Genomic DNA, 72,089 nt, shown 5'->3' with positions numbered 1-72,089 from the left:
TATATATATATATATATATAGGAAAAAACCAGTCCATTTTTTTGCACCATAACCAAGTCACGAGAAAACATGATTTTAAGACAAAAAAACAATGGATGCCTTCATAGCCATTGATTTTTGGATCTCCAAAAAACCCCATATATAGGTCAGATTCCAGTGATCCTAAAGCTGGTTCTCACTAAATAAAATATGTAGATCACATTTGTGAGGTTAGATGTGAAGGAAAAAAAGAACAAACAAGGGGGCTCCGCTCCATTTGCTAGGTCATTTGCACATACAAATAGTTGTAGCAAATCTTAACACACACACACACACACACACACACACACACACATATATATATATATATATATATGGGTAAATATTGGCTACTAATGAAGGTACGAAACTAATGAGTAAAAATCATTTTTTTCTTCAAAATTTTTTAATTCTTTGAAGATCAAATGTTAAAGATGTGATCTACATGGCTTATTTAGTAGGAAACTAGTTTTGGATCATGTAATTATTGTAATGACTCCAACTCATACCCAAGAAAAAGTGCATAATTTTTTTTTTAAAATCAATTGCGAAAATCTTTCTAAAGACCCAGAGCCTTTATAGTTCCACCATAACTAGGAAACTCGAAAGACCACAAGGGATCTTACACTCCATCTTTCTATCCAAACCCAAACTGAATCAACTTATCAATAAAGAAATGATAGAGTCATGAGACAAATAAATAAGAACATCAGGGTGTAAAAAGGAAAATAAAAAGAAAGAGTCATGATGTCCATAGAAGTCTGCCAAACAGTCATATGATCTCCTCGTAGCTCCTCTTGCTTTACTGGGCATATGAGGTTGTGAAAAACACCAAAAGTAAGGTGTCAGAATCTAAGAAATTTTGTGTATGAATCCCCCTAATGAAACAAATATGTATAAAAAATATAAATAGGATTCATGCAATAATTTAAAAGGATGCTACTAGAACACTTTTAATAATTTCATAAGAAGTAAAGATATTCATCATGCAATAAGATGCAATATCATAAAATTCAATCATGCATCATAAGTAAGAAACACAAATAAATATGCATGATCTGATGCATAACAGGAAAACGCATAATGTCAGTACACATGCATGAATAAATTATTATCTTTATCAAGTTCTCTTTTTATATGCGTGTTCTTATTAAGATGGACACAATTTAAGTTCCTTTGTTTATTACAGTTGCCCGTGGATACATCAAACATGTAAGAATTCTTGAGGTCAAGTAGGGTTTCTTGAGTAACTTAACACACAAATTGTATTTTATTACTGGGTTCCAAACTTAGCCCTCGATTGAAATAACCTTCAGAACATTAGACCACTCATCTAATGTCGGGACACCACGGACCACCCATCTACAAGTGTCACTTTTCTTGGTATACCAAAACTATAGCGGTGTCTACACACCACCCCAAGCAAAGTGGAGGAAACTCTTTAAAACTGTAGCCAGGAGAAAAAACCTTAATATCGAGTTCGTGGGCAATAACAATGCACACAAAATTTTTGTATCTTTTCATTTTTTCCAAAATCGCAACTCCAAGAGTCTCATACTCCCGATGAGACATCTCAAAATGTACATTACACCGTTCTTTTTTTTAGTTATTATTAATAGTTATTTCATTAATTTGCAATTCAGTATGCCAAATTAATATCACAAATTGGCATTTCCAAATGTGAGGCTCATCCTAGGACTCCAGACTATGAAAAATGTAGAACTGTGCAATATAGAGAAAAATATCAAAATATGATTTCTGCGATGCATAAAAAAAAGTAAAGGAGCAATCCAAGCTCAGGGCTCACTAGGCCCACGATGATTCAATTTGTTCATTGATGCATCATATGCAAAAACCATAATAACATGCCAAATATATAATGATGTCAATATGTTTTCCAATGCACATTCATATGTGTCAATTTAATAATGTGCATAACTAAAGATCCATATGCATGTGTCTACGAATTTATGTCCTTTACATATTTTCATTTGTCAAGCAAGCATGAAAACACACTCTCACATATGCACATATTGTAGACACATAATTTTCTATATGCATATGATAATCAAACTCATTTAGTACAGGAGCAAGTTTTATTAAACTGAATCATGTGTAAGATCTCATTTGTGGACCATTCTCATTAAATATGGGATCATGCATGCAATTTTTCATATGCAAACCATATCCATCACATGTATGCGCATGCAGTTGACACAACTTTGCAACTACAATTTGAATTAGGCATGGCATACTCAAGTTTATCGGGTAGAAACTTCGCGCTTAGCACACATAGGGTTAATGTTATTATCATAAACAAATAATAATTCTGGACATTATACTGCATAACTGAGCACACTCATTTTATGTATGCACGGGCACTTAATACAGCTTTGAAACAATCTATTACTCAAATATGTCATACCAAGTCAAAGCACTTCAGGAATTTCACCTTCTTCTTTTCCCTCGCATGAGGAGGAAAGTAGTTCCCTAGGAAACCCCTCTTGAAGGCCTCCCAAGGAATCACCCCAACACTTAGGAATTGAATGTTCCGAGCCGTGTCCCACCACTCGCGTGCATCGTCCTTCAGTCGGAAGAACCCAAACATGATCTTTTTATCGTCAGGGACAGACAGAACTTGGAACACTCGCTCTACCTCCTTGACCCAACTTTCTGTCATATCTGGGTCAACCTTGTCCATGAAGGTTGGAGGATCGAGCTTTAGAAACTTTTCGTAAGTCACGATTGGGGTCATCTCTGTAAGGGGAGTAGAGTCCCGCTGTGGGCAAACCTGACTCTGAATCACCTCTGCCAAAGTGCCAAGGGAATTCATAACGAATCCCCGTTGCTCAGACCGTTTGCCAGACGAATCACCATTTGTGTTTCGTGTCATCCTTTATTCGCACCAAAGGATGCGTAAGTCGAGATTTATAATGATCGTGGAAATAAAACAACATTTATATATTTTATGAAGCATTTACCAAAAACCCAAGTATCAATGGACATGGGTGGGGGTGGCCGACTAGCCCAAAAGTCTGACCAGGACAGATGCCTGCCTCTTTACAGGACAAGACCCATACCCCCGTCCAAACGACCGCGTGTTCTACTCGTGCCCCCACTGTTACTACCATTGGGAACAACAGACGAACAAAGCAAGAATATTAATTTTAGTTTAAGCATGCAAATCAAACACAAAAAGACTTACAACGCGATGGGATGCTCAATGGTCAAGGTTCACCTCTTTCTGAACTGCTCTGATACCAACTTGTAACGCTCCAAAATTTCAACTTGTAAAACTTGAAAACATTTGGGGAAAACTTTTCAAATTTCAGGGCTTGGTTTTAAAGACGTCAGTGAAAGCAATTTCTTTTTTAGAAAGAAAAACAAGTTGACAATTCTGGGCATGTTAGCTTACAAACCAACTTTATTCACCAAGAATAGTCAGGACGCCAGCAGCAAGAGGGTAATCTTGAGTCATGTTGCATCACGTCATCTGTCGACTGTGAAGTCCTACTTGCCACCTGCCCATGAAATGAGTCAATTTCATAATAAACTGGTAGGTGCACAAATAGACAATGTAAAATAAATAAAGTAGGCATTCATAAGATAAACACTTTATTTCATTAATGGTAGTAATCAACACGTGTAATTAAAATGCAAGAAGGTAAATCTACTATAGCATGAACAATTTATTTCACATGTAAAGTGCAACTAATCTGAAGGAACGATACAACACAAGATGTAAGTAACGTTATATGCAGTTAACTAGCACAAGTAGCTAACTATTTCAAGTAAATAACTACGTAAGCAGTTTGATTGATGAGTGTAATGCCACAATAGACAGGCAGTTCAACAAACAGACTATTTTATGTTTCGATATTAGTTGGTATGCGGGTACGCATAAGGCACGAATCGTAGAAACAATTGAGACTAGTTGGGGGGTCTATTATGCCATGTATTTTTAATACCCCGAATAGCTAGTTGAGTCCGCTCCTAAGGGGATGGTCGATGACCGAAAGAGAATTCTCCAAAGGCCACCTGTTCCAAATGATGCATCCAACTTCTGCAGAAGTGTCTGAAAGCTATCTTTTGTAGCCATTTTTCCCTAACTCTGATGATTAGAGAAACTGAGTCTTTTGCCCATAATAGCCATTAATGTCCTTTACATCGGAGTTTTTGTACCTTCTCGTCCTCTCTTTTGATGGGAGTCAGCAGTTCAAATGGGTGTGTCGAGTGTTAGTTAACTGAAGACCCATTCTGCATGCTCTGGTCTCTTAACCAACTCGAGCATCTTGCCTGTGAAGGCAAATCATCACCATTTATGTGATCTCAACATTGTTTTATTTGCATGTTTCGAGGTTGCCACAACCTCATTATTCAATTATCGTAACACAAACCAGACGTACATGTCAAAAGGTACTGTCGTACCTATCCGAAGGTACGACTATGATGAAAGGGTAGCATTTAATATGTTGCAATACATTTAGTTCAAACTTGACATGCATTGCTCTTTGAGTATTTGGCCTATGGAGGCGAACATCATTATTTTTATTTATTTCAACATAGTGCTTATTGCACCGTTTGAGGTGCTCATCGACCTATCCTACAACACATTGTAGTGTACATACCATACCTGTCTAAAAAGATCAGCTACGATAGTAGGTCATGGGTTTCTCGAAAGATAACCCCACATAGTGTTTTGTATGACATAAAATCAGTAATATAACTTGGCATGCTCAATCACTACGAAATAAGAAATCTCAAACAGGTTTTGGGATGGCAGTGGATCCAATCATTTCTTTCGAGTAACCGACTCGGGGTACAATTAGTTGCATCTAGCAACGCACAGATGAAACACAAGCTAGAACTAATACTAGCAAATCTAAGCATATGCAGTATGACGACAATAAGAAGCAAGTAAAAAAATTAACGACAGGAACTAACTACAAAACTAAATATGCATGTAAAATATGTCGGCTACAGAAAGCATATAATTTCAGAGATATAAGGACAACCAAGAAATGGTAAATTATGAGTCATATAAGTATCATATATCATTATCTCAATTTCTTAAATCTTTATTTAATTCATCCAAAGTCTTTGTGCGACTTTTTTCTACCTCGAGAAGTTGTGTCATTGTGTGTGCCTACGAGTGTAGGTGAAATAGGGCTCAGGCCGCGGGGTATGAGCGAGCTCAGTTGCATAGACTGCCAGGAAACACAAGTTAGTATAAAAGTGATGAAAGAAGAGGTGCTTCCCTGCTTGTCGATCATCGACCCGACCGAACAAGAGAGAGTGATATAGCACCCTTCCACCAAAATGGGATCTATAGGAGGGTGGTGTACCCTCCTCTGACTTACCAGTGTGCAAGAGGAAGGGGTCGAACCCCTGCCTGAATGAGCAGATGCTGGTGTCGGCAGATAAGGAAAGGCTCAGGTGGCAGGATGCTGACCTGCTTGAAAAGGAAAAGCGGCAGGATTCCCTGCCAAACCGAAGACATCGGCAGGGACAAAGCTCCTGCCTGGCAAAAAGAAGAGACAGCGCCAGGGGAATTCGCACCTGCCCGCTAGATCACAGGGAGGCAGGGGCTTTGCCCATATGTTTTTGCATCCTCCTCCATGTGTTTTTGCAAAAACATAGATATAAACACTTTTTTCATGGACTTTCATCAAATTATTTAATGAAAATCCAATCTATATCAATTTCTCACTTGATTCAAGAGAGAAAACTCATACCTTGACTATTCAATGAAGAAAAAAATAATAATGAAGGTTGAAATTGTGGGTGGAGGGCTAGAGCAACTCTCTGCCTCCTCTTCTTCCTCCTTCTCCCTCTCTTTTTTTTTCCCTTCTTCCTTCCTCTTTTTCTTTTTTTTGAATAAGCTAAGAGGAAGGGTGACCCCCCCCCCCCCCTCTCTAAATGGGCTGGAGAAGGAGAGTTTCCCCCTTGGGACTCTCTCTCAACTCTTTCCAATAATTTCCCAATTCTTTAAAAAATTGACTTTTCAAAGTTTCTAATTTTTTAAATGCTTTTCTAAAACTTTAGTCTTTTTAGACATGTACAAGGAATTCATTTAGAAGTCCTTCTCAACCCAAATTAAAATTCAGAATTAATAAATATTAATTAATTATTAAATATTAATTAATTATTAAATATTAATTAATTATTAAATATTAATTAATTAATAATTATCTAAAAGCTTCCAAAAATAGACAAATTAACTTAGGAAGCTTTTTAACCTTATTTAACTCCAAATTAAAGTTTTTTCTTAAATTTAAAGCTAGAAAAATGTTGTGCATGGATTTAGATCCGGATCCAAGATCCAAATCCAACTTAAAAAAATCCAAATAGATTTTGGACTAGACCAAATCCAGATTAATGTGGGCCTTGGATAAAGTTCAAATCCATATTAGTTTGGTTCAAAACTATTGGATCCAGTCTGATTCAAATATGGATCCAAACTGACAAACTATTTATTTTTCGAAGAAAAAAAAAGATGATTTTGGGGCCAACCGGAACTTGAATTCGAAAAAGTAACATATTGTTGCGCTCTGCATTTCGAGATGCATCCAACGACATATTACATGAATATCAAATTCTCAGTTTTGCCCAAAAATAACTAGAATTTTGCTTGAATTTAAAAGTCAAAAATTAAACTTTTTCTCACGTTTTAAGTGGCTCATTTAGACCTAGCTGGGTCAAGCCTGAACTCAAAATCATCGGTCTAATATCGAAGTTCAAACGATTTTTCTTCAAGACTTAGCTATTTTTTCAAAAAAAACTGAAAATGACTAGGTATAAAAATACACAATATTACAATTATGACAAGTAATTATGTTTTTAATGGGATCATAAAATTAATGGCCCACAATGTGCCAAATTTCATAACTCAAAAGATCACATTTTTACATCAGAAAAGGATGATCCACGGCTTGATCCTTAGCAAACAAACCATGTTGAACACATCTATGTGGTTAGGTTGAGTGGATACAACTTGCACACTCACCCTTTATTTGTAGCAAATACTTTCCCTATATATAGAGAGAGAAATGAAAACCTATGAAAGGGGCGTGGTGCTAAACGAAGCATGCTAATAGATTTTATGTGTTTTTCGAAATTCTAACCATACTGATCTGTATGCTTGTTTTATAAGAGCATTTGATTCCAATGCATGGATAAGTTTTTATAATGTTTCAAAAATCAACGGCTTACAATTTTCATAAATTTTTGAGGCTCTAAATATACCTAGTGATGCCACATTGGTCAAATTCTAAAAATTGTTCTCCTCAATTATTGAAAATATATTAATGTGTATCAATTTTAGATTCCCATAAAGCGGATGTGGTGGCTCTGCTATTGATCAGAGCAATGGTACCGCTTGGCTCATTTGCTTCATTCACTTGTGACTATTAATATGTTAAATGCTTGCTTACATATTTGGTGTCATTGTGATATTCCTCAGGTTCCGGTGGAAGAGCCACCACCCAGTGTAATACAGAGAGGATAGGGTAATCTTGCAAGTCCCAAGTAACTCTGACTTCCTTTTTCAATGCTTTTGCCAATGTGGTAATCTTTTTTCTCTAAATATTGTTTGCTTGTTTGCATGATTTGCACTTGAAAAGCGATAGAACGTGTAACCTACTCACCATCATTTTTTTATGGCAGCAGCTTCTGTCAGAGGGCTGTGTTTCTTCTCAAGACCAATCATCTTGGAAATTTTAACAATTTTTTGCCTAAATTTCGATGTAAGGTTACTAAGGTGCTATGTTGCACAGATGCCCATCTTCACTACTGTCTGTATCCCCTGATACTATTTGCAGTGAAAACCTTCACCATGATGCCTTTATCACCGTATCTTTGATCATCTCCATCTGACATAATTGAGGAGTGAGATGTGTGCATTTGTCTGTTGCTGTTGAACAAAACTGTGCTTAGAAATGAGAGAAGCCAACTGTGCCATGTATTCATCCATTTTGCATTTATGAAAGGTCTTCTCTGCAAAATAGGCTTCAGCTGCTACAAAATTTTGTATTACAACTATTTCCCAGTCATCACTGTAATATATAATTCTTTTCAGGGATGTTTATGCATCTCTTTGATTCTTTTGGATGGAGGCCCTGGTTGAACGGATGTTGAGTTGAAGAATGTTGGTTATGTTTGTAATCTTTCTTCAAGGAGCCTTTTGCTTATCTCAATGTTATGATTTATTTCCCATCAGTGTTGTTCTAAGTAAATAGTAGCATTAGAAGGTCGACATAGAACTTGGCTATTCCGATGAGTACTTTGCATGTTTTTTTTTATTTGAAAGGCAAGCTGGGGTTAGGCAGACCCCACCAGTATTCAACGTACCACTGGGTTTTGAACCTGCAACGTCCCACCACAAGGACACTGACAGCTCCAACCAACCATGCTGAGCCCCCGTTGGTATCTCTTTCATGTTTACACACATCACCATCTTTACAAGGGTCATCCCCGAGATTGGCTATAAAAAAGAAAAACGAATTCAGAGAGAGAGAGAGAGATTTTATCTCAACTTTGATTTTGGTTCTTTGTGAGAAAAATGTGCTTTAGCCAAGACAAAGGCAAACAAGGTTCCAGAAAAAATGTTGGTTGAATATTGGGATAATATGAGCAATAAAATGTGAAAATGCAGAAAAAAGTACAGAAGCAAATTGGTAAAGGGCACTACTTAGAAGATGGGAAACGAACACCCCTGATCCTTTGTGGATTCAAAACAGTAGTTTATCCTAAAAAACAAGGAAAACCAGCGTAACTCTTTCAGTAAAAACTGACTCAAAAATAGAAAAGCTTATGCTACGGTGGACTTTTATTTTGCTGCCCATGCGCCCCTCGAAACATTTGCCAATTCCTTGATCTGTCACTGTTATTTTGGCCTTTTGGATTAGTTGGCATATCATAATCTTCAATCAAAGGACATGGAACACTAACTGATACATACAAGAAAGAGTGATACCTCATGAAACTTCCCTAGTTTGCGGCCACTAGAATATGAGAACTAGAGTGTGAACTGAGATTTCCATTTTTTTCCCTTAAATTCTTTACAATGTGTTGGACCTATAAGATGGTGTCAAACCTTAACCCTGGTCAAACTTAGGTGCTTATGATCCAGTGTTAAACACTGGTTGACCAGTATATGGCATAAATTCTGATCTGGACATGGACCAAGAACTGACCTCTTTACAGCCATAGATATCTAAGCTTGTGCTTGACATAAGAAGGCACTAATTTATATAACATGGATAGGTTTCCACTGCATTTGAGTCAAGCCAAGCCCAGCCTGATTCCGACTCAATAGGTTCTGGACATAGACCAAACAAACAGGCCCAGTGTCGCAATCAGGTAGGTTTCATAGGTTAATCAGACCCACTACTGTTTTGTATTTCTAACCAGGACATGAGTCTACCATGAATTCATTCAAGTCTCTTGGTGAACCTGATCATCTTGCACTCTTGTTTACTGGCGTAGAAACTATGTATTTTCATGAATTTTGAGTTTTTTGTTTTGATAATCAAACCCTACAGATATGATCTACATATATTCTTTTAGTGGAAAGCAGGTTTAAGTTTTTTAAGAAGTTTAGCGGTCCACAGTGTACCAAAATTTCATTACTTGAAAAATGGTATTTATACACTAACATTATCTAAGTATAGCCACATTAAATACATCTATTTTGTACTGTGGGTATGGGTGCACCTGATCATTACTAATATAAAATATAAAAACAAAAACTTATTTGTCCTTGGATACAACAATTTTGTCTTTGTTAATAGTATTCTCTATTGCGGATATCAAATTATTTATTTCTTCTGATTGGATTTTCTGCTCTATGGTTGGGTAGTTGATGTGTGCAGTTTTGTTCCATTGTGGGGGGTTATTTTGTGGTCATAATGAATGGATTTTTTTCCCCATTATTGGTGATTGAGGCCGCTGAATTTCATAATTTGATGGTGGTTGTGTTGGATCACTTTTCGGATCACACAGTTTCACATTCGTCATCATGGTATAAAACACGAAATAAATCATGAAATACAACAGTGTAAATAGCATGATTAACAGACGACAGAAACAACAACAGGGTGCAGGCATGTCAATTTCCGCAACAGACCAAAATCCAGACGGCAACATATAAACAAACATATGCACAGAACATAAAGAAAACAACAGGACCATATTTAGTTTATGTAATAGGCTAAGGCATACGAAAGTACTCCCCTTAGAGAAGATTCGCCCCCACATACTATGCAGATCAGGGTCTGGCGTCCTTCCCCCAGGATACAATAGCCACGACGAACCGAACGGTGCACTCCGGTGGAACGTCCTTCGAAAACAACCTTTTCGAACCACAGTTGCAGAACAACCCCTTTCGGGATAACTCACAGAAAAGAGAGAGAGAGTAAAAAGGGAGATGGGAAATCGCAGTCTTCAGAATGCAGAGAGTCTGTCTCAGCATATCCGTAACCCCACCCCTGACCACGCTTTTATAACCTACGAACGGTTATGAAACGTGGAAGGAGCCCGTTACGGAATCCGAGGGGACGTGATCCGTTAACGGACTTCGAAAGATCGAGATCCGTTACGGAATCCGAAGTACCATAACAGGCACGGAATCCGAGGAGTCGTGACCCGTTATCCATTCCCATAACCCGTTACCGAATCCAAATTCAAAGAAACTTTGGGTAAAAAGGTACTTTGTCTTGATTGGATATGGCCCTAAAGGGACAATTACCCGAACCCGAACCCGAACCCGAACCCGAGCCCGGCCCGGCTCGGCACGGCACGACACGACACGGCACGGCGGGCGGGCGCACGCGCGCGCGCGTGTGTGTGTGGTGGTCATCCCACTCCCTTGTTCTCAGGAACAAGTGTATGTGTTCTCAAGTGGCTTATAAAACCCACAGAAAACTCAAGCACAAGCAATGTGGGACTATTCCACCTCATCAAGACCACCTCTTTCAAAACAGCCCAGTTTCTCCTTTGAATTCTCTCTACCTTCCTTCTTACACCTAACATTCCCCCACAAATTCAAAGAACGAAACGGGAGGAAACCAAGATGCAAGATGAGACAATCTGCAACAGGACATATCATGCTTTCAGCAATGGTACCTTCCGGTTTGAACCACTACCTTAGTTGACTAACTTTACCCCCACAGGAACGAAGTGAACTGAAGTCTTGAACTTGAACCTTGGGTGTAGGAGTGTCCATTAGCAACAACATGATAAAGGTTTTGGTTGTAATCTTTAGGGGCGGCGCGTTAATGGCCATGCACCCGAATCCTGTTTCATGAGTGACTTCAGGAATAACCCAATTCCTTGAACTGCGGCCACATAGTTACTCTCACATAGGTGGGCTTCTCCAAAGATGCACTGCTAACATCTCGCCTTGAAGGCTTTGAACCCATTCAGAGTTTTAACTCTTCCTTAACTTGCAGCTACAGCACCTTTCCAGAGTAAATAGGGGAACAGACACAGATACATAGTATCATATAAATAAGGTGCTTACCAGTTCACCCTACAGCTTGTTATTACCACATTGAACCTACTTTGTGGGATCTCCACTCAGATAGGTTGGGTTGCTACTGCAGATGAACTACTGATGGGTTTCAGTCCCATCCCCTCTCTGGATTTTAGGACTAAAGACTTATCTAGTCCTTTCGTTAATGGATCAGCTGTGTTCTCTTTGGATCCAACATAGTCCACAGCAACCACTAACTAAGACACCAGTTCCCTTACAGATTTTATTGACTTGGATATGTCTCCTCTGCTTTTGATTATATTTTGTACTCTTAATCTTTGCAATTGTGGCCATATTGTCACAATGCACAGATATCGCAGGAATTGGCTTGCACATTAAAGGAAGTTCCTCAAGAAGTCTCTTTAACCATTCAGCTTCCAATCCTGTAACATCTAAAGCACAGAGTTCAGCCTCAAAAGTAGACCGAGACAAGATGGTCTGCTTTACTGATCTCCAGGCGACTGCGCCGCCACCCAAGGTAAATACATACCCTGTCACGCCATAACTGCCAGAGTTCATGGCTATCCAGCTTGCATCACTATATCCCTCAAGAACTGCAGGGAATCTCTTGTAATGCAAACTCAAGGATATAGTTCATTTCAGGTATCTAAGTACCCTGTCTAATGCCTTACAATGTGTGTGATTTGGACAACTTGTGTATCTACTTAATTTTGTCATGGAGAACGAAATATCCAGTCTCGTGCAATTTGCAAGATACATCAAACTTCCAATAATCTGGGAATACCTCAATTGAGACACAGGAACACCAGTCGTATTCTTATGAAGAGGGATAGAAGGGTCATATGGAGTTGCTACAGATCTCCCTTGGTTATAGCCAAATTTCACAAGTACTTTCTCAACAAAGTGAGATTGAGAAATGGTTAACCCATCAGCTGAACGAGTCAGCTTTAAGCCTAAGATCACATTTGCAACACCCATATCCTTCATATCAAACTTACTACTAAGAAACGACTTTGTCTCATTAACAATTCCCATATTGGAACCAAACAGTAGAATATCATCTACATACAGGCATAAAATAATACAACCATCACTTTTAACTTTACAATAAATACACTTATCAGATTCATTGACAACAAAGCCAAATGATAAAATAATATTATCAAACTTTTCATGCCATTGTTTAGGAGCTTGTTTAAGTCCATATAATGACTTAACAAGTCTACAAACTTTATCTTCATTACCAGGAGCCACACAACCCTCAGGTTGATTCATATAGATCTCTTCTTCAAGATCGCCATGTAAGAAAGCGGTCTTCACGTCCATTTGATGGACCGAGAGATCATAAATGGAAGCCAGTGCAATAAGCACCCTAATAGTGGTCATCCGGGTAACCGGAGAATAGGTATCAAAGTAATCTATTCTCTCCTTTTGTTTGAACCCCTTGGCAACCAGTCTCGCCTTGTACTTGTCAATGGATCCATGTGGTTTCAACTTCTTCTTAAAGATCCATTTGCACCCAATTGTGGAACTACCACGAGGGAGGTCAACCAGTTCCCAAGTACCATTAGAGATAATAGAGTCCATTTCACTCTTGATGGCATCTTTCCAATGCTTTGCTTCAGGTGAAGCCATTGCATCTCAGAATGTGGGAGGATCATCTTCGATAAGGTAAGTGATAAAATCACTTCCCAAATCATTGGTAATCCTTGGTCTCTTGCTCCTTTTAGGTTCAACCACTTCCTCAGACTCACCGGGTCTAGGATGGAAACAAGATGGTTCTACCCCCACATCTGTCATCATTTTCACATGATCGGGAATGGAACCAGAAGTTGAAGGTATATCTAAAGAAGACAGATTCTGAGGTACACCAACTTTCATGGGAAATACATCCTCAAAGAATGTAGCTTCTCGAAGCTCTACAATAGAGTTAACATCTATGCCAGATATCTCAGACTTAATTACTAAGAATTTGTAGGCATAGTTGTTCTCTACATAACCCAAAAAGACAACATCTACTGTTTTAGGACCTAGCTTCTTCCTATTGTGTTCTGGGACAAGTACCTTAGCTAGGCACCCCCACACTTTAAGGTATTTTAAGCTAGCTTTCGTATTTCTCCAGATTTCAAAAGGGCTACTATCCTTATGCTTCTGAGGTACTTTATTCAGAATATGGCAAGCCGTATTCAGAGCATCTCCCCACATATAGATAGGTAATCCAGAACTCCCAAGTAGAGTATTTATCATGTCAGTTAGGGTTCTATTCTTTCTTTCTGCAATCCCATTGGATTGAGAAGAATATGGAGCAGTAAACTCATGAACTATTACAACAGATTTGCAATATTCATCGAGTTTATTAGAGGTATATTCTCCCCCTCTATCAGACCTCAATCTTTTAAGTTTTCTACCAGTTTGTGTTTCTGCTTCATTCTTAAAAATTAAGAAACTTATCAAAAGCTTCATCTTTTGGTTTAAGCAGATACACATAACAATATTTAGTGCCATCATCTATAAAAGTGATAAAATACTTTTTATGATTTCTAGTTAACACTCCATTAAACTCACAGATATCTGTATGCACCAGATCCAATATTTCAGAATCTCTAACAATCGTATGGAATGGTTTCCTACATTGTTTTGCTTGCACACAAATTTCACATTTTTTAGTTTTATCAATGGAATGCTCAAGAATCATTTTCAAGTTCATCATGCGTTTCACAGAGTTGAAATTCACATGACCTAATCTATTATGCCATAAGTCAGATGATTCTATGTTATAAGCAACATTAGACAATGAGTCAAAAGAAACATCATTTTCTAATTTATCACTGCAAACATGTTCAACACGAATTTTAAATAAACCATCATCTAAATACCCCTTGCCAATAAAAGTTCCAGAATGTAAAATAACAACTTTATTACATTTAAAGTTAAATTCATAACCCTCTCTAACAAGACATGAACCACTAAGAATGTTCTTTCTAACTACAGGCATATGGTGCACTCTGTGTAAAGATAGAACTCGTCCTGAAGGAAACTTCAGATCCACGCGTTCAATCCCTAACACCTTTGCAGCCGTTGAATTGCCCATAGTCACGGATATGCCTGCAGCAGCCTGGTATGAGACAAAGACAGACTTATCAACACAAATGTGCACATTAGCCCCAGTGTCAACCAGCCACTCTGTTGGCTCATAGACGTGATAGATTTGCGGGTTAACAAAAACATACCCAGTACTGGTCCCAACGACCTCAGTCACCATGTTGACTTGAGGCGTTCCGTCTGTGGTCCCATGAGCTTTGGCCTTCTTGGAAGGACATTCCTTAGCCCAGTGCCCAACCTGCCCACAGTTCCAGCACAGTTTGTTCTTTGCCTTTTTCTGGATTTTGGCCTTAGGTTTAAACTGGTTTTTCATTGTAGATTTCGATTTTTGTCCTTTGCCCTTAAAAGCTCCGATCATCATGTTCACCTTAGGCGGTTCAGTTGGCATCACGATCTGTTTCTGACTCTTATGCTCCTCTTCAATGGCAATGGCTACCATAAGATCATCTAGGGAAATTTTTCCTCTACGGTGCTTGAGAGACATACCGAAGTCTACCCAAGACTTAGGAAATTTCTCTACGATGGTCATAACTTGAAACTTCTCAGGAAGTTTCATTTCAGCCTCAGCCAAACTATGGAGCAGTAGCAGAAACTCGTGTGCCTGCTTAGTGACCGACTTGCCTTCTATCATCTGATATTTCAGAAACTTGGCAAAAGAGTACTTTTCAAGACCTTGGTCTTCTGTATTGTACTTCTTGTCAAGTTAGTTCTATAAACCCTTAGCAGTGGTAGACGAAGAACAGTACACATCGAACAATGTGTTGGACAGAGCCAACAGTATGCAACCACGGCATATACTGTCCTTTTCTTTCCACTCTACAGCCGCAGTGACTGCAGCAGGGTCAGGGTTAGTATCAGACACCGAAGGGCAGTCGATTTCCAGAACATTCAACAGCCCTATCGTAGTGAACCAGATCTTCATGTGTTGCTGCCAACGCTTGAAGTTCTGACCGGCAAACTTTTCCGGCATACCGGACATGTCCATTTTTGGTACAAAAGCGGAAGAGGTCGACATCCTTAGAATCGTCTCTAAGACTGTTGGATCACTTTTCGGATCACACAGTTTCACATTCGTCATCATGGTATAAAACACGAAATAAATCATGAAATACAACAGTGTAAATAGCATGATTAACAGACGACAGAAACAACAACAGGGTGCAGGCATGTCAATTTCCGCAACAGACCAAAATCCAGACGGCAACATATAAACAAACATATGCACAGAACATAAAGAAAACAACAGGAACATGTTTAGTTTATGTAATAGGCTAAGGCATACGAAAGTACTCCCCTTAGAGAAGATTCTCCCCCACATACTGTGCAGATCAGGGTCCGGCGTCCTTCCCCCAGGATACAATAGCCACGACGAACCGAACGGTGCACTCCGGTGGATCGTCCTTCGAAAACAGCCTCTTCGAACCACAGTTGCAGAACAACCCCTTTCGGAATAACTCATAGAAAAGAGAGAGAGAGTAAAAAGGGAGATGGGAAATCGCAGTCTTCAGAATGCAGAGAGTCTGTCTCAGCATATCCGTAACCCCACCCCTGACCACGCTTTTATAACCTACAAACGGTTATGAAACGTGGAAGGAGCCCGTTACGGAATCCGAGGGGACGTGATCTGTTAACGGACTTCGAAAGATCGAGATCCGTTACAGAATCCGAAGTACCATAACGGGCACGGAATCCGAGGAGTCGTGACCCGTTATCCATTCCCATAACCCGTTACCGAATCCAAATCCAAAGAAACTTTGGGTAAATAGGTACTTTGTCTTGATTGGATATGACCCTAAAGGGACAATTACCCGAACCCGAGCCCGAGCCCGAGCCCGGCCTGGCCCGACTCGGCACGACACGACACGGCGGGCGGGCGCGCACGCGCGTGTGTGTGTGGTGGTCATCCCACTCCCTTGTTCTCAGGAACAAGTGTATGAGTTCTCAAGTGGCTTATAAAGCCCACAGAAAACTCAAGCACAAGCAATGTGGGACTATTCCACCTCATCAAGACCACCTCTTTCAAAACAGCCCAGTTTCTCCTTTGAATTCTCTCTACCTTCCTTCTTACACCTAACAGGTTGTTCAAGGTATAGCTACCAGACAACAAAATCGATACCGGAAGCGATGCGTGAAGTGAAAACAGAGAAGCAATTGATTTTATTGAAAGAAAGGGTAAATTTATTAATGCAAAATGAATCTTACAATGTGGTTGAATAGGACTCAACCACTAAAGAGAGGAACAGTTTAGGGAAGGATTTAAATAACGCTTTATCCATGAAATATCTGAGTCCAGATCGTGGACTGTAATCATGAAGAAGACGCCTACGAAGACCCATTTGGCTATGAAAATCACCGGTGTTCTCTCACTAAATTAATAAAAAAAATCCAACATGTAAAGTCCGATCGATAGCTGTAGATTTTGAACATTCCTTTGGTTGAATGATTATATATATAAGGGGTTGGTGCTAAATGAAACATGCTAAATAGGTTTTTCTTCTCTTCCTGTGTTTTTTTAGCAGTTTCAACCCCATAAATGTGTTGGGCATGTTCGATTTAAAATGAATCTACACCTGGAACTTGTGTTTTCAATGAAAAAAATGATATTTGGAAACTCAAATTTTTACGAAGATTTTGGACAATTGATTTTTAGAAAGTTATAAAAACCACCCATGTGTCAGAATTGAACACTTTAAGAGTTGATCCCTATAAAAACGAGTACATAAATCACTAAGAATTTAAAAATAAAATGAAAAAAACCAGAAAAACTCATTTAGCATGTTTTTCAGAGACCCATTACTCTCTCTCTCTCTCTCTCTCTCTCTCTCTCTCTCTCTATATATATATATATATATATATATATATATATATATATATATATATATATATATATAAACAACAACAACTACGCCTTCATCCCAAAACATTGGGGTCGGCGATATGAACCAAAAAAGAAAATCATTCTGGGTCTTCCACATGAATTCTTCTTCTCCAATCATTTCTATCCAATGCCATGTCCTCGGTGAGGTTCAAAGCATTTATATCATTTCCTATCATCTTCATCCATGTCTTCTTAGGCCTACCCCGACCTCTTTTAACTAATATATTTTCTCATTTCTCCATCCTTCTAACTGGAGCATCATTAGGCCTTCGCCGAATATGTCCAAACCACCGTAAATGATTCTCTCTCATCTTATTTTCAATGGGTGCAATGCCTACCTTCTTACGTATCTTCTCGTTCTGAATCTTATCTTTTATTGTATTTTCACACATCCATCTAAGCATATGCATCTCTCTCTCTCTCTCTCTCTCTCTCTCTCTCTCTCTCTCTCTCTCTATATATATATATATATATATATATATATATATATATATGTGCTTTCTACATGCTCAATCGAGGAGAAGAAGCCCAGCAAAGAGAATCATGTTGTGGTATAATATGTCAAAACTTGATTCCCAATGAGATTATCCAATTAGACACCAAAATGGACTTGATATTAACAATAGGGCCCACATGAACAAAAATTGCATGTATTGGCCAAAAGCACATGACAGGAATTCAGTTTTCAGATGATGGTTGTTCCCAGTCTTGACTCACATTTTGCAGAGAAAATATTGCTGGTTAGGAAATTGATAAATACTGACCATTAGGGCTGTTTGCAATGCCCGATAATGTCCAAATCAATTATATCAGAAACTCCACTTACATGTGAGAAACTCGCTTTTTAGGACCATGCTTTTGCAAAACTTGTGAAAAGCTTATAAAAAATAATGAAAGACTTGTTTCCCATCAATTGGGAAACTCGTTTCACATCACATCGGAAACCTACTTACTTTATATGGGAAACTTGTTTTAATTGTTTGGGAAACATGTTTCCATACATTTTTTGCAAGGTTTTCTTAAACAATATTTTCTTTATTGAAAAGTTGAGAAATATGTGTTATTCATAATTTAATTACTTATTTTGGTTGTAAAACTTTTCCTTCAACCGCAATGGCATTCTACGATCGCACAACACTCTAGTTGCACTTTTCCATTTCATCCACCCAACATTTATCCTATGATTTACATCTCCATCAATTTCTCCATACTTTTGAATGATAGATCTCAAATATTTGAAACAATCATCCATCGGTATTTCTTGCTCACCAAGGTTCACTACACTCCCATCACTACTCCGTTGCTTACTAAACCGACATTTCATATATTTTGTATTACTCTTACTCAACTTAAAACCTCTTGCTTCCAATGTCTGTCTCCATAATTCTAACTTAGCATTAACCCTAGCTCTAGACTCATCAATCAAAACAATATCATCAGCAAACAATATACACCACGGCACATTTTCTTGAATTGATCTCGTAAACTCATCCATCACTATAGCAAATAGGAAAGGGCTTAAAGCAGATCCTTGATGTAACCCAATCGTTATAGGAAAATTGGTTGTCACACCTCCACAAATGCGGACATTGGTTACTACTCCTTCATACATATCTTTAATTATACTAATGTACTTAAGAGAAACACATTTCATCATTGTCCACCAGAGAACGTCCCTAGGTACTCTATCGTATGTCTTCTCCAAATCAATAAAAACCATATGCAAGTCTTTGTTTTTATCTCTATATCTCTCAATAAGTTGTGAAGATGTATAGCTTCCATAGTTGATCTTTCAGGCATAAAACCAAATTGATTCTCCGATATCATGACAACCTTTCTCAACCTAGACTCAATCATCCTCTCTCATTACTATTTATTATAATATTAGTAAAAAATAAAAGTTTATATATATATATATATATATATATATATATATATATATATATATATATCATGTTTCCCTTAACACATGAACTTTAAAAAGTCTTGTTTCCTGTTTCCGTTGTCCAATATATTTTTCATTTCCATTTCTCCTCCTGGCAACTACTCATCCCCAATATCATCATGACCTTGAGATTTCATTGATGCAAGTTGTTTTGATCAAACAAGACTACATATGTTCATTTAGTGAAGATTGGCATTTAAATATGACTTGCATTAAATTTTACATTTTTGCTTGTCAAATGTATTTTTGTCCTTAGGCTGTACATCTTACTTTGTACTTGAATTGGAATAGCATCTCATAAATCAATCCGATTAGTCAGATTAGGTAGACAAATTTGGTTATGATTAATAATCGGATCCTGATTTGGTATTGAGTTTTACATCCAGGTCTGGATCCGAAACCAACTAAGATCTGAACCCAACAAAATCTGAAATGGATTATGTGTAAATATCGGATTTTAAGCTAGTCAAATCCGGGTTCGGTTTTGTCTAATCCCATTCAACTCCGAATCTGAATCCAAATACGATTAGGTCAGACTCAGTAATGGACGAGTCTACATCCCTACAAACACACACACACACACATTCATTCATGCGCCCAAAGAAGAAGAAGAAAAGTTTGAGGATATTTTAGACTAGTAGTCTCAAAGAGTTCACAGCCAGCCGTTCTTGAGAATCTTACTCAAGATTGATAAAATGACTTCATACGTAGGTTGTAATATGGGGCCTTAGGTTGCCCATATATAACTCGTTCCTTGTGTAAGCGGCTCCTTTCATTTGTATTGTTAATTGTTAGTGTAGTTTAACTAATATGATTTGACTGTTAACTCATGTAGTTGATTAGAGTTTTGAACATTTTAATCCTGGCAAATTATATAATATAATATGTTTTTATTCTTTTTTTGTTGACATCTGAAGCATGTTATTTTTTATTTTTAGGGTTTTGATTTATTTGACTAGAGTTGTTAGTCGAGGAAGCGAGAGCAAGAAGCGATTTGGAAAGCGAAAGCGGGAAGTGAGGCACTTTTCAAATTTTAGAAAGTGGTAAGCATGGGATGACTTAAAAGTGAAGCAGGAATCGTTTTGGAAGCAACCTAGGAAGCGAACCCGAAGCGACTTAGGAAGCAATAAAATAAAAAAAATACAAAAAAAATACAAAAAAATGAGAAGCACACTTTCCATTTTTTTTTGAGCTTCCCAGAATATTTCAGAAGAGCGACATTTCGCGCTTTGGGAAGCACGCTTCCTATTTTTTTTTTTTTTTTGAAAAGCCCAACATTTTGCCCTTCCGCAAAATCAAGGGCCCACCTGACTTGGTTGATTCATTCAGCGTGCATGAAACAAGCACACTTAACTCAAGGCAAATTCAAGCCTGAAACCATGTCATTACTTTCAAACTTGCATTATTAAGAAATTTTCTAAACCCTTTCCATTGTTTCAAGTGTTTTTCGAGTCCAGCGCACTATTTTATAGAATGAAAAATCCAGAAATAAAGTCCCGGTTTTCCTGCTTTCGGATCATCACAAGTTCACAATCATGCCTTGTTTCAAAGCCTAAGAATGCAAAGCATAGGCAACAACAAATACATGAATTAAGAAATAGATAAGCATGATCAGAATGGATTAAGAAATAGACATGCATGATCAAACACCAATAAATAGCCGCAAGGGGGGTTGGCATAGTGGGGTGGGGCCTTGGCCGCTAGACAGGCAGTCAAGGTTCAATTCCCATGGGTGTCATGCCTCTGCGCAAGCCAATGAGTAGTGTAGGCCCCAGGGGCAGGGGTCCTAGCTCAGAGTTTTACGCAGACGGAATGACGACTGTAGGTATGGCAGGCTGAGCCAGCGCGACCAGGTCTTCGTGCTGGGTGCAGTTTCTTCGGGTTATAAATTAAAAAAAAAACACCAATAAATAACTATGGTCTTCAGCAAATTCAACTCAAAAAATAGACGCATACACTCCAACATATGCTAGTTGTCAACATATTTCAAGCCATATTACAATTCAAACCTCACTTCCACAAATATCAGAATCCTCTTTGTGCTTGTTAAAAAGCTGGTATGAATGCCCAATAATTGGGCAAATTAAGTTACCCAAACTATGACAGAAAATAAAATATCACCAGAATGCAAGGTTGGAAGTCATGGATACATCATCCAGATTCAAACTATCCGCTGCTTAGGATTATATAAAAAGGCAACAATATGTAAGGGAGAGGAATCAGGAGCATCATTTGTACTCCAGGATTGAAAATGGAGGAGCATCACCACTGTCTACACTCTAGTAGGTTGATGCTCTCAAGCTTCAACTTGCCAGAGAGAGAGAGAGAGAGATGATCCTAATATATTAAGACAGACATGCAAACCCAAAGGTAAGGGAAGACACTTAAGAACCCAAATTCTTAATCTTCAAATTATAAAGAGAAACATTAAATGAACATGATAACTTCATTGAACGACCACATAGAATAAAAGTCAGAAACTAAGTGTGTGGAACAGTCTAGCCACCACTGCAATCCAAAAACACATAATAAAACACCTGCCTACATCTCTAACTTTCTAATGACGGGTATCATCATCAATCTTAAAACTGAACCATGGAATTCTTCAAAAAGGAAAATTTAAAAAAAAAAAAAAAAGAATCATGGAACGTGTCATGTGATACATAATATCAATACCTCAAAGTTCTCAACACTGCTCAACAATGAATTGCAACAAGCAATTATCTTAAAAGAAGGGCTTCAAATCCATTTTTTTTGCTTATTTACACCAACTGAAACACAATTTTTCACATAATAATTCCATGTAACAACCAACTTGATTCCATCCGAATAAACAAACTAAAGTACCATAACCAAATTAAATAAGAAAAAAGTTCTGTAATCCGCCATTATTACCATCCAAGAACATCAAAAAGATCAGAGACCAACAAAAGCTACGAATCGGCGATCGCCGCTTTACTATCACCATCGTCGTCGTCGCAATCAAGCCCGCACCCGCACCGCGGGCACACAGAAAAATTATCGAGCGGGAAGGACGCAGAGAGAGGACCAACAAAGAAATCCAATTTCTCATCTCCCCTGCTCACCTCTGTGATGCTCAACCAGACGAACACCACTTTCACGCTCACGCCCTGCAGGTTCTTCAGCGACCCACGTCTCAGAACGCCTGTGATCTTGCTCTTGTAGTCCAATGCATAGCCCGCCTCGATACCAAATTTGCAGGACTCGTCCAGATGGGCCACAAAGCTCCCATCCTCATTGAAAACGTAGCTTTTCACACCCTTTGGGAGGATTCCCTTGGGAAAATTGTAGCTCTCCAACACCTCATACGCCGTTAGGTTTTGGTTTTGATGGGATCTCACGAAACCCAATAAGAATCCAACGATCAGGAGGATACCCACCAAGGATTTTGAGGGAGACATGGCTGAGAGAGGGGAGTTGATGGTCAATTTGGGGAAAGAAACCCTAGAAGATTGATGGGTGATTAGGGAAATGTTCAATCTAGGGTTCTTGGGGGTGTTGGGGCTGAATTGGGTGTGTGGGGATGGGGAAGGGAAAAAAGGAAGATGGTTTATTTCAAATTTTCCAAAGACAGTAGGGATTGAAGGTGCCTTTTGCTGAGGCTTTCAGGTTTTTGACCTAAGGCAAAGTTTCGGCAGCAGCCAGCCTTCTCCAAAGATTTTAGAGAGAGAGAGTATTGTCATGACTAAATACTCGGCTACCAACCAGTCTTTGCTTGCACGATAGGTGACGCTGAATTTTATTTTATAATTTATGTTTTTTAATGTAGATGTAATTTATGTTTTAATAAGCAAAAACAAACAAACAAAAATTGTATATTAGGTTACCAAATACGCCTCTGAAGCTTTTAGCCTCTTAATTTTTAGAAGATTCTTATATATAGTAAATAGCTGTTAAAATATTTATAGTAAGAGAGCTGGCATTGATTTGCAAGCACATGATGCAAAAATACTCATCCTCTTAAGTAATTATTCTTGGGCTAAAAAGATGTGGTTATCAATTTATCATGATGGATTTTGTATCTAATATGATTCAAATTAAAGGCCTTTGTTGTCCTTTCCTAGAACGAAGTTATTTAGATCAATACACAGCTTTTAGAGGTCTATACATTTGAAATATGGGTTGATAGGTTTTGCACTGTTTATATCACGCATCCTCCAATTGACTTGGTCTAAGGCCAAGCAAAGAACAATTTCTGCCGATGGAAGTGGTTCTGTTCTTTTTAGTTTCTACTCGTTGAAAGGAAGCTGTTATCTTGTAATAACATAATATATACATATACAGAACAATTAAGAGATTCTCTGAAACACATACAGACTTCTGCTTCTGGTGGCAACATGCTAACTAAGAAGAAAGATTTTTTTTTTCACTGGCATAATAGATTCAGCATGACAACCAGGCCATAATACAGGATACAGTAAACTGTAACAAAAAACAGAAAACCAAGAGAAAATCACACAAACATAAGCTAGGAAGAAAGATTTGAATATCAATCTTATCCATATAATTTATCTAATAAGTATAATACCAAATCTCATCAATCCAATATATATAGAGAGAGAAATGGGTATGTGCTAAATGAAATATGCAAAATAGGTTTTTCTGCTCATCCGGTGTTTTTTTCGCAGTTCCGACCCCATAAATGTGTTAGGCATGGTCGATTTACGAGAAATCCACACCTTGATCATGTGTTTTCAATGAAAAAATGATATTTGGAGCCTCAAAAATTTACAAAGAGTTTGGACCGTTGATTTTTTGAATGTTATAAAAACCTACCCATGTATCCGAATAGAACACTTTAAGAGCTGATCCCTATAAAATCAAGTACATAGATCACATTTAAAAATAAAACAAAAAGACCCTAAAAACTCATTTGGCACATTTCATTTAACATATTTCATTTAGCACCGACCCATATATATATATATATATATATTTTTAAAGTGTTTAGCTTGCAAGCATTTCAATTAAAGTTTAGAGTTTAAATGTTATTAGTTACTGCTGATAGCTTTAAAACAATGTAATGGACCAGTTTGAGCTTGACTTAGCAGGTTTGGAGTTTATTAATTTTAACTTTGTGAAAGGTCTTTCTCTTTTCTTTTTGTAAAGGAGCCAGCTCAAACTTAGTTTGCCATGAACTTGGGCTTGGCTCGGGCGAGCCGAGCTTGAACACCCCATGTTCGGTTCATTTGGCTATGTTTACCAACCCTAATTGAGTCCATGTTTAATTGGACAAGGTCAAAGACAGTGCCAACAGATTTTGGTCCCTTAGAGGCGCTTCAGGGTTCAGTATTGGTACTTGGACTAAGTCTAATTACATATGAGCTCAAGGGCCAATTCAGCTTATTGACTCAAAGTACTAGTATGTCAATAGCATGGAAGCAAATAGGTCAGATTTCCGACCCAGGTTGGAACTGGATCCGATTCATGTTATTGATTCTGAATAACATGTACTCAGGGCTAGTCATATTTGGGCAGAACTACATAAATGATGGTTGGATCCAGGCCTGCTAACTCAATCCATGTTACATTTTTCACATGAAAATCAATGGATTTATCCATATTCAGCCAAGAACAAAAGGATTCGGATCATAACGGGGTCTGGACTCCACTGTAAGAACTGAGTTAGTATCATATCTAAAACTGGGCCTACTCCCCAAAAATGCCGACTCTCTCTCTCTCTCTCTCTCTCTCTCTCTCATATATATATATATATATATATATATATATATATATATATATATATATATATATATATATATATATATATATGTGGCAGATTAAGGGAATCTGTGGAAATTCGTCGGTTTGGTAGTCTAATTTCGCCACGTTTCTCACATTTAATTGATCAAAATATTAGTTGGCTCCTTGAAGAAACTCATAAACGTTCATTCATCTTTTTGTTTAATATCCATCATTCATCAAAACAGTAGTGGGGTTTCTCCCATATTGATAAACAAAGGAAAAATTCATTCAAGGGCCAACCAGTTACCCTAATTCCAAATATCGACTTCTTTTTGAAATTTCTTATATGGGTCAAACTTTTTTTGGAAACTGTCTAGTGACCTCAGGTCAACATCCATAATCTTGGAAATTCTGTTTTTTTTGTCCTTTAAAAGTGAAAATTTCTCATTCATCCTCATAACAAAAACAAGGGCCATACTTTCACTATCCTGGCAGCGTAAAAGTCCATGAGCTTCCCCCTTGTCCTCAGAGGCGCTAGCATGGAAACAACCTTGTCAAAAGACAAGTTACCCATCAAAGCATCACAAACGGCCATACTATGGTATTTTCTTTCCAACAGGTTACCTCCAATGCATGAATATGGGGCCGGCACAAATTGTCCAACAGATGATGTTCTTCCCTTGTATTTGATAGCAGAAAAACAAAGGCAACCAGATACAAAACGTATCAAAAAGGACACATATAAATAAAGGCTACAAAACTCCAATCTGGTTGGATTCTGGGATTACATCTTGATGTTGAAGTAATCTGGGTCAAAGTGATGCAGTCTCACGTATCCATCTTCACCACCACTGGAGAAACTGCAGATCAAACAAACAATACAGATTGTAAATATAACAAGTCATTTTTTTATGCAGCGGCGCTGCTGATGACCATCCATCTCAACATTTTTCAAGATGGACACCATACCCATCTCGAGAAATGCAAAGATGGGTGGCTGTCAAGCAGGTCACTGCATGCCCACCATGCAGCGCCGCTGCATATAATGTGAATACATATAACAATACACTAATACAGGTAATCCCTAAAAATTCCCACTCCGAACACCCAATGTATTGCAGGTTACAACCCCAGGCCAAAAAAATGGAAAGGAGAGCAAGATTGGGGGAGAAGGCATACCTCCGGCCGTCAGGATTGAATGCCAGTGCATTGATTGGTCCGAAATGCCCCTTCACACCACCAATTTCTTCTTGAAGGATCTGATGGCATGGTGAAATTTAGTTTCAAATCAGTCTCAGTCTCCAATCTCCCTCTCGTATTCTCATGCAATAAGTAGCATCACTCATGGGCTGATGTATGGCGGTAGGATAGAAAAGTTTACCTTGTGAAAAAATTTTGCCTCAAACTTCCCTGCACGACGATCTGTGGTCGTTACATGTGATGCATCCTGACCACCACCGATAACCACCTGCAGATGATAATGAGGAAAGGAAAGATCTGTATCAGTGACATAAAATCCGTTGACAGGTAAAATTGAACACTTCACCACTGGCCGAGACTCTACATAGTGGAGACAAATAGATCAAGATTTCTTTTTATTAAGGTAGATGATCATGCATATTTTATTTATAATTTTATATATTTTGTATTTATGATATTGTGCAGAATCAATATTAAAAGCCTTGTGTTTAGTTGATTTTTATGCATTGTCCTGCAGGATTGTGTTTTATCGCAATTAAAGAAAAAAATAAGCAATTTGGGCCCACTTGTGTTTTAGTATCTTTTAGTTTTTTTCTAACAGGTTTTTAAAAATTATTTTTTTAAAGGAGGCTTTCTAAAGTTCTTGGAAATCAGAATATCTTTTAGAAAAAATTCTAAAAAGTCCCTCTCTACCCTAACCCCACTATTATAAATAATAGTTTTGAGATAGGGGGGCGTCTTCCCTCCTTCGAAATCACGCCCCCCACCCCACCCTCTCTCTCTCTCCTTTCTTTCTTCCTCTTCTTTCTCCTTTCTTCGATTGGAAGTGCGAGACACGTTGATAGAAGAGGAAAGTCCACTCTGCTCTCCCTAGTCCATCGGAAGTGAACCCAAGGTAAGCTTCTTCTCCTCCTTTTCTTTGTATTTTCTGTACATAGATTAATTTTTCTGAATTTCTGCACGTATATAGAGTAGCTTTTTTTATTTTGCATATAGCTTAGTTTTAGTTTCGTAGTTGTTGCACATACTAATCTGTTTTTTTAGCATTGTAGTGTAGTTTTTATTTTGTTGAAAAGAAAAAAAAATGTCTGGTTTTTTATATCAGATATGCCATTATCGGCATACCTGGTCTGATATCACCGACAAACCGACTGATCTGCCAGCCCCACTTGAACCCGATCAGCCGAGATCAGGCCAGCTGAGCATTAGGCCAGTAGACCAGGCCGACCTGTTCAGCCAGCCCTGCACAGCTAATCAGCATACCTGGTCTGATATCACCGACAAACCGACTGATCTGCCAGCCCCACTTGAACCCGATCAGGCCAGCCGAGCATTAGGCCAGTAGACAAGGCCGACCTGTTCAGCCAGCCTTGCACAGCTAATCAGCCATCAGATCTGCAATCTGATGCGTTGAACCATACCAGACCAGATCAGTCCAGCATATGTAGTCCAGCCTGATTTTTTTTTACACTTGATCTGCTGGCAGCAGCAGGCCAGATCTGTCTCTGATCTGCTAGCCAAACAGCCAGCAGACTAGACCCGATCGGCCTGCATATTCGGCCAAGCCTGATCTGACCAGATCAGCCAATAGACTAGGCCATGCCTGATATGCCGAGCCAGTCAGCCACAGGCCTGCAGAACTGCCGATCGGCCTGACTGACCCAGCAGATTTGAGATCAGACCGAGCCGAACCATCAGACCCGATCTGCAATCGGATCAATTCAGGCTGATCTGCCAACCCCACTTGATTTGCCAAACCGATCTGTTGATCGGATTCTAGTAGGGCACGGCTGAGTTGGACTTGTGTGCTTTAAATGTTTTCTTTAGTTTAGTAATAGGTATTAGTTTAGTAAATTTATTTTTTCGGTATTAGTTTAACATAGTTAGATCTCGGTTTTGCTACATATTGAGTTATAAAATAAAAATCTGTTTCGGAAATCATGATTTGGCAAGTCAATCTTCTTTAGCTTAGATTTTTTTCTTTTCCTTAAATTTAGATACATATAGATTTTAGTTTTTTTTATTCAGTTAACAGTTATTTTATTGTAACTAATCTTAACTGGATTAGATAGTCTAGTTGTTTTCGTTCTTGTCTTAGTTTTGAGTTTTACAAGTGGCTGTGAACTTCTCGATTTTCAGAGCAACAACAACAAGCATATCAGGGTCATACACGTGCGGACAAAAGGAGCTAGATCGCGAGCAAACGAAGCCCAGTAATTTTTTTTTTTTAGGGCCTTAGGCCATTTAATTAATTTGGGTTGTAATAATTTTATTTCTGCTTGAACCTTTGTAATAGGTTTAGTGCGCTTTGTTTACTTTTTCTTTTGAAGGCAATAAAGATTGTTCTGTTTGGAGTACGAAGTGTTAAACCCGTATTCTGAGTTTGACCCGAACTTCACCACTAGTGTGAACCGGTTATTTATAATTTGATGCACGGTTTACATCTGACAATTTTTTATTAAAAATATTTTTTAAAAATATTTTTGAGAAAAGTTGCATCAATAGACAACCAAGAGAGTCCTCTAATTTTTTTTTTTGAGAGGAAAGAGAGTCGTATAATTAAAACATATTTAGTTGAATGAGCTGTTTATTCGCGTCGAAGTAGTAATTAACATTCCATCCATAGATGCTCCAAGTTAGTACAAAGTTGATGATCAAACAGCCTAGCATTTCTTTCAGACATTTTCCCAAGTTTGTTCATATTTGTAACTCAGCCTTGTCATGTTAAAAAATAAAAATAAAAAACTCAAGTCATCACACATCCGAGGCTACATCGAGTACCACAACTGAGATTATGCCCCCATCTCAAACTTAATACAGATAAGAAAATGAGGCACCTTTAAAATGATTTAACACTTATGATGCAAGCAACTGCAAGTGATTAAGTCTAAACTTCTTGGAAATCAACCAATAGAAAAATCGAAATTTACACATCTGAATATGCATAATGACATCAACACAGAAACTTTAGCAGTCTAAAGTAGAAAAGCAAATTGAAGTTTACATTCCCGTCAAAAAATTCACTGGAAATATGCAGATAAGCATCAATATAAGTAGGCAATTTCCATCGTTAGAGAAAAGTATAAACCAAGAACAGTTAAGGATATTTAGTGCATCAGAAGACTTCAACTCTTAAATTTGAATGCAAAACCTCCACGTGTTTGGCAAACCATATTAAACAGATAATAATGATAAAAGAAACCATAATAAGGTGGAAAATACATACATGATCAAGAAGCGGCGATATTGCACAAGCATTGACTGGTCGTTCAGTCACATATGTCTTGATAAGTGTGAGAGTTCTTGAGTCCCAAAGCTGGTGATAGACCCAAAAATATGAGTAAGATACAAAATAAATAGCTCCAAAACAAAAAAAGTAGGTTACAGATGGCACCTTAGCGGATTTATCCAGTGAACCAGTGAGAAAGTGACACCCATCAGAGGACTTCGACAGTGACGTTATTGTTTTCTGATGGCCAGTTTCTTTATCTGATTCTTTGAGGAGCTTTCCAGTCTACAAGAATGGGAGACAATTCCAGATGAGGCCAGAAGAAAATTGGGACCAAAAAGAAGTATTGGTTTGTTCATGGTTTATGATAGAAATCACTGGTCCTTTCGCTCAGCAACTAAACAGCCAGATGTGCCTTGAGTTTTATATATAATACAGAAAACTTCATCATCGAAGAATTGACATCCATTGCATATAAAGTAGGAAGTAAACACAGGACCTTTCAACAATCAGCATACAAATTAATACTTCATCCAATTGGTTAAGCAAGCCTAAATGGCTCAAAGATGTTTCCATTCAATAGACTCCAACAAAAAATAATAATAAACATATGCAAGAATACAATTGAATAGTTCAAATAATTTGTTGAGACCATACACCTTTTTCTATAGAGATTAAAATAGCAAATTATAAAGTGCAGCTGCTTGGCTCCAGCCTACCCATGAAATAAGCAACTCAGGCACACTCCCTTTCCAAAAAAGATTAATACACCAAGCACCAAGTTAGATTTATTACATCTGTTACTAAAGGATCAGTATTAAAACCAAACTCCCTTTCCACATGATCAATTTTGTTTACCTTTCTGACACCTGAATAACCTAGAAAGATGCCCCTAAACAGGTTGAATCTTGACACAATTCGTTCCACCCTCCGGGCTCCGTAAGGGTTGGGTGCCGGTGACCCCACCTGGAGTTTACATCGCAGGGGGGTGGGTCCATTAAGTGACCCGGTACTAGGCAAAGGTTCCTCGTCATCAAAAAAAATTGTTCCACCCTTCATCTCTATATAGTGCTGCACAAGAAAGGCTCATCACTGTACCGACTCCACAACAAGTTCTCATTGGGATAATAATGTCAGATGGTGCGGCCCTAAAAGCTGATGGCACCTAACATTCACGCACCTATCATTTGTGCCCAGTCTGTTAAAATATGGGTTGTCACACACACACACACACACACACACACACACACACACACACACACACACACACACACACATATATATATATATATATATATCTGTTAGTGTAAACTGAACACATGTAATAGGTGTCAACCTTGTAGAGGCTGTTTTATCTTTCTTTTTTAAATTTCTTTTTTTTTTTAATTGTAATATAGCTGTTGGGGCAGCCCAACTAGTCGTTGGGCTGTTTCAACAGTCATAAATATGACCGTTTGGGGCTAGCCCAATGGCTAGTTGGGCTGCCCCCATTATCACCCCTTTGTATTATAAATAGGGGTTTTCCCCTTATATTTGTCAATGCTTTCTTAAGAATTTGTTAATCCAATTCTATATTTTTTTACCTTTGTGTTGGCCCTTTGTTGTGCTATTGAGCTTATTCTCATTTTGTGATTGTAGTATGCCTCGGTGGATTAGTGTTTGTGCACTCCTTTTGCATTCTTGTTGAACCTTATTAGGTTCTTTATTGTATTTTCGCTTGTTTGGCTCTTGGGATTGTGTAAAGTTTCTCAAAAGAACGTTATTGCAAAGAAAGGATCTTCAACAAAGCCTTGCTTCTCTCAAATCAAGATGGGCGAAAAAGAATTCATGACGGTGGTCGCATTCAAGCTAAACAACTCCAACTATTTGATGTGGGCCGCCACTATGGAGCACCATATTAAGGGCAAGAAGTTATGGGGACATGTAAGTGGAACTACATCTGACCCACAACTCGTTCTCACTAAAATAGATGGTGACGAAGAAAGATAAAAAGTACTCAAAAACTCATCTCATCAAGGTGGAAGATTGGAAAGCCGAAAACACCCAAATTCTCTGTTGGTTTCTTAATAGCATGGAACTTAAAATTGTGGCAAGTATAGTTAAATTCAAAAAGGCAAGTGAAGCTTGGATTTTTCTCAAGAAAATGTTTGTGCAAAAAGATTTGGCACAAAAATATTTTTCCAAGAAAAAATTTGTATTGCTAAACAAAGTGATAAGAGTGTGAGAGATTACTATGGTACCCTGTCACCACTTTGGGATGAACTAACATTATTTGAGACTAAGTGGAATGATTCCGCTATTGAGTTGAGGCAAAAGCAACTTGAAGAGGAACACTCATTTACGTTCTTATTCATGCTAAGACCTGAATTTGAGCAAGTTTGGTCCACCATTTTACATAGGACCACTACCACCTCTCTTGATGACATAGTTTAAAAACTCGTCGGGTCAACCCAGTGACTCGGTTGACTCAACCCGAATAGCCCAGTCACTGAGTTGACCCAGTTGAGTCATGGGTGAGTCATGCATATGTATATACATGTATAATCTATTTTATATATAATTACATATATTATATGAAATATAATATAAATATTATGTATATTATATATAAAAATATGGTTATACATATATTAATAAAATTATACATTAAATATATTATAAAAAATATAATATAATACATATTATATATAATATATTGATAAAATACTATAAAATATACATAGTAAATGCATATATTTATATATTTTATATAAAATATAGAATTAACATGACCTGGTCGGGTCACCGAGTTGAGTCGGCTGAGTCACGACTCACTCAAGGATGAGTCGAGTGACGAGTCAACGAGTTTTAAAACCATGCTAGATGATGTTATTGAAGAGGTGTACCAAGTCGAGACCCGACTTGGCATGACTAAAGGAAGTGATGAGGTTCTCGCTATGTCAAGACCCGACAAAAATATTAAAGTGTATAAACCTCCTCATTTTTGAAAAAATAATAACAAAGGAGGAGGGAGGAAAGTTATTTGCCACTTTTGCCAAGAGTCGAAACATATCAGACCGAAATGTCCTAAATTCAATAAGAAGGTAGCAACCGTGGAAAAAATCCCAAAAAGGGTGATGAAGCTATCATAAAAGGAGGAGATCTTAAGGATTTTATTTACCATCTAACATAGGCATTACAACTATTTCTTAAGACTTTTTCTACATCTACTTTTGGTGCCACCGTAATCTACTATATCTCATCTAGGTACGCTTTATTGTATTCTCGACTCTGGTGCCTCCTTTCACATGACTCCTTTAGAATCTCTTTTATCCAAATGCACAAAATCATTTTATAATTCTTGTGTTTCTACAGCCGATGAAACTAATTTAGAAAGTAAAACTAAAAGTATTGAAACTTTTCCAAATATTTCAAAAAAAATCAAGTATCTAAAGTTAGTATTGTTCCAAAACTCAATTTAAATTTATCAGATTATAGGTACGAGGTCTCCTCATCAAAAAAAAGTTGGGTGCAGGATCGCCAGTCATGGAAGCTGATTGGGGAAGGCAATAGAAGGAAAAATCTCTACTACATGGATATTCTTTAACTTCCTAAAGAATTCTTTTGCAATCTTATAAAGGAAAAATATATTTTTGTGAATGTATCTAGATTATCTCTTTTCCTGTTTTTTAAAGACTCTTGTATTAAAGAATTCATATGTAATGATTGTATTCTTGAAAAAATAAAAAAAAATCATTTTGGCTCTATAACTTTTATTTCTACTAAACCCTATAGGGACCGGCTCCGATCATTTCAAAAGGAGGGTTCTCTTATTATGATATATTCATTGATGATTATACTCGGTATATTTGGATATATTTCTATAGGCAAAAATCTGATGTATTCTCATGTTTCAAATAATTTACCAATATTGTGCAAAACCAATTTCAAACTAATATAGTCGTTTTTCGATCGGACTCAAGGGGAGAATACTTGTCTAATGATTTCAAAAATTATTTGAAAGAGAATGGGATATCACATCAAAAATCGTGTTCAAATACCCCTCAACAAAATGGTTTAGTTGAGTTCTAAGCATCGTCGTATCATTGAAACAACGAGAACTTTGCTTATCTCAAAAAATGTTTCAAAAAAGTTTTTTGCTGAAGATATGTCTTCATGCTCTTTACAAAACATATCTCCAAGTGAAAAACTTTACCAATCTTCTCCAGATTTAGGTAGACTAAGAATTTTTTGATGTAAATGTTTTATACTTATTGAAAAAAGAGAAAAATCATCCCCCCAAGCCAAATGAATGTGTGTTCTTGTTTATGCCAATAACCAAAAAGGATATAGATGCTCTAATAAGAAAAATGACATTATATATAAATTTTCTCGAAAATAAAAATGGTTTTTATTTTGATAAGCCTAAGGACGACCTTGAGTATTCCTTTTTATTTAATTTATTACCAAAACAAGCCTTTGATGAAATTATACATGTTTATGATGATCTTGATGATATGCATAATAATGACTTTGGTGTTCCCACGAAGGATACCCAGAATCGGGATATACAAATTTATTCCAGAAGAACTGAGGAACACCCTCCATGTGCACTTGATAGGTATTCTCAAGGCCAAAGTCTAAGAGAAACTACCATTAAAAAAATTTAATAGAACCTTTAGACTTCCTGAAAGATTTGTGTCATATGAAATTTTTTTACTTAGATATTGAGCATGTCTTAGGTCTATACACTCTTTTTATGAACCATCCATCTACAAAGAGGTCAAATAAATTTTTGAATGGATCAATGTCATTAACCTAGAGTTAGGAGCCCTTGAAAAGGCCAATACCTGAGAAATTCAACAATTATCTACAAGGAAAAAGACTATAGGATGCAAGTGGGTATATAAAGTCAAAATCAAAGGGGAAGGATCATTAGAAAGATATAAGCTTAGGTTGGTGGCCAAAGGTTATACACAAGAGTATGGGACAAAATATGAAGAGACATTTGCTCACTAGCTTGCATGACTAGTGTTAGAACACTCATTGACTTAGTATCCACTGGAAAGTGACCTATTTAACAACTTGATGTTAAGAATGCTTTTTTGAATGGTGACCTAAATGAGGTAGTGTACATGGATCTTCCTCCCGGCCTTAAGATCGAGAGAGAAAAAGTTTTTTGGTTAAAAAAAGCTTTGTATGAACTTAAGCATGCCCCCAAAGCTTGGTATGATAAGTTTAATCATAGTTTAAAAACTCGTTGGATCAACCCAGTGACTCAGTTGACTCGGCCCGAATCGCACTGAGTCATGGGCGGATCAACCGAGTCATGCATATATATACATGTATAATATATTTTATATATAACATATGTTATATGAAATATAATATAAATATTGTGTATATTATATATAAAAATATGGTTATACATATATTAATAAAATATAAAGTTAACATGACCCAACCGAGTCACCGAGTTGACCCCACCGAGTCACGAGTTACTCAAGGACGAGCCGAGTGATAAGTCAATGAGTTTTAAAACTATGGGTTTAACAATAATATGTTAAACTTGGGATATAAGTCATGTTATACCGACACTGCTCTCTTTGTGAAAGATACAAACACTGATATTGTCATACTTCTGATATATGTAGATGATATGATCATCACAGTGAGTGGCAAAAAGGGAATTGATGAAACTAAAAATATTCTTAAAAAACATTTTGATGTGTCTGACCTTGGTTTTCTAAGATATTTTTTAGGTATTGAAGTGGCTTATTCACCTTGAGTATGGATATTGTCTCAAATGAAGTTGGTTGCAGATATTATTGTCAAATATGGTATTTTTGATGATAAGAAGGTTGACACGACTGATTGGATCTTTGACCTACTTATCCATAACCAGACCAGACATTTCTCATGTGATTCACTCAGCCAGTCAGTTTCAACATATACCATCTATGGTGCATATGAGTGTTTGTTCTACGAATTATCAGATATATCAAAAATTCTATAACCGAAGGGGTATTTTTATCCTTACCTTTGTCTTTAAATTTAATTGTTTATACTGATGCGGATTGGGGTGGTAATCATAATGATAGAGTCTCAACTATTGGTATTTGTGTGTTTTTAGGAGACTGTTATATTTTAGAAGTGTAGAAAGTAGCACAAGGTCTCTCTATCATCCACTGAAGTTGAGTATCGAGCCATGGCAACAGCTATTATGGAGATTATCTACTAGAGTGTTCTGAAAGATATCAGCTTAGCCATCTCGAGTCTTTCGAAGATGTGTTGTAACAAATAAGAGTTTTATCTACATTGCAGGAAATCACGCCTTCCACGAAGGCACCAAGCATATAAAGATGAACTGTCACTTTGTCAGAGAGAAATTTTTGTGAAGAACTATAGAATTGCCTTATGTAACTTCAAAATGTCAGTCGACATATTTCTTCACTAAGGCCTTGCCTTCACCTCATTTTTGTCTCTTCTTGGCAAACTTTCGGTGATCACACCGTAAGTTTGAGGGGGAGTGTTAAAATATGGGTTGTTATATATATATATATATATATATATATATATATATATATATATATATATATATATATATATATATATATATATATTTGTTAATGTAAACTGAAATACCCCTCGGGAGTATTTCAGTCATTTCACACATGCACTAAGTGTCAGCCTTGTAGAGGTTGTTTCATCTTTCTTTTTTAAATCTTTTTTATAGTTTTTTATATGTAATTGTAATATAGTTGTTGGGGCAGCCCAACCAGTTGTTGGGCTGCTCCCAACAACAACAACAACAACTACGCCTTCATCCCAAAACAATTGGGGTCGGCGATATGAACCAAAAAAGAAAATCATTCTGGGTCTTCCACATGAATCTTTCTCCTCCAATCATTTCTATCCAATGCCATGTACTCGGTGAGGTTCAAAGGATTCATATCATTTCCTATCATCTCCATCCATGTCTTCCTAGGCCTACCCCGACCTCTTTTAACTAATATATTTTCCCATTTCTCCAACCTTCTAACTGGAGCATCATTAGGCCTTCGCCGAATATGTCCAAACCACCGTAAATGATTCTCTCTCATCTTATTTTCAATGGGTGCAACGCCTACCTTCTTACGTATCTCCTCGTTCCGAATCTTATCTTTTATTGTATTTCCACACATCCATCTCAGCATACGCATCTCAGCTACACTCATTTTTTGAATATGATGTCTCTTGGCAGCCCAACATTCTGTACCACATAGTAGAGTGGGCCTAATAGTCGTCCTATAAAACTTTCCCTTCAACTGCAATGGCATTCTACGATCGCACAACACTCCAGTTGCACTTTTCCCAACAGTCATAAATATGACTGTTGGGAGCTAGCCCAATGGCTAGTTGGGCTGCCCCCATTCTCGCCCCTTTGCATTATAAATAGGGGTTTTCCCCTTCATATTTGTCAATGCTTTCTTAAGCATTTGTTAATCCAAATATATATTTTTTACCTTTTGTGTTGCCCCTTTGTGGCTATTATGTAAGTGTTGTGCTATTGAGCTTATTCTCATTTTGTGATTGTATTATCCTTTGGTGGATTAGTGTTTGTGCACTCCTTTTGTATTCTTGTTGAACCTTATTAGGTTCTTTTCTTTATTGTATTTCCGATTGTTTCATTACACAGTCTATGGGAGGGTATAGTTCTTTATTGTATTCTTGTTGAACCTTATTAGGTTCTTTTCTTTATTGTATTTCCGATTGTTTCATTACACAGTCTATGGGAGGGTATAGTTCCCTAGGAACAGCTACAATTTTACGTGTTAAACAATACAAGAAAGTAATATTAGAATTTACTCCAACGATCAAGAAATTTTACAAATCAAGATAGCATAAGCATGCCGATAGGTACCTCAGAATCCCAGATACGAACTACAGCATCTTCACCGCCACTGATTAATGTTCTGTTAAGGGGGCCCCAAACAGCTCTATTGATTCTTCCTTGGGGTCCCCTGATTATAAGCACAGACTCCATGGTTTCTGAAAGGTAAGGTAACCATAAGAAATAGCCATCATTGAGAACAAACCTTTTGGTATATCATAATAAACTCAGAGAGTCCAGACTCACTCACTCACTCTCAAGAAAAATGGATGGGTTATGGAATGACTACTGTACATTACAGTATCAACTATCAAGTCCCAACGACACATCTAAAGCAGCAAATGAATCCATTTGTGCAGAAAAAAAGGAAACATACGCTCACTAGGATCCCTGGTAATTAGTTTCACATGAATAGAAGAAGGCAGTTCCATGAATGGGTCTGTCGTAATCACAGCAAGCTTATTGCCTTCCGAAAATTCAACAGCTCTAGCTGGCGCATCAAAACTGAATGAATAAAGCTGTGTTCCAGTCTCAACATTCCATAGTTTTGCAGTCTGATCTGCACTTCCTGTGATGAGGTGCCTGGAATCCCCTGAATGTAAACCACAACATATAGACCCAGTTAAACACATGTTATTGATTTTTTTATATATAATTGGATTTGGAAATAAAGAGATCATCTATTAAAAGGATAAGGATGTGCAGGTAAAAAATACAAATGCACCATAGCATGGATCATGAGCCCATCACAAAAAAATAAAATTAGAACTCAAACATATGAATCCTTGATCAGGGAAAGGAATAAAATAAGAAACACCATATAACAGCATAAATTGCAAGAAAGTTAGTATGGTAGTCATAGGCATGATTCACACATTTGTATCAAATATAGGTAGGGAAATTTTAGAGCAAAATGTTTGGTTGTAGTTTTCTAATAGTTTTCTTTCATTTGATGCCAACTGTTAAGATATAAACATTTACATTCACTCTGTAGTGCAACCTCTGTGGCCACGACACTCCACTTAAGCCAAAAGTTATGGGCAGGCACTGCAACATCAATCTTATTTGAACCATTACTATTTCAATAGCTAATTATTTCAACATAATGAAATTTAACATGCTCAGATAGCACAACCTATTGTAAAATAAAATTTAAGTTTGATCTGAAACACCTTTACAGTGTACCTCATCATCTTGCTCTATTTTTTAGAACATTTTTTCCTTAAAAGTCTGTGTGTCATTTTACTGCAACGCCATCTTTTAAATGAATATAGAGAAAGAATAAAATTACAAATTATTGTTGAATAGTACTAGCGTCTAGGTATCTTTGTAAAACATTAAACAAACACATCAGCCACAACAAGTAGTAATAGTATCTGAAAATTGAGTTGAAGGCAGCATCTGCACCTGGCACTACAGCCTATTAAATCATTAGGGCAAGAGTCTGAGAAAACTCTCCACACATAAAATTCCCTTTGACTTGCCGAGTTTGAAGATCTAAAGTCTAAACTAAAACTTGGTCACAGTTTGGAACTAATTAACTTCGATAAGTCTCACTCAGGAACTTCTCAGAACTCATTCAATCTCCTGTCCTTGTGTTTACAGTTTTGGCAGGAACTAGCTCAATTGCATGCTTCTTTCCAGGACTCCGCAATATCCCCTCTTTACGACTATTAAAGTAGATAGGTGCATGAGATAACTCAAATGCAGAAAACAATTCAATTTGTAGTTTGAGAGTTTAGCTAAAGAGAACACAGCAATTCCTACTACTGAACCATTAAAAAGAAAGAAGAAAAACAAAACACCGAATGCATCCAAATTTTCTACAACTGAAGAAAAAAGAAAGATATAAAATTTCCTTATCCATTGAAAATCCATATAATTCTCAACAAGTTCAGTACCAACTAGTCACATATCACATTTAAAGTACTAACACAGGTTGATGTGCTTATTCCCACGTCCATCTGATAAGATGACAAGCCAGATTCAATGAAAAAATAGACAATTCAATTAGTCATCAAACCCTCTCTGTCTCTTCTCCGTGCTAAGAATGAAGTGAGTAATTTGTAGGTTCTTGCTCCCAAGCAAGTAGTTCGGACGGCTGGAATCATGTGTTGCTCCGCCATGATCGCCAGATCGTGAAAGGCCATAGGGAGCCTCATTAGAGATAGAGCTCATAAAAGGCTTTTGAATTTTAACCCTTGAGTATCAACCACCTTGCATACAAATTACAACCCTTAAACTTTTTTTTCGAAAGAAACAGCATCTGGGACTGAAAACCTGGTCGCGCTGGCTCATCCTGCCATACCTACCACCGTCCTCCCAGAGGAGTGAAACTCCGAGGCTAGGAGCCTCGCCCCTAGAGACTATGTTGCAACAAACGGCCGATAGCATTTAATCGACTCATTTAACAGATAGATCAATTGAATTTGAGCAACGCTATCGATCTAGTGCCCTAATCTCATCCTCCAGCCAGAACGCATACATTCAATCCAAAAATTACAAACAAATATCACAGTGTCTTTCGATTGAGAGAATAGTAATTCTTGAGTGCCACAATTTCATCAATCAATAATATGAACAGACGAAAAAAATAAGGAACATCAAAGAAACCTAAGCAACAATGAAGGAAGCAGAAGAGAGGGGCGTGTAGCTTACGAGAGACGTCGCAACACCAGACTGCGCCGTTGTGGCCTCTGTAGGTACCGAGCCGTTCGCCATTGTCGGCGAACCAGACGGTTGGCGTGTGATCCTTGGCGCAGGAGAAGAGGAGATCGCCGTCCCTGTTGTACTTAAGGAAAGTCAAAGGCCTCTCGTGACCCTTCATCAGAATCGGCCTCATCTTCGCTACCGCAACCCTAAACCCCTAGAAAAAAAAACTCAAGAAGGAAGATGAGAACGAAAAGGATCGATCGAAGATGGGGGGAAACCCTAAATCCTCTGGAAAAAAGAAAAAAGATCTTTTCTCCTCTTCCTTGTAGCTGATAACGAGAGAGAAAGAGGGCGAACGAAACCCTAATTCTTTCTGCAACTCCCAGCGAGCAGCACACCGTAGGAAACGGAGAAGAAACCTATGTATATGAAGGGGTATCAATGGGTCGGGTTTGACCCTAACTCGACCCGTATCAAACCTATAGATTTAGGTGATAAACAAGGAGGTCCGATTGGAATCCAGGTCTGGTTCAACGGGTTCGATTAATATATGGAGAAGGGTATGGTTTGTGAAATTTTATACCGGACCTTCTCCAGACCCGAGTTTCGATTAAGATCTGTAATTTTTCAAACGTAAAAAAAAACATAAAAAAAAAAATTATTTTACCAGACATGGTCCTATTTCACGTTATTCTTATAGAATTTGGGTATGGTTTCTCTTATTTTGAGTCTGACTAGACCCGGGTCCAGACCTGATACCAGTATCACAAATCAGATCTGGATTTGATTCCACCTGGGTCTGAACCAAACCAACCTGTTGACACCCCTATGTGTATGGGTGTGGGCTCAGATCTTGGATTGGTTCCTCGTTCTAGATCCAAGTTCGGATCTTCAACCAAGCCTTGACCCGAGTGCCTAATTTTTGCCCATGCATTTCGTGGTTTTTAGTGATAGAATCCAGGTCAGATTCAAAGGGTTCCATTAATATATGGAGAAGGATATGTTTGTGAAATTTTATACTGGACCTTCGCCCGACCCAAGTTTCAATTAAGATCCATAATTTTTCAAACATAAAAAAATATTATTTTACCAGACATGGTCCTATTTCACGTTATTCTTATAGAATTTGAGTATGGTTTCTCTTATTTTGAGTGTGATTAGACCCGGGTCCAGACCCGATAGCAGTATCACAAATCAGATCTGGGTATGATCCCACCTGGGTCTGAACCAAACCCAACCTGTTGACACCCCTATGTATATGGGTATGGGCTCAGATCTTGGATCGCTTCCTGGTTGTAGATCAAAATTCGGATCTTCAACCAAGCCTTGACCCGAGTGCCTGATTCTCCTACATGCATTTTGTGGTTTTAGCAACCCCCAAGCAAGTCCTCACGACCACTCACCCTGGCAATAACTATGTTTTTTTGCTATAGTTGCATTGGAATTCGATACACCATAGCATATCATGATCATGTGTTAGACATACCCCGAACAAAAACAAATACCAATAAGAAACTTGCTTCAAAACCCACAAATAGAAGTATCTCATGTTTAAGAAACTCATCCCAATTATATATATATATAGGCAATCTGGGGTTAGGCAGACCCCTACCAGATAGATCTTAAGCCCCATGTGGTAGAGGAATTCAAACCTGTTTACGTCCCAATTACTTGATAAACTCATGCAATCTATAGTGGAAACCCATCTCCATTACATTATGGACAAGTATCAAAGGCTTTTTCTCAACATTTTTTGTTACAAACTACCTCATTATACATTTTTATGAAAAAATATATAAGATGGTTAAATTTATGTAATTTATTATTTTAATTCATATGCAATTTTATGAAATATATACTTAGTTTTGTTTTTTTACCAACTTTTTTAGAAATTGTATCAATGTTTATTAAGTTATGTTTGGGAGCTTTGCATTGAGCCGAGAAGACAGTTTAGTGCATTGTTAAGATATTGTTTTGCCAACTAAATGGAGTTGCCAAAATCACACTACCTCGAAAGCAATTAAACATTAAAAAAAAAATGACACGAAACTCAAAAAACACACTTCATAAAAAAAATGAATTTGAAGAAAACTCTAAAAGTGAGTTTTTTCTCATGAGATCTCAAAATCTCACGAGATTTTGAAAGTGAATCTCTTTTAAACCTTATTTTTAGTTTTAAAAAAAGACAACCAAAAGTGCCCGTAGTGTTGTGGATGGTGTTGAAATGTGGGGTTGCTACTGCCAATACAATTACCAATGCATTGTTTCGGCAACGCCACTACTCCTAAACTGCAACAAAGAGTAACACATAAACTACAATTCAAGGGTTCCAAACTTTGCCTTAGGGGTTATTTGATGGCTTGTCCAAGATTGGACGAAATGAACAAATAGAACGGAACACAACATTGATTTTGTTCCTTCCGTTGTTTTTGTTTCGAGTCCAACAAATATCTACTGTTTGATGAGGGAAGAATGAAAAAGAAGAAACCTTAATCAATGAAAAAAACCTAATCAAGAAGAAGAAGCCTGAATCAAGAATAGAACCCTAATCAATAAAATCAAACAAAAACTTAATATATGAAAATCAAACAAAAACCCTTAATCTAACAAAACCCTCACATATGAAAACCTAAAAATGCCTTAAAAAGAAATTTGATAAAAAAAAAAGAGGAAGAAAGAAAAGGGAAAACCTCACCGGCGGCCTCATTCCCGGTGGCCTTGCATCGCCTCAAAGGCGGCCTCATCCCCGGCATTGATGACCTTGGCAACAGTGACCCCTTGGCTGAAAAGGAGAGAGAGAGAGAAGAACATTTATCATTCAACATTACCAAAATACATCCAACCGAATTTTGGATGGGAGAGGAACATAAGAGTAAGACAACCACCATCTAGATGGTGATTGTGCACAGTTCAGAGTACAAGTAGATCCAAACCCCCGTCTCTACTATGTAATTTAAGAGTCAGATACACATCAAACATAACCCGCTGACGTAGCCTTCCAAAATTGAATTTGATGCCCCTGAAAAAGATATTGTTTCTTTCGGTCCATATCACCCACCATGCTGAAAACAACCATACCCGTCACAATAATCTCCCTTTTTTTTGTTTCGTAAACTCATGGGACCAAACAAGAGGTCCCGAATAACAGAACTCGAACGCGTTTGAACCGGCGGTGCACCCCAAGTTTGAAAGAATAGGTCTAATACTACCGGGCAAAACCAAAATAGGTGAGTCGTGTCCTCTATCGCCTTCTCGCAAAGAACACACATGCTTGGAAACTGAAGCCCCCGTTTTCTGACATTAATCTGGGTTTGAACACGATCCAGAGCCACTAACCACGCCAATGCCTTTGCCCTTGGAGCGGGCCCCTTACCCCATATACAATCAATAGAAAACCAATCCATCCCGGATGGCAACAAGGAATAGTAAACTTGCTTAATTGAGAACCTATCTCCGCTCGCCATGGCCCAATGAAGCCACGGGCGGCCATGGCCAGGCCTAAGGATCCCTGTCACTGAAGGAGCGAAGTGTTTTCCGCCACTCCAACCAGATGGACGAATGACACACTGAACTGGGCGTCGAAAGAAGGGAGGCAGGTAAACTACCATATTTTTCCCTAACAAACGTATGTCGAAAACTTCACCACAGGCCAGGCAACGGGTACCTGCTACTTGTAAACATGGTGTATCTTTCTGTGATGTGGCGCAAGTGTGTGCTTTGGAGGCAGGCACCTCTCCATTTTCGGCGGTTAAGATCGGATCACTCTGGGTACCGTTGAAGATTTCTGATGCCGTATGTTCGTTCCGCAAGGCCGATCGTTCACCGCAGTTCTTTCACTCGTATATCGGAGCAGCCATCGAGAAGCATCCTTATCAGTCGGCTAGCTGTCACATTCGCCCTAATGAGTTAATGAGAACGTCTGTTCTCGGGATGGAGTGTGGGTCAACTTGCATGGAGAAACTTTTGGGCTCTATTCGTACGTTCATCTGGTTTGCCTCCTCGATTATTGAGTCGCCAGCACAATCTTGCTTCCGAGAGGTGTGCTGCATCTATCGACCATGATGGATCCGGGGATCGTTCTTTTTTTGATGATCGTGGAATCTTTTGTTCTACTGATTCTACCCGTCGTATCTTGTCGAGATTCCTACCCCATAAAGGCATCCTGGTTTGCATGGGGTCTGCCCCGATGTATTATTTTGGTTTTACCTGCGTGGTCTCGATTTCTCCTTGCATGTCGCAACCAACTCAATTTCTGTGTTCAACGGACTGCCTGCCCGATCAAGACGGGGGTTGTCCCATGGAGGTTCTCGGAGCACCTGTTCAGGGGGTCTCAGAGGTCTCTTGCTCGCAACTTGTGCATCCACAACCTTGCCCAGATTTGTTTCGTTCGGAGTGTGGGGCACAGGGGGTCGAGGACAGGTTCGTCATTTGGGGTATGTCCTTCGCCGAGGCTGCGCGGGCATTAGGAGTGCAGATTTCACCCGGGCAGCTTTCTTTGATCCAGCAGCAGATTGTTCCTCGAGTACAATCGGCAGACAGGGTTGCAAATAGCCTTCGTAGAGCAAAATCATTGGCCCGTTCGCAAGCCCAGTTTCAAGAAGATGGATCAAGCTCAGTGCGACGCTTAGTTAGGCAAAGGCGCACTAGGGTGCTCCTGATTTCTTATCATGAAGATGTGTATTTGGAATATTAGGGGCATGAATTGCTCTCGTAAGCGATTGTTTTTAGCAAACTGGATTAGATATGAAAGTCCGGACATCGTTGCAATTTGTGAAACCAAAATGGAAGATATTTCGTTATCAGTGGCGTCTTACTTATGGAGAGGTGCAGCATATGCTTTTAAACCGGCCGTTGGGTTTGCTGAAGGCATCTTGCTTCTTTGGAAAGCTTCTCTTAAGGCGACAATAGTGGATATTGGTCTCTATTCCATCTCTCTTTGTGCAAACGTGTTGCCGTCGCTACAAGATGTCGTCTTCACCTTTGTGTATGGTCCTGTTGTGTCGTCCTCGCGACCAACTTTCTGGGCTGAATTGGACCGAGTTTTGGTTACCTTTGGAGCTCTTCAGTGCTTAGGAGGAGATTTCAATTGCCTATTGTCTACGCAGGATTCTAGTCTACCGGTTCTTCTCAACTCCTCTATTAGGGGGTTTCAGGAGTTTGTTCAGCAGAACCAGCTGTACTCGGTACTTCATGTGGGGGAGCAATTCTCGTGGTCAAATATGAGGTCTCGCTCTTGCTTACGGATACTAGATCGTGTTTTTCTCTCGCCAGATCTATTTCACGCAGTATCGGATGTCACTGCCTGCCTGATGCCGCGGACCATGTTCGATCATGGACAACTAATTGTTTCTTGGGGCGCAGGCTTTAAAGCGTGTCGCAGGTTCTCCTTTGAGGAATGGTGGGTTCGTGTGCCAGACTTTCAGCAGCTGGTTGGTCAATCGTGGGCTCAACCGGTTTCAGGATCTTGGGTGGCCATCCGCATCCATTCAAAGCTTCTTCGTCTTCGGCATCGTATTAAGGAATGGCTCAGCGTTAACAACCTGAACAAGTTTAGGTTCATCGGTCAGTGGAAAGCTGAGCTCTCATCCTTGGCCCAACGTCAGGTCGATCTTGTTGGTGTGTCGGAGGGTCAAGTGCTTCAATTGCAGGAGTGTATCGTTGCCCTCTCTGCCCTCGTTGCAGAATGGAGAGCGCGAGATGAGCTTAGATGGAAATTGAGGGCCAGAGTTGCATGGTTAGCAAATGGTGATGATAATACACGATTTTTTCATATGAATGCATCAAATAAGTACAGAAAGAACAGGTTCTTCTCGATCGAGATCGATGGATGCCAGTTTGATCAGCATAATTGCCTGCCAGCTATTACTTCTTATTTCTCCAGGCTGTATTCGACTGACGTAGGCGTTGGGGGGGTCATCGGCGATATGGGGTATAAGCGGTTGGCGGCAAACCAATTTGTTCCTCTGCAGTCTAGATTCACCGAAGCTGAGATTTCAAGTGCTATTAGCAACCTCTCAGGATGGAAGGCCCCAGGCATTGATGGTTTTCACGTAGACTTCTTCAAAGCTTTTTGGCCAATTGTTAAAGCCGACCTGGTCCAGTTGTTCGATGAATTTTATCGTAATGTCAGGCTGCCTAAACCATACCATGTGGCAGTCATTTCTTTGATTCCTAAAAGGCAAGGGGTGTCAGACATATCCAACTTCAGGCCGATTTCGGTGATGGGCGCTCTATATCGCATTATATCTAAGGTGTTGGCTAACCGGTTGCGCGCTGTCATTGATCAACTTGTCTCTCCGAATCAGGGGGCTTTTATTCCAGGTCGAAGTGTGCAAGAGTCATTTATTTGTGCAACTGAGCTTCTTCACTCTTTACAGTTGACTGGAGCACCGTACTTCTTGTTAAAATTGGATTTTCACAAGGCTTATGATAGTCTGGCATAGGATTTTTTGTTTGAATCTCTAACAAATATGGGGTTCGGCAACCGGTTTATTGCATGGGTTAAGGAGCTGGTCACGAAATCAGTGTCATCGGTGTGCATCAACGAAATGAGAGGGGAAAAATTCAAGTTGGCTAGAGGTATGCGACAGGGTTGTCCCCTAGCCCCCATCCTTTTTAATATCGCGGCAGGGGGTTTACCTATTCTCATGAAAAGGGCAGAACAAACAGGCTTCTTGAATCCGTTGGGCATTCCTGGTTTTGTTGGTCACACAATTCAATATGCAGATGATACTTTAATATTTGGTCATGCGAATGTTAATCAAATGTCTAGGTTGTGCTTCATTATTAAAATATTCGCTGCAATTTCTGGCCTTCGCCTGAACGAGAGCAACTGCGCTCTGGTCTTACTCAATGCTGACCCTCTCCTCCAATCGGCTGCTGCAAGGATCTTCAACTGCCCGATATCCGACCTTCCTGTTAATTTCTTGGGTCTATCATTGCACTCACTGCAGCCGTCGAGAACTTCGTCTTGGACGTCTACTATAGAGCGGGTGCAAGGGAGATTGCAGTCTTGGAAGGCCCGATATTTATCCTTTGCGAGACGATTGACGCTCATTTGCCATGTTTTGGCCAGATTACCAGATTTTCGTATGAGCATGTCCATTATACCGACGACAGTAGAACGAACGATTAACCGTTTGCTTTCGCACTTTCTTTGGTCTGAGAATGCGTCTCAAAAAAAGTACCCACTTGTTTCTTGGCAGCAGATCGTTCTCCCGAACCAGCGAGGCGGCTTGGAGATTCTGGCTATGAGAAAGAGGAGCATCGTGTTAGTCTTGAAGTGGGCTTGGGTCGCTTCCACATCTCCATCTTCTTGGGCTACGTTTGTTAAAAAAAAAAAGAGAGAGAGAGAGAGACGGGGGACCCCTACCCCCAACTTTTTTTTTACATGTTTATGCTTCTTTTTGTAATAAGGAGAGGAGTGTTACAAAAATAACACCTTTTTAATATGCAGCGGATCGGAGTGTCCACCACATCCAATGTTTGTTAAAATCATCGTTCCCCATATTCATTTTGTCTCATTTTAGGCAGGGGCGGGAGAAGGTAATTAAAATACCTTTAGAGAACCATATCAATAATTTTTTGAAATATTTTTTTTTGTTTTGAAAAAAAACATTTTTAAATCGTTTCTTCTAGTACATAGTACAAGAAACCTTCTAAATCTTTGCATACCAAACAAGTTATATTTACCCTTTTATAGCAACTATGTTTTTTCAACTAATGATGAGTTCTTCAATTATCTCTGGGGTATATTTTAAATAAAAAAATCACAGTTTTTTTTGTGTCCTTACAAACTAGGGCTTTCAACTGGTCACAACTGGGTAGGGCTGTCAATGGGTCGACTACCTGACCCATCAGATGTACTGGAACCCGCCCAAATAATAGTGTTAGACTCGGTTTTTGTTGGGTCACAAAAGTGAAATCCCGAACCCGGATCTATACAATTTCAGGAGTTTACTTTTACTAAAAATACATATAAAACACTTGCTCGATAAAAATCATAACCCACATTCGGCCTACATATTGCCCGGGTCTGGTTTGACACAACCTGAATATGATTCGGATGAGCACTTTTATGCCCATACTCGAGAATGCAATTCAACTCAAGACGGGTACCAGGTATAAACCCTATTCGTTGACAGCCCTGCACTTGGGTGGTTGCGATACTCATCAGTTTATTGGTAGGTCAAGGTTCGGGCCTAGCCTGCCAGGCTCTATTAGGTCATTGGGTTGGATCACGAGGAGCTGATCCGGTGTCCACTCCTAGAACCAACCTGAGCTCAGCCTGGCTCAACCTAATCTCGATCGCTCGTACTAGTTCAACCCGAATTAAGCGGTATTGTAATATTGGACCTTACCACTTATGCGGGTTCCGGTTTTCAATGGGTTGGATCCAACACAAATGGGTCTAACCCGACATCTGAATAAGATAATGATAAATTTACGTATAAAATGCTTCAAGAGCATCAATGTCACCTGATTAACCCAGGCAAGTTCTTGCTATTCGGACCTGGACTCCGGTCTAGTTCTGTACGAATCAATGTTGTTAAAATTAGTTCACTAGGTGAATCGGTTTTTTTTTTTTTAACTGGCCTTTTTATCATACAACGTGTCATAAAAAATTTGTTAAATGTTTTTAAACCCCTTTTAAAATATTAAATTTTGAATTGACCTCGAATCAACCCCTTTTGAACCGTCTTTGGGTCAATTCGATTTTAATCGGATGATTCAGACAGATTTTGATAACATTAGAATAAACCAATTCGGATAGAAGAGAATACTGGCCACTTGAAACTGGATCAAGTTATGGACTCAGATCAATCTGCATTGACCCACTGATAGGAGTTCAGTTCCATTCATCCCTATGGCATCCCTCATCTTCATACCCCTCTTAAATCTTATTAAATCTTATGATATAGGTTGTTTTAATCAAATCTGACCCTCAAAATGGATTCAACGTGGTTGATTTAATAATAATTGACCATTGGATTGTATTTTTTAATAAAAAAATAATTTTTAAATCATAAAAAAATGTGTTTTGTTAACCATTGATTTTTGAATCACCAAAAAATTCCTAAATACAAGTTGGATTTCTGCTATTTAAATGTTGTTCTTCACTAAATGAATAGGGTATATCACATTGTAAAGTCCCATTGAATCAAAACAACTTGCATCAATGAAACCCTAAATAACGGTACGAAGATAAGGATGACATAGGGGATGAGTGAAATCATTTTGGCATTGATAGCCCTACAAAATCGCGTCTAAGAAAGCCTGCTTATTGAATTGGATTAGATGGCTCTAGTCCATGTATGGATCCCATTAACAGGAACCAATTGCTCACCTTAGAAAATGCATTTGGATAAAGAAACCTTCTTTTGTTTATAATTCTTCTCTCTGAAAATAGCATAATTATTTTTTTCAGACAGAGAAAGTTGGGGTTAGGCAGACCCTACCAGTTATACAACTATACCATTCGGATTTGAAGTTGCAACTTCCCAACACAAGGTGATGTGCACTACCTACTACTGAAATTGAATAATTATTATTATCATATCTTTGTTCTCCTCATCATCATTAATAATGTTGCATTACGAAGGGCGCTCTCCTTGTCTGGTAGGAATAGCTCTTGTGTTGGGACATTGCATACCAATGGTATACTTGTATAACGGTTAGGGGTCTGCCTAACCCAACTTTCTTTGTCAAAAAATAATAATAATAATGAATTGAAACTCATAAGTGCTAGTTGTTTCACCTCTCACACGGCAAATCAAGACAATCAAAATTGCTTATGAGTTGACATTGCATGGGGAGGGTGTTGTGTGTTCTCCTCCGAAGACAAATTTGTGTGTTCCAGTGTGTATGGAGGAATATCTTGGGACCTGCAATAATTTATATGCCAATGTTATCTATGACGATTTTATAATAAAATAGCGTCATTGCTAGAGTCTCTAAGAATCAGTCACAGTCCAAAAAAAATGATGCACTGGGCTGTCATTACTAATGAGCTTGTTTGCTTGGAGAGGATATATCCTCAGTTGCACACAAAATTGCTTTGCAATAGGAAATAAACTCGACGATGAACAATATGGATGTTTTGGTGATGTCTTTTGTAAAAATGGGAGTCTCTAAAAGATAGACATGTGTTTGACGAAAATGTCCTGCCATAAATAGCTTTCCACATTCTCACGAGTCTACATTCTGGATCACCCTTTGACAATGCACCATCTGCTATAACAAGAGCTCCCTTTGACCACACACCATTTGTCGTCGTTTACTGTTGTCGGAGCATCATTTGGTATCATCTATTGTTGTCGAAGCACCTTTTGTCGTTGTCTGCTTGTGAAAAATAGTTGAACTACTAGAGAAATCAATATTTTGTCTATTGTTCATCATAATATTAGGGTGCACGCGTTGAACTGAGTAGACAGAGAATAACGATTTACAACAGAGATAATGGTGGCAATGTCGATCTGATTTATACTGTAAATCGCTACTATCTGATCTGATTTATACTGTAAATCACTACTCTCTGATTTAATCTTTGCTGTAAATCGCTACTTTCTGATATGATTTCTACTGTAAATCGCTACTCTTATCTAATTTATAATGTAAATCGCTACTCTATGATCCGATTTCTATTGTAAATCGCTACTCTCTGATTTGATTTCTATTGTAAATCGCTACTCTCTGATATGATTTTTACTATAAATCATTATTCTCTGATCTGATTTCTACTGTAAATCGTTACTCTCTGATTTGGTTTTTACTGTAAATCGCTACTCTTTAATATGATCTTTGTTGTAAATCACTGTTCTCTGTCTATTCAGTTCGACGCTGCCAACATTATCTATGTTGTAAATCGTTATTCTCTGTCTACTCAGTTCGATGCTTGCACCTTAGTATCATGATGAAAAATAGACAGAATGTTGATTCCTATGATAGTTCAACTATTTCTCATGAGCAACTGACAACAAATGGTGCTCTGATGGAAAAAGGTGCTCCGATGATCGCAGACGACGACAAAGGATTCTCCAACGATAATAGACGATGACAAAGAGTATGTCATCAAAGGGAGCTCCTGTTACAGCATATGACACATTGTCAAAATGTAATCCAGAACATTTAGGGCAAAATATTGCGAGGAACTCCTATTACAACAAAGGAGTTTACTACTTAGGGCGAAAACAAAATGTTTGAAATTTAAAAAGTTAAGATCATCCTCCCTTTTCTGGAGGAATGACATTTTTGTCTTTTTTTAGAATCGATGTTTCATGGCGGGAATAACAAGAAAGGGTATTTAAGTCTTTGCAAATGCACCGAACTCCGATGTTAACTGATGCCGACATACACGGGGATACGAGGCCCATGTGCTTACATACATGGCTCTCATTCAGACCCTCAAAGATGCACATGCATGTTGGGGGAGGGGGGCATATAACCTGTTTCGCATTGCATGGGTGTTAACACCATTACCACAACAGGGTCGCTCGATTGGACAACGGGGTGGTTTTGAAGGTGCTGAGATGAATGCACCTGATCAAACTTCATTGGTGGCACCGGTGTGTCTGCAGCTTTAAGAGGTGAGCCACTTAAGGCAGGATGATTGTGGGTCTCTTTGGGGTTTTCCTAGCTTTGGCAAGAGTTCCTCGTCTTAAAAAAAAAAGGACCGGCCACGTGTTAACAACTTCAATTAGAACTTGTTCACGTATACCCGCCTAACTTATGAATTATTACATTCAACATCCTAATTTACTTTTAATTCATCTCATACCATTGCTTGAGTTGAGGCATGAGACACTTACATTAGTGATTTAAGTGGTTCAGATTAGGATCGGATGTGGCCAATATCATATTCGAATGAGATTCAAATTAAGATGGTGAACCCCATTTTTACATGTAAATGTATTAGGAAATCTATCAAACTAATTCAGTAACAAAAAACTAAAACAATATCCTCATCTGGGGATATGGTTTTGGCATACCCAATGTAACTAAATGGAATCAAATTTGGCCGGGTATAGGATAAAATCTAATTCATTGATATCAGTATTCATGATGAAACAGTCCTACTCAGGTGTTTTCTTTGGGTAAAGAAAACATATCATGAATCCAATTTAGACTCTTTTTTTATTAAATCAAGCTAAAAATTAGGGGTGTCAACCTGTCGACCCGACCTATACCAAACCCTATAGGGTCCGGGTACGGTGATAAATAAGAAGACTCAATTAAGACCCAGCTCCGTACCCGAAGGTTCGATTAATACATGGATCTGGGTATAGTTTGTGAAATTTTATACCAGACTCAGTCCTACCCAAGTTTTGATTAAGACTCACAAATTTTCAATGTAAAAATAATAAAAAATATTATTTTACCAGGTAAGGCCCGGGTCTGGTTCATGTAGTTCTTATCGGTTTGGGTATGGTTTCTCTTATAGTAGGTCCGATTAGACTCAAGTCGGGACTCGATAGTCTGGTTCCACCTGGGTCCCAACCAAACCCGACCCATTGACACCCCTAGTAAAAATGCATGAAACTAGCCGTATCTTTACTGTAAAAAATATAAAATACATCGATTGAGAATTTTAAACGGGTATTTGCTAAAAAGTTAAGCGTCGTTTCATAAATTTCTTTTATTTATTTGCTTGACAATTGAACGGGTACGAAAATAAACAGGCAACCCTTCACGCAGAGAGACGACCGCAACTTCTCAAACGGCTCCAGCTGCGCGAGGTTTCATCGGCGCCTATTCATCTTCCCTTGATTTCCGTGATCCAACGGTCATGTGACCACTAGTTCGTCGGGTGTGGCTGGGCTTAGTATTATCAGCCTAACAAGAGAGCGGCTCAGGTCGGCTTGGCTAAGCCCCAGCCAGCCTCCAGTGGTACAAACTTGGTTAAGTCTTCATAGACATTGACCAGACCCTAGCTTTAGAAGACTCAGCTTTGACTCGGTTCGACCAACCATGAGATGACATCTGGATTGCTCGTCAAACTCCCAATCAGCATGCTCGATCCCGGGGTTATCTAAATCCTCCATGCCTAGCATGGTTGAGTCACAACTCCTACGAGTTTGACTCAGTCTAGATCCGATCGAGTACACTTGGTGTACTTCAAACTTGACTCAGCCGATTTGGTAGCACACTGCAAAGAGTCATCTAGGATTTGACATTTTGTTTAAAAATTGACCTGGACATGCCTCGAGAGGACTTTGAGGACTCACCAATGGCTTTTGTTTGCAACTCGGGTCGACATAGTCATTGATATCATCACCAAATCAGTTTGACTCAACTAAGACACAAATACTTTTGGTTTGAGTCCAATATCCAACCAAACCAAGCCCATTTAATCATACCATTGGGTTTTGAGCTTGCAACCTCCCAACACAAGGTGACGTACACTAGCAGCTCCTACCAAACAAGTGAAGCCCCAATGGTACGATAGCTGTTCTGGTAGGGTAAAACTCCATGGACTTAATCATATAATGTGTTAATTGGGCAAGAAATTCGAAATCCATTAATACAAACCCACATCTAATAAGGGTAAGGAACTAGTAATGGTCAGATCCAATGAAGGGCTTACCTTAAGAAAATATAATCTCAATTCTTGTTCTTAGGATTTTCATGATAAGGCGAAAATCTTGCATAAATTGGACTTTTGCCTTAAGAAAATATAAAAAAAAAATCTCAAATATATGATGCTGAACAAATATAAGAAAAAATCATGTAAAATAATTTAAAAAGCACTATATATTTGATAATAAGCAGGATTTTGAGAACTTCATGATAATATCAGAATGTTCAAAATCTCGATAATATTTGTAGCCTGTCACAGGTACACACCATTTTGGTGGCGTGCCTCTGGTGACCAAGGTTTAAAAAACTTACCGAGTCAACCCAGTGACTCTGTTTGACTCGGTCGCTAATTACTGGGTCAAACTAGTGCATGACCCAGAAATAAACAAAACTGGGCCGAGCCGAGTTGTAGCATGACTTGACTGAGTGAGCTCATGGTTCCACCGAGTCATATATATATATATATATATATATATAATTACATTCATTGTATAAAATATAATATAAATATTATGTATATTATTCATAAAAAAAGGTTATACATATATTAATAAAAGTATACATTAAACATATTATATAATGCATATTATATATAATATATTAATAATATACATAAAATATATATTACATATTTTATATAAAATATAAAGTTAACATGACCCTGACGAGTCACGAGTTAATTATGGACGAGCCAAGTGACGAGTCACTAGGTTTTAAAACTATGTTGGTGACATGAGCAGATATTTTAATATTATTTTATTATTTTGAATGTTTAAAAGATTTATTTTAATAAATGTACATTTGTAACATTAAAATTAATCAATAAATTAGTCTAGTGATTAAAAATTAAAAGATTTCGTGTCATCGCATCCTATTTTTCAAGAAATTTTGAACTTACGAGTTAAACCAGTATCACACGTCCTCGTGTCCACGTGTCTTTTGTGACATTTTGTAGCCATGGGTCCTGTTATACCAGATGGGCAATGAGATTGGATCAGGCCATATCCATATCCAGAATGAGTCCGAACCCGTTTCATCCGTAGCCGGTAGCCGGTCCGCGAGGCGACAGCGTTGACGTCGGTCTGCTCTGAAACTCTTTTTTAAAAATGACATTAATGTCCCTAACAACTAACGGCCTTAACTACCAAGGGCATTTAGGTCATTTTCTGGGACAGAAATAATTAACAGAGATCCTCCCCTCCTCCCTTCTATAAATACCAGAAGGCAAGGGGAAGAGAAACCCTTTCCGCTGAAGGCTGTCGCCGTCCGGCAACCCCGCCGGAGAAATATTCTCCAGGAACGGAGAGCGAGAAAGAAATCAAGCCGTTCTCTTTCTCTCTTTCCCGTTCCTACATATCGGATCGCTCACCAATCCGCCTGCGTCTCGTCTCTGCCGGCCGGAAAAGAGAGGACGATAGGAATCCGTCAGATTTTCCAGCGATCGGAAAAGAGAGGTGAAGAAAGTCTCCGGCAACATCTCTCCGAGCGGACGGCCTCGCGTTTTCATCCCGAACAACGGAGAAAGGAGGGAATAGTTTGGTTCCCGTAGATATTTCAGGCATCACCGGTCTGATTCTCTTCTCATCTCGGCCAACAGAAAAGAGTTGTTTCCGGCACGTATACTGAATCGTCGATCCGGTGTCATCCGGATAAAAGGAGGAGGCATTAGGTTTTCCGGAAATATTTCCTGCAGAAACGGCCGGTTTCCGAACTGTTAGCGTGTCTATCCTCTCTCTGCGGTTCCTGTTGGACGAGAAGGCTCTAGTCTTCCTCCAGAGATCGCGGGAGGTCCTGGAAGCGACTTCCGATCCGGTTCGCAACAATCGCTTCTCTCGTACCCGACTCGCGAGTCGCTAGGGTTCTGGGATATCGGATCCGATGCAGCAATCCGAAGAAAATTCGATTCGGTTAACATCGATCCGCGACGACTCGGGCCTTACCTTCTGTCAGGCTAAAAAAATAGGCTTTTCAAATGAAAAGAAAATGTCGGGAACGAACGTTCTGTCGTCCTGTCCCTCCTCAGTATTGCCGGGGGAGTGGGTTAAGGGGAACCCGGTCGGATCCGGCTCATTCGGCGTGGTGAATCTGGCGATGCGTCGGACTACCGGCGAGCTCTTTGTCGTCAAGTCGGCCACCGGAGAGGCCGGCGTCCGATCTCTCGTGAACGAGACCGAGATCCTCTGTTCCCTGGATTCACCGTGGATCGTTCGGTGCCTCGGCAAGGAAGAAGAGGATGACGGAAAGGGTCTGAATCTGTTCATGGAGTACATGGCGGGAGGAAGCATTTCCGATATCTCGAAGAAATTCGGAGGCGCTCTCGGCGAATCGGTGATTCGTTCCTACACCAGGGATGCCCTTCAGGGATTGGATTATCTCCATTGCAACGGGATCGTTCATCGGGACATCAAATGCAGAAATCTCCTGTTGGGCTCTTCCGGGAACGTTAAAATAGCGGATTTTGGGTTCGCTACCAGGAAGAATTCCTCTAATTTTCCCGGAAACAACGGGAAATTGGGATCGTTGGTGCAGGGGTCGCCGCTCTGGATGGCCCCGGAGGTCTTGAAACAAGAAGATGTCGATTTCGCATCTGACGTTTGGTCGTTGGGTTGCACCATTATTGAAATGGCGACGGGGAGCCCTCCGTGGAGCGATGGGGTTTCCGACATCATGAGTGCAGTTTACAAGATCGTTCGCACCGACGAATTGCCGCAATTTCCGGCGGGATTCTCCGACGAGGGGTTGGATTTCTTGAGGAGGTGCTTGCACAGAGACCCGAAAATGAGGTGGAGTTGCAAGGAGCTACTGAACCATCCGTTCGTCACGGAGTCGAAGTTCCTGATGAAACGCGTCTCGTCGTCTCCCACCAGCGTCTTCGATTTCGGGTCGAAAAGAGGAGATTGGGATTCGGAGGGCTCCGTTTCTCCGGACCCTCTTCGCTGCCTGGCAGCGAGGTGTCTGAAGAAGATCCCGTTCTCATGGCGATCGATGGGTAGCATGTTAGAGAATTGGGTGGCCGTTAGATCAGAAACAGAGGTTGAGAATTAAGCGAACCTCAAAAGGTCCCTCTTTTTTTCCTTTTTTGGTTGGCAACCTTAGGGATATTGATATACTAGTTGATGTATAGATCAACACAGCTTTCTTAGCAAATTATGGATTGTTTAAGACTTTAAGATTGAGGAAATCTCTCTTTTATTTTTATTTTTTTGAGAAAAACGTAAGAGACATTGAATTTTTCTGTTAAGGGGTCTGTTTGGGAGGAGATGATGGAAATGACTTGGAAGGAATCCAAGAGAAATGAATTTGGAAATCCTTGGGAATGAAGGAAATTTTCAATTATTCCAAATTCATAGAAATTGCCTTGTTTGGAAGCACCTTGCTAAAGGTTTCAAAAGAAACTCGAATGCTTCCGAGAGAAGGAATTTTACCATTATCTATTCTTCCTGGAAGAAGCATTTGCTTGTCACTGAAAGTTTGTGCTTTCTGCAGTAACGCACCTCCGCGAGGCCCCCAGTAGCAAAACAAACATCAGGTTCCCTTTCCCCGAGAAAATGGAGCCAGAAATACATGCTGAACTCCCCTTTTCAGCGGAAACGGTTCTGGTTTGGAAGAGGGATCCAGGGAGCGCTTAAATGTCCAAGGTATGTGACACAGCCAATCACAGCATTGCGTGGGGCCTACAACAGCTAATTGCAGTTCTCACATTGAATGTTGTCATGTGATTGGCTGCATCACATACCTGGGGGCACTTAAGCCCTCACTGGATCTCTTTTCTCCCGTTGGGGGGGTCTGATTCCTTTTCTGCGGTTTCAAGGGAGAGACGTTCATTTAAGAAAAAATTCTTGCTAAAAAAACAAAGAAGCATTTCTTTTACTTTTGTCTAGTCTTAGTGAAAACATTCGATTGGAAAGTACTGAATCCTTGGGTCAAAACATTTGAAATTGATATATAAACAGGCATTAATTCGTTCGTTCTCCAAAAGGCTCAATACCAAAAGCTAGAAAACTATAAACTAGAATTGAAATTAAACCAACTCGGGCTTTTGAAAATCTTTGAACTAACTCCCCTCTCAAATACAAATAAATACCCCCATGGAAATATGTAATTGGATTTGGAATGTGCCGAGGGTCTATTCCTTGGTCCCCATTAAGCCCGAATCCAACTAAGGAGGTGAAGCAGGGGTGTCAACGGATTTGGAATGTGCGGAGGGTCTATTCCTTGGTCCCGATTGAACTACACTAAGCCCGAATCCAACTAAGGAGGTGAAGTAGGGGTGTCAACGGGTCGGGTTTACCAGACCCGACCCGTACTAAACCCTATAGGGTCCAGATATGGTGATAAATAGGAAGACCCGATTAAGACCCAGGTCCGGACTGAAAAGTCCGATTGATACATGGAACAGGGTATAGTTTATAAAATGTTATACCAGACTCGGGCTTGAATGTAAAAATGATAAAAAAAAACTATTTTATAGGCTATGGACCGGGTTTGGTTCATGTAGTTTTTATCCAGTCTGGGTATGGTTTCTTTTATGATGGGTCCGATTAGACCCATCTGGACCCGATACCATACCCGAAATTTTGGTCCAGGTCCCGACAGGTTGACACCCCTAATGTGAAAGGACTAAAAACTTGCTTCCTTTTCCCATTCATTTACTTAAAGGAGCTCCTTGAAGGCGGAGTCATCACAAAATGACGACTTTCTTCCTATGACACGTAACTATGCTATGTCACAAATATACTCGACGTGCATGTTTTATTTATTTTTAAATATTTTAATCAGTAATTAAAAACTATTTTTTGATGTTTTAATATATAAAAATATTTTTTGCCAAAAAATTATTTAAAATAAATAAATTAATAATTTAAAACATTAAATTAACGTGTGTATGTGTCGTGACCGTGTCTGTGTGTCCAACTTGTGTCACCCGTGACACATCCCCTAAATGGCATGTCGAACCGGACCCAAATTCTTGGGTATGAACATTGAAAGTGCTTACCCGAATGTTATTCGGGTCAACCTGGCCCAACTTTTTTGCCGGGTAACCAACCTGACCCAATTCTATAATAAAAATAAAATTTTAAAATTATGTAGGTCTGGGTTCGGGATTGACCAAATAAAACTCGAACCCGATTATTAGTTATATGGATGGGTCCGGGTCAACCCTGACCCGTTGATAGACCTAGCCAGGCCATTAGGCAGAGCGTCAATCTCTCGGGATACCACCACCTAAACCCGATATTAAAAAATGAAACAGGAACCATCTTGTGATCTCAAATTGATTATTTATCACTTGACTGAAAAAATCTCAATTATGAACCAAATATCCCACTAAACAAAAAAACTTGGAGGTGCAGCATGTCAAATCATAATCAGGGCTTTGATTGGTTCCCCAAAATAATCACATGAGGTGGTGCATTTATTATCTAACCATGATCAACTTTCATGATCCTCAATGTTTCTACAATTGAGCCAAACAACCTAATCGATACCTTGAAACATAGTAGCCAAACTAAGGATGGGGCCTAGAACGTTTGACGGGCAGCCTAGGTTCAAATCCCATGGGCGTCATTCCCTTGCATAAGCCGAAACTTGAGGGGTAAGCCTAGGGGTGGCAATCGTGTAGGGTTGGCGGGTCAGCATACCTCAACCCGAACCCGACCCGTTTATTAAACGGGTCGGCTGTGGCAAACACGAACCCGACCTGTTTAATAAACGGGTAACCCGACACGACCCGCCAACCCATTTAATAAATGGGTTGGGTCGGGTAAACGGGTTCTCAGGTTCGTGGGTCAGGTTCGCGGGTCGGGTTGACTGGTCGGGTTGGCGGGTTGACCCACCCGCCTAACCTGTTTATTAAACGGGTCAGCCGGGTTGGCTGGTTGGCATACCCCCAACCCAAACCCGACCCCGGGTCGACCCGTTTATTAAACGGGTTGGCTTAAGCCCAACCCGAACCCGCCTAAGAGGCGGGTCGTGTCAGGTTTTGCCACCCCTACCGTAAGCCCTCGGAGTTTTACGCTGACAGGACAGCGACCGTAAGAATGGCAGGCTGAGCCAGCACAGCTAGGTTTCTGCACCTGGGCGGTTTCTTTAAGTAAAAAAAAAACATAGTAGCTAAACTGTTCCTCAGCAATTCCTCAAGGGTGACCTTCCTCAGCAAATCGTCATTGTACTCTTAAATTGCTGGCATTTTAACATGTTAATTATGCCTAATACGCCATGTTAAATGTTTTTTTTGGTGGTTGACCCCATAAATGTGTCGGGCATGGGTCTATTTTCTATGAATCTTCACCTTGATCATGTGTTTTCGATTAAAGAATAATATTTGGAGTCTAAAAAATTTACAAAAATTTGGACCGTTGATTTTTAAAACCTTATACAAACTCACACCTGTCAACACAAAAGCTGTTCCTTATAAAATCAAGTACATTGATCACATCTCTAATGTCAGAATTTACAAATAAAAGGAATCCTCTCCTTAAAAAAAAACCATTTAACATGTTCATTTAGCAAAGATGTATTATCCATTGATTACATTTTAAAGCAAATACGTGGTGGACTAGGTTAGGTTATAGGAAATGTTTAATTTTTAATTATTATTAAATTATTAAATTAATATTACCATATAGAAATTCAAATATACATAAACTGCTTTCCTTTTTTGTACATTTAATTTCATTTTTGAGTTTTCCTCTCCATTTTTTTTATTTTTGAGTTTAAATTTATACTAATATTACATCTTTTTGTTAATAAATTATAAAAATTTTAATTTTGTTACGTGTCATGAGGTGATGAACTTTTTTCTTCAAAACAACCGCCTTGGGAACAATGAACTAAGTCCCTCCCTGCCATTAATGATCTCTCTCTCTCTCTCTGTCTCATGCATAAACTCAATATACAAAGTCTGCCAGGGGTGATCAGGGTTTAATTCCCATGAACATCAGCCCCTTGCAGGACAAGGGCATTAAGCCCTTGCTCGTGTCAAAACAAGGTGACTCTCTGATGGAAATGGTTGCACCACGGGTTTACACCACCGGAAAAGCTGACAATGGTTGCACCACGGGTTTACACCACCGGAAAAGCTGGCAGGCATAGCCAGGGCGACTAGGTCTACGATCCCGAAGGTGGTTTCCCCATTTTCATGAAAAAACAAAGGCGATATACATTGGCCAGTTAATGATCTTATGATTCTCAGAGAAAATCGGTGTGGTCACCTCTTTTGTGAGGCTGGTTGTGTAAAAACATACAAATTACATACTTGTGACCTTATAACACGCAATCCTGCTAAATTAACACGAAGTTTATTACATCATCTAGCTTTAGTTACTCTACAATCTTTCATCCTTATCAATCTCGACCAAGTTCTTAAAATCAAGCTTTATCAGAAACTGGAGGAGATCATGAACTTGGCAGAGTATCAAAAACACCACAGTTCGTGAACATGGTCAATGCTTCACGAAGCACACGTGATGAAAATGATGGGGTTGACATTAAAAGTCATAAATGAGTTTGTTTTATAGAGAAGTAGCAGTTGGCATTGATAAGGTTGGTGACTGCAGATATAGTCATAAAGTAGAATTTGACATCCAACAATATTCTCACATCCATAGTTAGGGGAAATGGCTTTTGACATTTTTGATGTACAATTTAAGGAGGGAGTCAAAGCTTAATTTCATAATTTTCATTAAAGTTAAAATATAAAATTAAATGAGGACCATTTTAAACCACAAGATGGTCCAATTTACTTGAAAAAAATATAAAAGCAAAAGTGCCCCCATTTTATTTCAAAACTTCAATTGCAACACAAGCTCAACAAGTTCATAAAGACCAGACCCAAAATATCCTCTTGTCAAATGACTTTGAAGGCTCAAACTGACATTGAACCAGGATCAGATTGGTTTCTTGAGTCTATCATGGACTCATCTCATCTTAGAAGCTTACACCCACAGGACTTGTACACAGAAAAACCAAGTTTCCCGGGTCCAGTCTGAGCCTGAGCCTGACCCTGAAATCGAGTCAGCAGTACTAAGTGCACAGGTTTGACAACTTTCTTGTGTTCAATGAACTGGGCCAATCCAAATTTATGAACCTTGTATAGAACTCAGAAGGGCTGTTTTTGGTCTGAACCGTTAATGGAAACCTAATTGACCTTCTTAATAACATATTAGCGAATCCAATATGAATTATGACTTGATCAAATGTTTTTTATTTTTTTTTTGAGTTGGTAGCTAAGGGTCCGAGCCATCATCAAACCAATTGGAGTGACCCAGATCGTGTTGAATTGGGCCCATATCCTGACTATGAACAGTGAGATGAAATATCATGCATATCAAAAGGGTGTTTGGGTCAATTCAGTTGACCCTAGGAGTGGTTTGGTGAAAATTGTTGAGGAAAAGTGAGGGGGGTTTTTATAGAGAGAGAGTAAATGGGTTCACTCACCTCCCGTGAGAGAGAGAGGGCTTGGTCAACAAAGGGTATTTAAAAACTTCTCTCTCTCTCTCTCTCTCTCTCCGCTATATTAGAGCACGTCCTTCAACGATTAGTTATGGTCTTACCGAGTGAGAGACGCGTCCCTTCGCCAATTTTGGCTTCTTGCTCGCTCATCCTGTTTACTCCTTACCATCTGATCCCTTCCAAAACCCATCTCTCTCTCTCTCTCTCTCTCTCTCTCTCTCTCTTCTGCGACTCCTCTACCAGATGGGTTGGTCACCAGAGACGGCAGCCAATGCATTCCTCGACACTGTCAAATTGGTATACTCTCGCTCTCTCAACCCCTGGTGAAGATTATCAACTGCTATCATTATATTGGGTGTTAAGTGGTATCATTGGTTTTGTTGTGCTTGACATTCTTATTGGTGTTTCGTTGTAATGATTTAATTTTTACGCATGTTAGGACATCTTTATTCGAATTTTAACTTGATGAAAGATGGATTTCCTTTAGTGGGTATTTGTACGTTATTTCAAGTTTGTCATCGATGTGATTGTTTTTTTGTTTTGGTCATTTGCTATTTTTTCCTTTACTGCAGCGCCCATGCTTTGTAATCTCAAATAGAAGAAACATAAGGATGTTTGATATTTTTATCTAATGGTTCTGAACTTTTTCTCGATGAGTCAAAACTGAGATTCAGGTTTAAGTGAATGTGATAACAAAAACGGTGGAATAGATAGAGAGATCTTAATCAACTTTGATGTGCTCGCTTTGCTCTGCTTCATGACAGAAAGGTCCTGGTTTGTTGTGGGAAGGATCTTGGGGTTGTGGAATATGGTGCAACAAAAGTTGCCCTCCGAAGAAAGAACGGTGATTGCACCAATTTTTTCTTGGAAGGCGATGGTGTGTGGCAAACAAACACATTAGAAGGAACCCCATGATCTACAGGACTTAGAAAATTCATTTGCTGTAGGTTTTAACATATATCTTTTCTGATCATTCCCGAGATTATAACAATGATAGTTGGTACAAATACTGTCAGGAATTTGATAATTTCTTAACAGGTTCATCTGATGCAGAATTTATGACCTAACTTAGAAGGAAAGACTGAATCTCAGTTTAATTGTTGTAGAATTTCTCCAACACCAAATTTTATTTGAGCAGTATTATGGAATTAGACAGCTTCTTGATGCAATCATATTTCAGAAAATAAGAGTCTTATTCTTGTTTCTTTTATGTTTCAATTTCAGTACAACACGGATCCTGAGAACACATGCGACTATTTGAGGACAGCTGAAGCAGAAAGCACAGAGTTTGTATCTGCCATGGCAGCAGGAATCAAAGCACAGACCATTGTTGAAGTTTCTTCCAGAATTTCACCGTTCACGATTGCTCTGGCTGCAGCTGCAAGAAGAACAGGTGGGCGCCTAATCTGCATTCTTCTGGAATCAAGAAGCCTTGATGAGTCGAAGCAAGCTTTAAGCAATTACCCTGATCTTGAAGTTTTTGTGGAGTTCAAGATCGGCGACTCCCCAGAACTTTTGAAACGGTATAAAAATATTGACTTCTTACTTGTGGATGGAAAGATGGAGAATATTCAGGGGTTGATAACGGAAATTGATATGAACACTTCACGGTCAGTTGTGGTGATAAACAATCTTTTTGAAATGAAAAGCAGAAGCGGCTGGATATACAGCAAGTCTATGCAGAATACAGGAATGAGGACAGTGACTCTCCCCATTGGTAAGGGCATGGAAGTGACAAGAATTGGCCGAAATGATCTAAGAGAGAGATTTAAAAGGAGTTGCATACATGGCTTTCCAACGGGATACGTGGAGACCTCAAAAGGCAGATGGCTTGTTGCTGTTGACAGAAAAACGGGTGAGGAACACTTCTTCAGAGTTACGAGGAAGTTTGATACAATGGAGTCTTAACAGTATTGGACATGTTTCAGCTTGTGGTTACCCAGCTTTATTCATGCACAAACAATTTTGAATTTGGAATCTTGAACCTGTGAATATGTGTGTATGAGTACATTTCACACCCTTGGTAGAAGAACTTACTCTGTATTATTTATTTTTTAAGTGTAAATATTCATAAATTTGATACAGAAATATAATTAGTAAGAACGATCCAACATCTTTAGCATATTGAACAAAATACAAACATGTGGACCTAATGAGGCAGAATCCATAAGTATTATGAACAGAAAATCTTGACTGAGTAGTTTATAGGTTTGCATCAATGGAAACATTCTAAAGGACTGGGATGCAAGTGGTGCTATCTGGCACACTTAACTGTTTCCTGAATCACAACCTTCTTGTCGAACTAATTGGAAGTGGCCACTTGAAAGTATCGATGAATCTTTTTTGAAGGTTAGATTGAACTTTTTTCTCTGAATGGAAGCCTTGAACTTTTGAAATTCACCACAAAGATCCGTCGCAAAGGCTTGTACTGAGAATCCTTGTTTAGGCCTTTGCAGGAATTTGATCACCGAGTTAGATGCAGAATCAATCTGACAAACAGAACAGATGAAAAATGAGTTTCCAGATTGTACGTTTTAGTTATCAAAAACTGAATAATTGTAAGAAATGCAAAAGCACAAGAAAGGTGAGCTAAATGTCATGATGATGACAGCGATCAATGAGGTAACATAGTCTAATATAATACCACCACTGGAATGGTTTAGCCAACCATAACACAGGTAAAGCCTAGTCACTAAATCCTTCCTCAAGAAACTAGATTAAAATTGCCAACCTGTGCCAGGTTACTGAATAGTGCATAAGTAACTTAGGCCTGAAATGGGATAAAAACAATAAACTCCTTGCCTTGGTTGAGACTGCAAAGATGGAGTCATATGCTCAGGGCAATGCCAGGCCTCTGTTTTAGCATATCGGCCAATAGGTCTCCAATTAAGAGAGTTTATTTCTATATTTAAGCAAATGATTTTTTTTTTGAAAGGCAAGCTGGGGTTAGGCAGACCCCTACCAGTTATACAACTATACCATTGGGTTTTGAACCTGCACCGTCCCAACACAAAGTGACGTGCACTAGCTGCTCCTACCAGACAAGCGGAGCCCCGTTGGTTAAGCAAAGGAATTTTATTTGAAGAATAATAATGAAAAAAATATCTTCAAACCATGTTGCTTGCTTAGGCAAACAAAACACTCTACTTTTCTCATACATAACGTAAGATGTTCCAATAAATGATTCAGGACACAGAAGAGGAAACATTTTATCTGTTAGGAGATGACTGCCTTTGTGAATGCACTAAATGCATCTTCTTTCCTCAAACTATTTCCTTCTAAATCTAATATTTAGAGCATGCGTAAATATGAAGCTAACCTTGTTGCAGCAGAAAAGGCAAAATGAACCATATGGTACATTATGCCTCTAGAACCAATATCTGTTTCAAAGAAAGCTGTTATGATAATATCCTAGAGTTAAAACAGAAAAACTTGCTAACAAATATCTTATTTGGAAAAGTGATTAAATTTGAAGCAGCAGTAGAAAGGAAAATATTGGATCAATCATGAGACCATGGCCTCTATTGTGTTCACCAGGGCTCAATGTTCTTTGAGAAGTCCACTTAGGCACTTGGACTTCTCAAAGGATTGAAAGTTGCTGAAATGTGATCAATCCCCTTGAAAAACAAACACTGTGAATTACAACAGCAGGAAACCAAGAATAATGAGAAAAAGAAACATGAACAATTTAGTTTTTTGTAAGCAAGGGAGACAAAATATCAACACTTCATTACACAAAAGACAAACATTTATTCCTTCCTACCAATTCAGCGAGTTCATATCGCTAACCACGAAACAGGCATCACTCCAGTTAGTTCCTCTAAATAAGAAACACATACAAACATCCTTGAATAAGATAAATATCCCCAACATGTCATCCAAAACAAATGATTTCTATAGAACCAATGAGGTAAATCCCCAGAGCCCGAGATCCTGTATCCTTAGAGACTGGATCGAAGGGTGACTGCAGAGCCAATACACCTGCTGTACCCTCAGGAAAGCAGTGAGTTGAGGCACAGCCAAATAGGTGGGGTCACAGGGGGAGGACCCCTGTAACTCAGTCAACAAAAAAGCCCAGGCCTGCAATCAAGTTGAAGCGACTGAGCATAAGCTAAAAAAAATGTAACAAGTTTTTTGATAGTGTAACCTTTTGTTGGGAATTCCCATTAAAGAACAACCAACTTCTAAGAAAAACTAATAGCTCACTACCATTTACAACCATATTAAAAACTAATCCTACAAAAAGAAAAATAAAAGATAAAGAAAAATAAAATCAGCCTAAGAACAACCAACTTCTAAGAAAAACTAATAGCTCACTACCATTTACAACCATATTAAAAGCTAATCCTACAAAAAGAAAAAAAAAGATAAAGAAGAAGAAGAACTTACAATGAGGTTTCAGAAATGCTCTCTCCGAGAATCAGTTCAATTTTTTCTTTGGGTGTCTACATGCAAAAATACATATACATATATGTAATTGTGCATGTATATTCTCAAGATAACAGAAATGCTACCTGTTTTATATCCTCTCCGAGAATCAGTTCAAGTTTTTCTTTGGGTGTCTACATGCAAAAATACATATACACTTATGTAATTGTGCATGTATGATTAAATGTATATACATACATATATGAAAAAAAATCAAGAAGCTATAAAATGAACCGAATCTTTGCTACTGTGTTCACTTTCAAACCTTTGTTTTATCACGTGCAACAAAAAGAACTTATTTGAGATTTTCTATTGATTATTGGTTGTTGCTTTGATTATTAGTTGTTGCTTTATAGAACATTACTTTCATATGTTAATCTCATATTTTTTAGTACTTATTTGAGATTTTTTATTTCTTATTGGTTGTTACTTCATCAATAAAGCATTTCTTTATTTATTTGTATTTTTAGATATTATTTTATAATTTTTTAAAAGTTTTCATTTTTTTTTAGGCATACGCCTTGCCTCAGTTTTTGGTGGAGCGCCTTGCTACGCCTCAACGCTTTTCACAACACTGCACCTTACTAATTCAGATCAACTAGAGATAGCTCCCCCAAAAGTAAACATCCGTAGACACTGCACCTTACTAATTCAGATCAACTAGAGATAGCTCCCCCAAAAGTAAACATCCGTAGACACTGAACTTCTAAGTTCTAATTAACTGAACTTAAAAAAAAACTGTAAATCTTCGATCTGTAAACAACAACAACAAGCAAATTCAAAATGATACTGTTAAGTATTTATATTACCATTCACGCCATGATAGTTAATAAAGCTCTGGTGAGGGGGCAGAATGAAGAACCTACAACAATAGCAATCGTGGTTAGTAAAGCATTTGACTCTCTGTTTTGGCTTGCAACTGCAACCAATCAGTGTGCCCAGTTTTTCCGGGTCTACATTTCAAGTGATCCGATACAAATATAACATGTTTTTAGGCCGCTCGGGTTGGATATAGGTGGATCAAGATCCAGCATCATCTTCGGGGGTGGCCCAACCTAGATTACATGTAACATAAGCTGGAAGCAGGTAGAGCCTGGATCACATGACTGGGCCCAGATCAAAATGGGCGATGGATGATGCCTGATCCAGCCCGATGAACTGAAAATAGGGATGTAAACGGTTCGGATTAGGATTGAATGTGGCTGATACCATATTCAACTAATTGGATGTTGGCTAAACGGATTTGAATGGTGAAAAGCTCATACCAAATCCACTTTTTCACATGTAAAGGGATTTGGATATCCATCAAATTTGAATATTTGTCAGATTTCGTAGCAAAAAGCCAAAACCATATCCGGATCCGATTATAATTGTAAGGTCGTGTGGCCATAGGCGTAGCTAGGATTCATGTGAGGAGGGGGGGGGGGTGCAAACAGGGGTGTAGAAAAAAAAATTTGGTGTTATAGTCGGGGGTTCGGGGGCAGCACCCCCGAAACATTTTTTTTTGAGATAAAATAAAAAATGGCTACAATTATTAATAAAAATCTATTTCATATGGACAAATCAAACTATTTGCTGCAGTCATGGCTGGGCTAGGACTGGACTGGGCTAAAAAAATGGATAAAAATCTATTTCATATGGAATCAGGGCTGGGCTTTAAAAAAAAAATAAAAAATTAAACTGTTTCGGGAGGCAGGACTGGGCTACAGCCCAGTCCTGCCCCCCCCCCCCCCCCCCCAGCTCCGCCTCTGCGTGTGTCCATAAGAGGACTGTTGGGAGGCAATTCCAACAGTCGCTCTCTCCCAATGGTTGCAATTGTTAATGCGTATAGCAGTTAAAGAATGAAACTAATTAAACTAAAGTTAACAAGTCAAATAATAATCTACTCTAAGATACGGTTATATATATGAATTTTAAGAGATATCTCTTGGGCTGAAGGGATTTCTCTCAGGGTGTGTCTCAAACTTGAACCTCTTAAAGGATTCTAAATATTCAGGAAATGCAGTGTGCAAGTGAATTCACACAGAAAACATAAATTAAGATCTCTAGGTTTACAGAGAATTACTATAGTGTAAGAGGTTGAGAAGCTTAGACTGTCCCTGGCTATTTCCATTGGTATCAGAGCGGGTTCGATTGATCCCTGTCGGTGAACATGTGTCCGCCAGTCCGTATCCAGTGCATCACCGAGAAAAGAAAAACAAACAATTCAAACAAGAAAAAAAAGCGATTAAGGTCAGTTAGACAATTTCTGTCTTGCATTATCAAACAGTGATCATAAATCACTATTTGGGAAAACCGGTTTATCAGGGTAAAGTTTTTCAAATAAATAAATAAATAATATATATACCCTGGTTTTTCCGGTAATCGGTGATCATTCGGACTCGTCACCAGAAATCGGTGGAGCCGTGTCCGGTGACACAGACCCACCGTGTTCGATTTTTGTGACATAAAAATTTTACAGTCTCAAATTTGAAAAATAGAAAGAGAAAAAGGGTTTTTCGTCCTACTGCCCCCACCGGGGTTTTCCCTGCACATTAAAAAAAACACACACACAAAGGGCTTTTAGTCCAATGTTGCTCGCTCACCTCTCATCCGTAGGGATCCCTCCAGTAGTGGTAGGGCCGAATCTGACGTCAGTTGTTGCCGCAAAGTAGAACCCCTACTCCCCAAACCCCCTCTGCACACCCAATTCATTCCGATCATTTGAAGAGGCGGACACCCTTGCAGTGAAACCGCTGGACCCTCCACCGACGGTGTAGCCCGACCACTAGAGGTGGTAGGGTGGCCAATCAAAGGAGAATAGAAGGGACAGTCGCTAAATCGCTGCAGGAGAAAAAGGAGGAAAGGGGAGGAGGAAACAGAGGGCTTGGGAGAGACAGATGGCCGACACCTCACTTGTTCACCGGAGGTGCTCGACCCACCGTGAAAGGCGGCAACCCGTCGAAAGGGACATCGGCCCGCCATGATGGGTGGCGCTCAGCTGGAGAAAGCTCGATTCGCTGGAGATTGCCTGCAGCTCTATCTACCGGAGCGCGTCGTCGCCAGACACTCGCACCTTTGCCGGCCAAAGAGGCACCTCCACTCCGGCGGATCGATGCCGGAAAAGCCCGCAGCGACGGAGCTAGGAGGTCAAGGCATCAAGGGGTTAGGGTTTTTCTGAGTTTTCATTTTTCTTAAAATATTTAAGAACCTGAGTTATTTACTATTTTGTGCTTTAGTTTCTAAAATTTATAGAAACGGACGTTTCCGAAAGGAAAACTCATAAACAAGGTTTCCTATTTTATTAGTTTTCTGAAACAATATTCTGAGTTTTCTGATAATTATAGAAAAGTGGTCTCACTTTTTTTATAACCTTAAAATGTTTTAGCAGGTTTCTGTTTTTCCAAATATTACAGAACAATGCTACTGAGTTTTTTTGAAATTACGAAAAGACTTTTATACTTTCTGTTTATCTCAGCAAATTTCAGCAAGTGTTTCACTTTGCTGAATTTTTTACAAAATAGGGCCTTTGATAGGAAGAAGGTTAGAACTTTCTGCTTAACTCAAAAAATTACAAAAATAGGCTTTTGTGTTTATGTTTAAGCAAAACTTCTTTTTTTATTTTTTGAAATTGCAGAAAGATGGTTTTGAGTTTCTGAAAACCATCTAATACTTTTTTTGTTAATAGAGTTTAAAAATTTAGCATTTTTTGTGTATTTCTTGTACATTTAAGGATCTTGTTACATGTCAAACTAGGTTAGAAGGACTGAAACTAGTCATATTCACAAATATTAGTTGAAATAGATTTTATTAATCTTAATCTTAGTTCATAATTAAGCTAACGGCAAATCGAATAGTCATATCTGAGTTGTCCAAAATTAAAAAACTCAATAGGATAAATTTTAAAATATGGAAGAGAAAGATGAAGTACTTATTAACCCATGACATGACCCTACATGTGTTAACAAATGTAAAACCTTCACTAACTGATAAATCTAGTGAAGAAGAAAAGAAAATATGCAACAAGTTTGTAGAAGATGATCAACTTGATCGAGCAACTCTTCTTACATTCATGTAAGATGACCTCATCCGAGTATTTGAACATTTTGACACTACAAAGAAATTGATGGAGGTAGTTAAAAATATGTATGATACGACTTCATAAACTCATATTCAGTTTCTCTTGGAATAATACAATTCATGCACGATGAAAGAGTCAAACAATATAATCGATTATGTAAATCGTATGTTGGTAATGGCTAAGGACTTATTCTTAAACAAGAAATTATGTTATTCTATGAACTTAGATAAAACTCATGATAACTTGTGTTTTAATGATGCAGTTGCTTTTAATGAATCTGAATATTGGATGAAAGACATGAAAGATGAATTTGATTCCATAGAAAAGAATAGAGCTTGAGAACTAACTATGTTGCCTAAAGGATATAGGGCAATCAGTAGTAAGTGGGTTCTCAAGAAAAAACTCAAGGCAGATGAAATTATCGATAAGTTCAACACAAGATTAGTAACAAAATGTTATTTTCAACGAGAAGAGATTGATTATGAAGAAACTTATTTTCCTGTGGCCAAAATGACATCTATTCATATTATTTTGGCATTGATAGCTTATTTTGATCTTGACCTATCTCAAATGGATATGAAAACGACCTTCTTAAATGGTGAACTAAATAAAATTATTTTCATGCAGCAATCAGATGCTAAGACAAGGAAGCGGTACACGATAATTCAAGTACAATATTTTGATGATAAACAACTGGAATAACTGAATTTCAGCTAAGGCAATGAAGAAAGATGAAAAGAAAATGAAGAATTCATTAAAGAATCTGTGAAGACAAGTGTGTAAATGTAAATCTCTTTAAAAGTCTTAGATTCTTGTAAGAACCTTACTTTGATTGCATATCTTACTTGCAATTCACCTAAAAATACTTAAGAAAAACTTATCTAAAAGAACCTTTGACAAAAATCATTTTAGAAAGCTCTTTACCCACATTTTCAGGTTTATCAGTCGATCAATAGACTCATCAGTCAATCAATTTTTTGTGCCAGTTTTTCAAAGCAAAACGTCAACTTTCTGATTAGTTGACTAATCAACTCTTAGTCGACCGACCAGAATGTTCGATTTCTGAAAAATTTAGCAGGAGTCACTAAAAGTTTTTTATAGTCTACTGATGATTTTCATCAGTCGACTAACTTTTTTTTAGTCGATTAAGCTTCAAAAACCAGAATTTAAATCTGTTTGGCTAGACATAGTAGTCGACTGACTTTAAATGTCAATCTACTAATATTTTATTTTGGTCGACTAATAACTATTCTAGTCGACTAATATAGTCATTTTTCTTAAACTTTTAAAATGTGTATCTTTTCAGTTTTTTAAACAATTTGACCATTCAAAACAGACTATTTTGACACCCTTTCATACCACCAATGTATGAAATTCTTCAGTTATAAATAAGAGTATGATCTACACTCAAAATGATTGAATTGAATCGAATTACATTGATTTGAAAGATCAAATTCTTTATTTTTCACTCATATTCATTCAAGTATTTATTTTCT

The 72,089-nt window shown here is 38.6% G+C and overlaps 4 protein-coding genes and 1 long non-coding RNA gene across 6 annotated transcripts; 2 read left to right on the top strand and 3 right to left on the bottom strand.

The window, feature by feature from the left end:
* Window positions 1–22,370: 22,370 nt before the first annotated feature.
* On the bottom strand, window positions 22,371–22,859 carry LOC149847560 (uncharacterized protein At5g01610-like). The gene has a single exon (XM_089994222.1). The coding sequence runs from the start codon at window positions 22,857–22,859 to the stop codon at window positions 22,371–22,373; it is 489 nt and encodes a 162-aa protein (XP_089850348.1).
* Window positions 22,860–25,798: 2,939 nt separating this feature from the next.
* On the bottom strand, window positions 25,799–40,478 carry LOC149847559 (eukaryotic translation initiation factor 3 subunit I-like). The gene is made up of 8 exons (XM_089998459.1): window positions 40,083–40,478; window positions 37,801–38,016; window positions 37,455–37,582; window positions 29,738–29,857; window positions 29,570–29,659; window positions 26,525–26,611; window positions 26,323–26,402; window positions 25,799–26,003 (listed from the first exon to the last, which is right to left on the bottom strand). Exons 1-8 carry the CDS (start codon window positions 40,264–40,266, stop codon window positions 25,928–25,930), a joined length of 981 nt encoding a protein of 326 aa, XP_089854585.1. The 5' UTR covers window positions 40,267–40,478; the 3' UTR covers window positions 25,799–25,927.
* Window positions 40,479–55,634: 15,156 nt separating this feature from the next.
* Window positions 55,635–56,832, top strand: LOC149847558 (mitogen-activated protein kinase kinase kinase 20-like). The gene has a single exon (XM_089994218.1). The coding sequence runs from the start codon at window positions 55,635–55,637 to the stop codon at window positions 56,694–56,696; it is 1,062 nt and encodes a 353-aa protein (XP_089850344.1). The 3' UTR covers window positions 56,697–56,832.
* A 5,414-nt stretch (window positions 56,833–62,246) lies between these two features.
* Window positions 62,247–64,070, top strand: LOC149847557 (uncharacterized). Of its 2 annotated transcripts, XM_089998457.1 has the most exons (3): window positions 62,247–62,402; window positions 63,330–63,628; window positions 63,758–64,070. In XM_089998457.1, the coding sequence occupies exons 1-3, from the start codon at window positions 62,349–62,351 to the stop codon at window positions 64,011–64,013; spliced, it is 609 nt and encodes a 202-aa protein (XP_089854583.1). In that variant the 5' UTR covers window positions 62,247–62,348; the 3' UTR covers window positions 64,014–64,070. The 2 variants fall into 2 exon arrangements, with proteins under 2 accessions (XP_089854583.1, XP_089854582.1); XM_089998456.1 differs by having other exon boundaries at window positions 62,251–62,402; window positions 63,330–64,070.
* Window positions 64,071–64,133: 63 nt separating this feature from the next.
* On the bottom strand, window positions 64,134–69,659 carry LOC149847556 (uncharacterized). The gene is made up of 2 exons (XR_016430628.1): window positions 68,599–69,659; window positions 64,134–64,594 (listed from the first exon to the last, which is right to left on the bottom strand). It is a non-coding gene; the product is annotated as an uncharacterized LOC149847556 (long non-coding RNA).
* Window positions 69,660–72,089: the final 2,430 nt, after the last annotated feature.

The sequence above is a fragment of the Nuphar pumila genome, chromosome 2, assembly GCF_984573655.1.
Source record: "Nuphar pumila chromosome 2, dmNupPumi1.hap1.1, whole genome shotgun sequence".
Classification (NCBI taxonomy): domain Eukaryota; kingdom Viridiplantae; phylum Streptophyta; class Magnoliopsida; order Nymphaeales; family Nymphaeaceae; genus Nuphar; species Nuphar pumila.
The sequence above is the reverse complement of the archived record's forward strand: the minus strand, read 5'-3'. Positions and strand labels throughout refer to the sequence as shown.

Excerpts from the sequence above, each read along its gene's own strand:
- LOC149847560 (XM_089994222.1), bottom strand. The coding sequence starts at position 22,859 with ATGTCTCCCTCAAAATCCTTGGTGGGTATCCTCCTGATCGTTGGATTC.
- LOC149847559 (XM_089998459.1), bottom strand. The coding sequence starts at position 40,266 with ATGAGGCCGATTCTGATGAAGGGTCACGAGAGGCCTTTGACTTTCCTT. Across the intron at positions 37,583-37,800 it reads TACCAGGGATCCTAGTGAGC|AAACCATGGAGTCTGTGCTT; the intron begins GTATGTTTCCTT and ends CTTACCTTTCAG. Across the intron at positions 29,858-37,454 it reads TTCGTATCTGGGATTCTGAG|ACTGGAAAGCTCCTCAAAGA; the intron begins GTACCTATCGGC and ends CCATTCTTGTAG.
- LOC149847558 (XM_089994218.1), top strand. The coding sequence starts at position 55,635 with ATGTCGGGAACGAACGTTCTGTCGTCCTGTCCCTCCTCAGTATTGCCG.
- LOC149847557 (XM_089998456.1), top strand. The coding sequence starts at position 62,349 with ATGGGTTGGTCACCAGAGACGGCAGCCAATGCATTCCTCGACACTGTC. Across the intron at positions 62,403-63,329 it reads TCCTCGACACTGTCAAATTG|TACAACACGGATCCTGAGAA; the intron begins GTATACTCTCGC and ends TTTCAATTTCAG.